The sequence below is a fragment of the Panicum virgatum genome, chromosome 6N, assembly GCF_016808335.1.
Source record: "Panicum virgatum strain AP13 chromosome 6N, P.virgatum_v5, whole genome shotgun sequence".
Lineage (NCBI taxonomy): Eukaryota > Viridiplantae > Streptophyta > Magnoliopsida > Poales > Poaceae > Panicum > Panicum virgatum.
In genome coordinates, this window is record NC_053150.1 from 4,571,679 (window position 1) to 4,643,167 (window position 71,489).

The 71,489-nt window shown below is 46.3% G+C and overlaps 4 protein-coding genes across 4 annotated transcripts; 1 reads left to right on the forward strand and 3 right to left on the reverse strand.

Moving 5' to 3' along the window:
- Window positions 1–4,782: 4,782 nt before the first annotated feature.
- On the reverse strand, window positions 4,783–6,649 carry LOC120677441 (tryptophan decarboxylase 1). The gene has a single exon (XM_039958595.1). The coding sequence runs from the start codon at window positions 6,507–6,509 to the stop codon at window positions 4,959–4,961; it is 1,551 nt and encodes a 516-aa protein (XP_039814529.1). The 5' UTR covers window positions 6,510–6,649; the 3' UTR covers window positions 4,783–4,958.
- A 17,111-nt stretch (window positions 6,650–23,760) lies between these two features.
- LOC120679316 (vesicle-associated protein 4-1-like) lies at window positions 23,761–26,083 on the forward strand. The gene is made up of 7 exons (XM_039960876.1): window positions 23,761–24,191; window positions 24,474–24,544; window positions 24,792–24,873; window positions 24,971–25,089; window positions 25,219–25,296; window positions 25,393–25,512; window positions 25,636–26,083. The coding sequence occupies exons 1-7, from the start codon at window positions 24,029–24,031 to the stop codon at window positions 25,693–25,695; spliced, it is 693 nt and encodes a 230-aa protein (XP_039816810.1). The 5' UTR covers window positions 23,761–24,028; the 3' UTR covers window positions 25,696–26,083.
- Window positions 26,084–27,867: 1,784 nt separating this feature from the next.
- Window positions 27,868–33,074, reverse strand: LOC120679024 (external alternative NAD(P)H-ubiquinone oxidoreductase B2, mitochondrial-like). Its single transcript, XM_039960512.1, has 10 exons — window positions 32,778–33,074; window positions 31,282–31,546; window positions 30,523–30,729; window positions 30,160–30,410; window positions 29,851–30,067; window positions 29,662–29,766; window positions 28,888–29,160; window positions 28,643–28,764; window positions 28,347–28,466; window positions 27,868–28,233 (listed from the first exon to the last, which is right to left on the reverse strand). Exons 1-10 carry the CDS (start codon window positions 32,870–32,872, stop codon window positions 28,146–28,148), a joined length of 1,743 nt encoding a protein of 580 aa, XP_039816446.1. The 5' UTR covers window positions 32,873–33,074; the 3' UTR covers window positions 27,868–28,145.
- An 18,236-nt stretch (window positions 33,075–51,310) lies between these two features.
- Window positions 51,311–53,858, reverse strand: LOC120679818. The gene is made up of 3 exons (XM_039961483.1): window positions 52,944–53,858; window positions 52,277–52,357; window positions 51,311–51,854 (listed from the first exon to the last, which is right to left on the reverse strand). Exons 1-3 carry the CDS (start codon window positions 53,322–53,324, stop codon window positions 51,621–51,623), a joined length of 696 nt encoding a protein of 231 aa, XP_039817417.1. The 5' UTR covers window positions 53,325–53,858; the 3' UTR covers window positions 51,311–51,620.
- Window positions 53,859–71,489: the final 17,631 nt, after the last annotated feature.

Genomic DNA, 71,489 nt, shown 5'->3' on the forward strand with positions numbered 1-71,489 from the left:
CAGTGGGAGTGTCATCGACACAGTTACCAATATTGGAAACTTGAGAACTGTGCCTCTCACATTTCATGACAATCCTCTCTTCTCTCTTCTCATACTATTGGTACATGCTAGCAAATTTAATGTCAATGACACTTCTATAACACTCCCACTGAGATTGACCTTATCAACCTAACTGCTTATATTTGTGGTAATAGGGTGCAGTAGATATGTAAGCTGTTGACTCCATCGAAAAATCGATGTTCACAGGGTGACAGTTCAGAGCCCATCTAATTCAAGTGACAATGTGTGTTTCACTTTTCACCAGCATCCATCTAAAGAAAATTCTTACTTTTCTACCGCGGAGTGAAACTCCTATAGCTAATTCAAGTCAAAAGCGAACAGATTTTTTTGAAGAGAATTCTTAAGGTATACGTTCAAGCTCTAGCTAGAACCTCAAAAGACTCTTTCTTATTACTACTTTGATTTACTTAGTCAGTGTAAACACTTCTTTATTGGTCAGTTATTTGTTTTCGCAGAAACCTAAAAACAGTCGCCGCTGCCACCTCGAGAGCCTGCCGCCGCCGAAAACCTACAGCCGCCGCCACCACCTCCATCGAGGGCCCCTTTTCTTCTTCCTCTCCAGTGCATTTACCGGAGAAAAGAAGGGGAGGGGACCCATCTTTTTTCCCTCACAGTTTCATATCTAGTTGCTTAGGGTTTGATTCAAATAAATCTACTGACGAAATCAGATGATTTTCGGTCGGTATCGTATTTCCTGCGATGACTTCGGTGATTGTCACGACGAGATCGCCGTTGCAAGGGTCGATTTCATCGGCAGGCAGCCAATTTGTGGCCTTTTATCTGCAACAGAAGGGGTGCTTCAGGGCGCTTCCAACGGGGACAGCTACTTCGGGTCATCGATCTCTTCATCGATGGTCGCAAAGAGGGAATCAAGGCTTGAGGTGATGTGTCTGCATCCTATATTGTACCCGACGATGCAACTGTCGATATTCTTTCATCGATATAAATGCGTTGTGGATTGGTTCCAAAATGTTGGATCTTGCGGCATGTCCAATGTTCTGGGGTTGATCGTTGGATTCAACATATGGATTGCACTTTGGCTCCGGTGTTCGAGGGGAGCTACGAGAGAAGAAAACAATGGAAGAATCTGGATAGATTATTATGTAATTTTTATTTCATATTTTTTTCATGTGTAATTTGGGGTACTGTGCCAAATTTTAATATAATCCCCCTTCCCTTCGCAAAAAAAAACACTTCTTTATTATTAGTCGGCTGGTCAGCGTTGTTAGATGCAGGCGCTGACTACTCGGTCGCCAGCGAAAACTTCTTACCGGCAGCAGTCGCCTACCTGATTGTTACTGCTCGTTCCCTCCTAGGTAAAAGGTAAAAACTGAAGGCATGCTCGGTGGTGGGAGAATTTCACTAGCCGTGTGCTCGGTAAATATCGATGGATGACGCACGCCTATATGTGAGCCAAAGGTGTCAGATTAATTACATTAACCGTGGTAATTTTGACGGTCATATGTAAGACCGGAAGCTACGTGATAGCTCCTGCTCACAAAAGGCATTATATGCGTGCACGCGTTATATCAAAACTTCTCACAAGACTTGTTCCTTGGGTGCCATTTGATATTTTTAATTGTTTCTATTATATATACTTTTATATGGATGTGCATCATCTCAATGTTGTGATACCATGATTTAGAACTACTGACCCGATGGTCCAGTGCAACAATAATCAGCATCTTGATTTAAATGTAGGAAAATGTGTTAAAGAAATCTTGTAGTACATTTTAAGTTTTTTTTATACGAATACACAGCACAACCCAGACACAACGCATGTGCACGCAACCCTACTCCTATAAGTAGACGCCGCCCGACACCCGTCACCTCCTCGCCCGCAGCGAGGCCCTAGACGCCGTCAACGCCCGTCGCCTCCGCCAGTCCCGAGACCGACGCCCGTGCCTCCACGACTTGGCGTCTTCAACCGCCGTTTGCCTGCTTGGTTTTGTGGCGCAAACCAAGAAACCCGCCTTCCGTCGCCGCTTGCGCCCTCGATCCAGGAGTGGACGCCACAGCTGCCGCCCGGCCTGAGCTCCTCCACGTCAACTCTCCGTCAACACTCGACGCCCGTGTACCTGCAATCCAAAGACCAAGCGCACGATCACACCGCACGGTTGACAATTCACTCATCACAGGTAGGATAGAGTACTCAACATTCCTCAATAAAAGATAGATCATGTTGCTACTATCAAATGCTTGAAGAAGAAATTTTTTACTGATAGTTGAGGTCGGCTTCCTTCTGTTAAAGTCTGCAACAAATTGCAGGCTCATCCGTTAGCAAATTGTTGGCTTATCTCTTAGCGAACTGTAGGCTGCTCTGTTATACTTCTGTCAACAAGTGTCATTTCTGAAATTCAGGCTGATGTGTTGATCTGTTATAATGCAGGTTGATGTGTTGCTCTCAAGAAGATGGTGAAAGGAAGAAGCTGTTCATATGTCAATGAAGTCTGAAATTCGAGTGTGAAACAAAGAAGTTGTGCATATCAATCAAGGCTAAAATTTAAGTCTGAAATTGCTTCATCAATATATATGTTGTGGTTATTGTGATACATTTTGAGCCAATGACTATTGATGTGCTATCCGATATGATATATTTTCACGTTGTGTGAACTGAATTGATCTATTTTAATGATGTGTGAACTGAATTGATATATTATACATGCTTATTTTAAGAGTCATACGAATTATTTGAATATATTATGCATTTTCTCATGTAGGCAATAAAATAGCTATAAAGATCAATTATGTACTAGATCATTTTAAGTTTGTGTGTCAAAGGATGAAATAATCACCCTGCAGACAGCTAAACAGACAGCTCATTGTAGAAACTGTCTGTTCAGCTGTCTATTTGTGATAAAATGACAACGACCGTCTGCACTGTTCTACCTGCTCTTAGATGCAGACGCTGACTACTCGGTCGCCAGCGAAAATTTCTTACCGCGGCATGCTTGGTAGGTGGGAGAATTTCACTAGCCGTGTGCTCGGTAAATATCGATGGATGACGCACGCCTATATGTGAGCCAAAGGTGTCAGATTACATTAAACGTGGTAATTTTGACGGTCACATGTAAGGCCGGAAGCTACGTGATAGCTCCTGCTCACAAAAGGCGTTATATGCATGCACGCGTTATATCAAAACTTCTCACAAGACTTGTTCCTTGGGTGCCATTTGATATTTTTAATTGTTTCTATTATATATACTTTTATATGGATGTGCATCATCTCAATTTAGAACTACTGACCCGATGGTCCGGTACAACAATAATCAGCATCTTGATTTAAATGTAGGCAAATGTTAAAGAAATTTTGTAAAAAAATATTTTAATTTTTTTGACAATTGCACAGCATAACTCAGACACTCAAAACACATGCACATGCACCCCTATGATGTACGTACGCAAATCCTACCCCTATGAGCATCTTCGAACACTGAGCCGACAAATATTCGAGATTGATGAAGTCACCTCATGCACCTTACTGTCGACGGGAACATCACCTACTGCTAAAACTACAATGCCATCAAATCTTGAAATATTCACTCACATAGGGAGTCGAACCCAGGACCGTACCTGAGGTGCTATAATGGTACGGATAGTTCCCCGTATTAGAATTCGAATAAGACAAGCATATTGGCATTCTGAAGGTAAACGCATTGCTGCCCTTCCAACAATGCCTATGGATCACAAACTCCAGTTTCATGACCGTATTGGCAACCCTATTTTTAACAAAGATGTTGGTTCTATTCCTCTCACAAAAACTGCAAAGAATCAAACATCACAATCCAAAAAACTACGCTACTGATGTAGGACATATCTACTAGCCTATCAACTCGTGCTCCCGCATAAATTAATTTGAATTAACATAAAAATAAGACTTATAACTAATAATTATAATTATTTATATCACGTCCTCTCTCATCTATTAAATATTCTAACACATACTCTAAAATATATATTTATCAATATCTAGTTGCAATAGATTTCATTTTGCATCGCACCTTCATGTGTGTTTAATATATATTTAATTAAACCATTTATTTGTGAATTGCTATTCTTATCTCTTCCATTATATGGTGATAGATATCGTGAGTAGTATTTTTATGTAAATAATAATATAAATAATATATAAATAATATATTAATAATTATAGAAATAGTAATTTTGAATTTTATATTGGTGCACTTTAATATTTTATTACAATTATATAATTTAGATTCAGATTTAAGGGTTACTTTGACGTTTAATAATAATAAAATTGGATAATTTATATGCAACTATAGGGTCATTTGCATTATTTTTATAATGGTATAGGTGAATAATTTACATGAAGATTAGGGAGTTACTTTAGATTTTTTTAATAATGATAATTTAAATGTATGTTTAGAGGGTTATTTTAGCCTATTTTCATAACGACAGAAGTGGGTAATGTATTAGTAAAAATAACAATGTCGGATTGATGGCTGGATGTTTATGATTTTGTGAGAATTTTTCGATTTTTTAGAGTGCCCACCTAGAATCCTACGTGGCTTCACATGAAGGCTTCAAAGGAGCCTCCATTGTCGGATTGATGGCCGTATGTTTCTGATTTTTGTGAAAATTTTTGGGATTTCTCTATTTTTTAGAGTGTCCACTAGAATCCTACATGGCTTCATATGAAGTCTTCAAAGTAGTCTTCAATTAATAATAGTAAGATATGATAGGGTAGTGCACGCATGAGATAGAGCTTGAAACATTATTCGAAACATTATTAACAGTACCCCTTTCAATAATACCAAGAATTACATTCTCCCTCCTTAGAAAATCATTTCTCTTCAACAAAGATATTTGCCTTCATCTGGCATTTCAGCAAAACAACAAAAAGAATATGTGTGCTTTAATTAATTATACTTGCATATGCTACTCCACAACGATCTCCTCCATGATCTCAGCGGTCGTCTTCTTGATGAGCTCCCACGCACTCCGGACGTGCCTCTCCTCCTGCAGCGACGACCCCACCGCGAACCGCAGCACGAACTTGCCGCCGACCACCGTGTGTGCTAGGTACGCCTTCCCGGTCCTGTTCAGGCGCTCCATGAGCTCGCGGTTGGCCTCGTCGGCGACCTCCTCCGTCATGCCGTGACGGGGCTTGATCCTGAAACAGACAAGCGCGAAGTTCCTAGGCACGACGACCTCGAACCTGTCGTCGGACCTGACATTGTCCTCGAACATCTTGGCCATGGCGACGTCGCTCCGGATGTGCTCCTGGAGCTTGGCGGCGCCGTAGGTGCGCATGACCATCCAGAGCTTGAGCCCCCGGAAGCGGCGGCCGACGCCGACCTGCATGTCCTTGAGGTCGGTGACGGTGCCGGACTCGCTGGCGTCGTTCTTGAGGTACTCCGGGTTCGTCTCCAGCGAGTCGGTGAGCCGGTGGGTGTCGCGCACCCACAGGCAGGTGCAGTCGAGGCACGTCATGAGCCACTTGTGCGGGCTCATGCTGATGGAATCCACGCGCTCCACGCCGGCGAGGTGGTGCCGGAACTCCGGGCAGATGCACGCGCTGCCGGCGTAGGCGGCGTCGACGTGCACCCACGCGTTGAACACGGCGGCGACATCGGCGATGGCTCCGACAGGGTCGACGGCGTTGGAGGAGGTGGTGCCGACCGTGGCGCAGATGTAGGTCGGCACGAGGCCGGCGTCGACGTCCGCCCGCATGATCTCGAGCAGCTTCGCCGGATCGAGGGCGTAGTCGGTCTCCGCGCCGGTGGGGATGGACCGGATGTTGGCCGGGTCGAATCCGGCGAGGCGGCAGGCCTTGAAGAATGTGGAGTGGGTCTGGTCCGCGGCGTACACGGCGAGGCGCGGCAGCCCGGAGACGCCCTCCGACCCGCTCCGCCGCAGCGCAGCGTCACGCGCCGCGACGAGCGTGACGAGCATGGCCTCGCTGGTGGTGCCCAGGATGACTCCACCGCCGGTGCCGCGGCCGGCGGCGGTGCGGTTCATGAAGCTCGCCGGCAGGCGCAGGAGCTGCGCGAGCCAGTCGAGCGCGAGCACCTCCATCTCGGTGGCGGCGGGGTTGGCCTGCCAGGTGAAGCCGACGGTGTTCATGGCGGAGGCGATGAGGTCCCCGGCGATGGCGGCGGCGCTGTTGGTGGACGGGAAGAAGGCGAAGAAGTTGGGGCTGGCCCAGTGGGTCATGCCGGGGACGACGGCGGCCCTGAGCTCCTTCATGGCGACGTCGAAGGGGGCGGAGGAGGCGGGCGGCGCGGCCTGCAGCTCGCGCTGCAGGTACCCCGGCTTGACGTCGGGGAGCACGGGCAGGGACTCGACGGACTTGTAGTAGTCGGAGATGAAGTCGACGGCCTTGTGGAGGTAGGAGCGGACGTCCTCGGGGTTGAGCGGCTGGAACGATGATCCGGCGTCGTCGCCGAAGGCGGAGAAGGCGGCCGGGGTGGTGTCCAAGCTGCCCATGGCGTCCTAGGAGGTCGGCTGGCTAGCAGATTTAGCTCGAGATCGATCGAGAGCTGTGGATGTAGCAAGTTAAGAAGCTGCTCAAGGCGAGCTCTGAACGCTTTGGTGAGAGCTAGCTAGCTGCTGGTTGCTTGTGTAGTTGTGTGTTTGCTTGGTGAGGAGAAGCTGGAGAGTGTTAGGGTTTGCTTATATAGGGAGCAGAGCGGAGGGAAGCGGCGTGGCGAAGCGGGCGTTGCACGGGTCGTACTCGTACTGTATCCCGGTGGATTCGGCCGTTTCGCACGTGCGAAATGAATCATACTCCTATATAAACACGGCATGGCAACTCTACGCGAAAATTTTGTTTCAAGTTCTTAATTAACCCATGTGTGACTCGTTCAACATTTGATTATATGAAAACCTACATAATTTTATTTGTCTAAAACGTTTACAAGTTTTATTTATTTGTGTTCCTAAATGATCTACAAAATTATAAAAATAAAAGTTTTCTATTTGTGTTTCTAACTGATCTACAAAATTATGTAAAATGCAAACATAATACTGTTTGAAAGAGAGTAAAAACAACCAAAAATCCCAAGAGCTAATCCAAAATGACCTACTCGATTGACAAGCATAGCTTTTATAACTGCTTTATCCGCTTGAAGTCGTGTAAACCAAAAATGAATTAACAAATATGAGGCAAAACCTACTCCCTCCCATCCCAAAAATAATTGAAGAAAGTTATCTCCAGTCACCAACAGCTTATTTTTTCTGTATAATTATCCGTGTGCAGTATTAATATAAAATGTGAAATAGTAAAGGTAGAATATGCAAATTAAACTCAGTCATGGTGGCTTGATACTTTGCTCTCCACTGGTCTCTTTAAAGCCACTTAAGATCAAGTCTCGATCCGAAAACTTGGTAGATTAATTCTCCCAGCCTCTTCAAGAATAGAACAATTCTCCCTCCAATCTCTAGCCACTTGGTAGAGGTATATCATGCGGTATCTTTCAGTATCTGTTGTGAAGAAATTTTCTAGCCGTTGATCTGATCGTGAAAATTAAAAAAAAAAGAATAAATTAATATCAGTCCTGGTTCTACAAATTTGGTATATTTTTCTAGTACCTCCTGTTACCTCTTATAGCATGATGAACAACCCATATTTACTCCAATCATAACAAAATTTCTCATACTTATTATATTAAGCGTCTATGTTGGATAAACCTGTAGTACACTTCGATTCACAAAGGTTTTGTAAGTTTTCGTGATCCCTCCAGTAAATTTGATCAAAATTAGAGAAATTCAGCTCTCCAGTGAGAGCTTGCTATAGCTAGCTTGTTTCAATTTCTTTGATGCCTTGTAGCTGCTCTGGTGTTAAGGTTTGGTTTGTACAGTAGAGTGATCGATCGAAGTGGCGTGGCGACCCGGGCGTTGCACGGGTCATCTCGTTGGGGTTGGGTAGGTAACGATGACGACTTTGTCATCGCGCGGAAGTCAAGCGCGCGGTCGGTCATGGCCCGTTTCGGAGCCGCCGCATTCGCACGTGCGCGGTACGGTGCTACATTAACATGATGACCTCCAGGCCACCGTCGCACATGTTCAGGGGAAAAATATTGTGCTAGACATTATTGGCGGCGACGAGACAACGGATTATTGTGTGTTTTTAGCATGCATATGTCTCTCAACAATGTTTAGAAAATAAAGAAACAATAATTGCGACACTGTACCCTATTATACTATACATGTGTGATGATCAAGCATTTGAGTTCTTGTCTTTTTTCTAGGCAAAAGGTTTCCCCGTTTTGTTTCAAGAGAATAAAATGTTCATAAGTTTGTATGCACATACGTATTCTAATAACAAAGCCTGCCTGCTTAGTTCTTTTCTATCATGCACGTTGTCATCATATATCACCATGTGTCGGCTGGTGGAAAAACATCAGCTGATCCATTATTTTATTATTTGGCCAACAAATGGAGCCTCCACGTTCGCTCTCAAGGACTAGAAATTCTCACGTTAATTGAAAAAAAATAGAAAAATAAAAATTATCCACCACTGCCATTAAAATAAAAATTAACCTAAAATACTCGTGTGCCTAATTAAAAATTATCCACCAATGCCATTATAAAAATTAAATATAAAATATCATTTATCTATGTATTAGTTACAAACATATTATTAATAAAAACTAAAGCTAACAACAATCAATCAAAATAAAAAAAAATAAAAATAATTATGTGCATAATATTATTAAAGCTCAACAAATCAAATTGTTATTATAGGTAGATCATATTTAAATTGTTTTAAACAACAATAAAAAATAATTTATAATAATAAATAGGGTGATGTATGGTAACAAATAATATAATTTTTAGAAAAATAGTAAGGATACAACGACATGCAAATTTTTGAATTTTCAATACTAGCCGCGCAAATGCACGGGCCATACACCTAGTTCAATACTCCCTACGTCCCAGAATATAAGCATTTCTAGGTTTAGTCAAAGTCTAATTTATTCAACTTTGACTATAAATTGTAAATAATTAATAAAAATCTATAGGATAAAAATAATAGTAATAGATTTGTTATGAAAGAAATTATCATAATATACAAATATTTATATTTAAAATAACTCATTTATAATAATATATATTTTTTGAATGGTCACCGGGGGAGAGTATACCCACCTGAATTGTATTCAAAAGGTGTGGCAGACCACAGATCAAAGACATGATTTTTAGGGAAAATGAAACAAAACCCACATTGCTCGGTTAATTTGGGAAAACCGGGCTAAAACCTCAACAACCACCTAGCTAAACTAGGTCTAAACCAACTCCAGAGCCCAAGCACATGGGCAAATTTGTGGCATAACTACGAATAGGAAAAACACGCACACCCTAACATAAGGGTGGAAATGTGGCACAACCACGGATAGCAACAAAGCTATTGCCGGCCTTAGAAAGCTAGGGTAGTCGCTTGCGCCGTCTTCCGACGATGTACCGCATCACCACGGTCCACTGCAAGCCAAGTCGTCTCACGAAGTCGTAGCTGCAAGCGCCGTCCATTGGCGCTGCCCCATGCCGCACTTAGTTGCCGTCGTGGTTCGCTGCAAGAAGCCAGCCGACAACGACGAGACAACCCCTAGCCTCCATCCAGCCATCAATGTCATATGCTGAGTTGGTTTTCAAGCAGCGACGCCTCCAGGGGGAGACGCCGCCGCCGATCGCCACGAGCCACGGTCGCAAGCTGCAACGGAACAGGTTCTCCAACGACGACGCTTCCAAGGAAGGAACGATGCCGAGGGCGCCGCCGCCGCCCGCCTGAGCAAACTCAGGCAAGGTTTTCACCGAGAGAGACCTGACAGAGAGAGGAGGGCACCTCAACAACGCCCCCAAGGGGGAACACGGCGTCCACTGAACGTCGTCGCTGTCGGCCCGGCCAGAGGCCGAGCAAGACTTTCGTCTGGCGAATCCCTCATCCCACAGTCGCCGCAGCTCCATGCGCCCTCTGCCGCCGTCTCCGTTGCCGCCAACTCCACGAGCCGCGGCCGCAACCACAGCAGAGGTGGCCGCCGGCCACCATGGCCCCCGCCCGCGCACCCACGATGAACACCCCCGCGTGGGTGATGCCGCCGCCGCCGCACAGGGGCGTCAGGGCCCCACCACGTGCCTCCGGGCCCGGAGCCGCCGGATCCGGCCGCCGGCGACCACGCGCAACCGGCCACGCGCCGCGACGGACGCTCCCATGGTGGAAACCGCCGCCGCCGCTCCGCGTAGACCCGGCCAGGGTCTCGCGCTGCCCCGGGCCGCCGCTCCGCGTAGACCCGGCCAGGGTCTCGCGCTGCCCCGGGCCGCCGCTGCCGCCTCCGGTGCAGGCTGGTGCCGCCGCGCTAGCGCTCGTCCGCGCGCGGGGCCGGTGGGCTGCGCGCCGGGGAGCGGAGGTGCATCCGTGAAGAAGGCCTCGGCGGCGTCCGGCAGGGGCAGGAACACCACGCCCCGCGCCGCGGCGACCTTCTTCCGGATCGGGTACCGCATCCCGCGCACGGCGGGGCCCAGGAAGCACGGGACGCCGTCACCCGCGGCCGCCCCCGCCGATGCGGGCGAGCAGGGAGGAGGTCGGCGACGGGAGCGGCGCCCGCGTGGCGCAGCGGAGGGAGCGGGCCAGGACCTTGGAGTCGCGGAGCCGCGCGAGGGCGCCTGGGCGGAGGAACCATGCCCGGCACCGCCACGAGCCCGCCGTGGGGGGGAGCTGTCGCCGCATCGCGTAGATCAGCCCCCGGGGGCGCCGGATCCGGTCCCCAGGACGCCAGATCCGCAGCCCCGGGATGCCGCCGCCGCCACCGAGCCCGACACCCGGCGCTGTTCATCGTGCGCGGCCGTGCTTGCTCGCTGCACAGGAGAGGCCCCGCCGCCGCCTTCTCCGCATGTGCACGGGCTTCCGGCGCCCCGCTCCGGCGGCGGCAAGGTGGAGGGGGAGGTCGGGAGGGGGGGTGCGCGGCGGCGGGGGTGGGCGCCGCCCGAGTCGCCTCCGAGGGAGACGACGCGGGGGCGAGTTTCCATTTATAAGAATATTGATGGTCAAAGTTGAACCATTTTGACTTTGACTAAATCTAGAAATTCTTATATTTTAGGACGAAGATAGTAGTATTATTTGAAAAAAAATAAGCTAGAATAAGCCTAAAGCAGACAAGTCAGGCCGCATCAGCTTAGCATGAAAGCCTGTATGTGCATAAACTACACGTACAATATTTTGCGAGCATGTATATAGCCAATTAGCTCGTACTAAGGGCATGTACAACGGTCAGCCGGTGCTGTCGACTTGCATCGAAACAAACAAAATACGTCTTCTGTCAGCTGCTTCAGTGAAGAGAGAGAAAGGTGTCGTCGCCTCCTTCGTCGACTGCGGAAGAGCGGAGGCGCGTGCTCCTATGGAAGTCGACAGCTTCAAGCAACCGCTGCAGGAGCGGAGCCGAGTCGTCGCCGGCCGCAAGGATCCGATGCGCGGGCAAGAGCGCGCGCGGAGAATCCATTTTGGCGGCAAATCGAGCGCTCAGCCGCCGTGCCGCGCCGCCGCTCGTCCTCCTCGCCGCCGCCCCGGAAGCCCGCGCCTGCGCCCCCGCTCGCCGGCCGCTGCCGACGCCGTCGCGGCCGCGCTGGTCCTCCTCGCCGCCGCACCGGAAGCTCGGGGTGCGCCGCTGCTCGCTGGCCGTGGCCGATGCCGTCCCGGCCACGCTCGTCCTTCTTGCCGTTGCCCCGGAAGCCCCCGCCGCGCTGCCGCTCGTCGGCCGCGGCCGATGCCGTCCCGGCCGCGGTCGTCCAGCAGAGGACTCAAAAGAGCAGCCGAAATCTCTCGCCTCTCGAGCAGAGGACGCCATGGAGGAGCAACTCCACCGGGGGCCTCCCGGCCAGCTGCCACCACGGCCAGTCCCGCCCGGCACTTGCCATCCGTGGCCACGCCCTCTCGACCCGACTCGCGCCGTCAGCCTGGCCGGTCCTGTGCCGGGCTCGCCGCACCATCGCCGACCCTGCTGCGGCCACGCCCTCGCCTGGTCGCGAGCCCGCCGGCCGGCCCTCGCCTCGCGTGATCGGGAGCCCCTTCAGCCGGCTGCGCCCCATGCTCGCGCGCGCTCTGGCCGGTTCAGCGCCAGGTGCGCGCGGCCATCCAGGTCAACGCCGGGCGGCGGCATCGCTGCTGCTCTGCGTCGTCAAGTCCAGGCCAGCCCCAGCGGCGCAAACCGGCGAGCAGGGCGGGCGCGGATCGGCAAGCAAGGCAGACGCGGACCGGCGAGCAGCGCGGCAACCTCCACCGGCGGTTCGGACGCGACCTCCTCCACGCGTGGCTTCCAGTTGGGGAGGAGCGGAATTTGGGGAATTTCCGTAGCCGCGCGTAGCTTCCGGAGGACCTCCAACTCACTGTTTATGCTCATAATTTGGGAATTTGGAAGGAGCGGAACACATGGCTCTTACGTATTCTTCGTATATGCAACACAATGACTACATAGATCAAATTATACATTAAATCATCATGATTCAAGTGTTAAATAGTGAATTAAATAACTAGCAAACAGCTAAACAAATAGCTCATTGTACGAGCTGTCTATTTAGCTGTCTGTGTGTGACAAATAGATAGCAGCTGTCTAGACCTTTGTACGTGCCTGAGTATAATTAAATCCGAATGGCTGCAACAAGTTAAGCTAAAGACAAGTACAACTATTTAGACAGGTGCTGTCTTTTTACCACACACAGACAGTTTAGACAACTTAAAGCATGTACAATGGCTATTAATATGTCGTCTGTATCTAGTTTATTGCGATTAACGAGGGTCATTAACTAACGAACCGGGCGATGCCGTCGCCGGCTCGTGCTCCCAAATCAAATCGACGGGCGCTCCCCCGTTGTATGCATGGTTGCAGTTCGGATATGACTTCTACGGATCCCGTGTGCGCACCTATATCGTCTTCCCCGGCCACCCGCTTGGTGCCGAGCTTGCCGGCCGCCGCACAGCCCTCGCCACGCCTTGCTGCTCGCGCCGCTGCCGGTGGAGACCTTGCCGTTGATGCCGAGCTCGACGTGCCCACGCCTTGCTGCTTGCGCTGCTGCCAGTGGAGGTCTTGCGGCTGCTTGTGCCGCTGCCGGTGGCGACCATGCCTTGCTGCTCTCGACGCTGCCAGTGGAGGTCGTGCTGCCGCTGCCGGTGCGCTGCTGCTTGGAGAGTCGAAGCGAGATGGAGAGGACCACTCATGGATGGAGACGATGAGGATGAGAAGATATTTTTGATATTTTTACAATATAGCCCCTAGCTATTTTGTGAAATAGTCCTTGTAGAATGTTGAAGTTACAAATAAAATCTTTAGTCATGCATGAAGAGAATGAAATTAAATATAAAACTACATTACAACTCTATTATATTATCTAGCATAGAACATATATTCTGTAGAATAAGCAACAAAATACCACATAGAGATATAATTTATACTTGATCGTCATGATATATATGGATCCATGTTTGAATTAAATGCTTTGAAGATAGCGTAATAGACAAACCATTGTATGAGTTGTCTGTTTTATTGTCTGTGTGATATATACGAGGCATTTATAGACGGCAGCTGTCTAGACCATTGTACAACGGTTTAGACATCTACTGTGTTTTTGGCTTATCTACAAGTTATTTAATTCATCCTTGAACTCATAAATTATGGTGATATAGTACACTAGTATTTATGTGCCTGTACTATTGCTAGCTCAGCTCCTATGCATGCATGCAGCATGGTCACGCGTGCCTCGATCAAGCTCTCCGGCCGCCAGCCGGCAAAGTAAACGTACGTTGTGTTCAACGCCTGCAATCCTCCGCCGGCCGGGCGACGATGCATCCTCTCCGAGTGTCGTGGATCCCAGCTCGCGAGATCTTGCAAATTCAGGTACGTGTACGGTCAACAAATTTCCTGCTAGCTAGCTACGACGTGATGAGTCCATCCGTCATTTTCCGTGCTCACCAACGGCGTTTGTTGACCCCGTTTGCATTGCCATTTCCAACCTTTTTGCATGCATGTGTTTCCAACTTTACTTTAAAAGGCCGGTCAGCAAGAGGTTAATAAGCAATATCAACTTTAATCTTGCTCTCAACACTTTTATTTTACCAGTCCTAGCTAGCTAATTCAAGTCAAAAGTAGTGTCTGTCAGTCATGCATCGAGCAGCAGCCGGCCGGCTACGATGAACATCGGCAGCCTTTTTGTAATAATATTAATAATAATTAATTACACGTTCATCATATTCAACCGCCAGCGCGAAAACTTTTTAACCGACAAAAAATCACCTTTTTTTTTACCACACGGTCTCCTGGTCCTGGCTGCAACTGGAACGCCGGCAAGGTAGGTAGGTAGGTAGGATACGATGACGTACCGGAGGACAAGTCATTAGCCAAGCTTACAGCAACAAGATATCATGGATGACGACGTGAGCATGTGTTGTTCGAGCCAAGTCGTTGTCGTGACAGATAGATGTTGGTGCATGTGTATGAATAATATGACCGGGAAAATATATTCCATGCTCCCCTTCACATGGGCTTATGCAGAGTGCAGCACGATAGTCGATTGTTCGTTGCTTCTGATTAGCTTGATTTGATGCAGCCACTAATTAAGTTGGTATTCATTTGATGCTGGACAGGTCACAATGCAATTTTGTAGCTCGAAAATTCTTGGTTAACCAGCTAGCGGTGTGGATAGATCCACGTAACTGCGCCGCGGGTAGTAATCTTTACCTATTTCTAAAGCATGTTTCATCTTAATTTTTGGTTTGATCCACCTTATGTCATCGATATGTAGGCTTTGATCCATCTTGTATGCGAGTTGAATCAATGCTTTAGCCACAACACGATCATGTAGACCTCTATAAATTAATGTATGAGCAAACATACGAATTCAATACGTATAGTCTTTGTCCGTAGCAACGCATGGGCATATTTACCTAGTATAAGGATCTAATAGTACTACTTTTGATTCAAAAAATAGCTATCATTGTTCTAGCTTTATATTATGTTAAATATTTCTATTATATATTGCCCATCAATTTCTCAAAGGTACGGTGAATAAAACAAAACCACACGAGCCAGCCCAGGCTCACAGTTTAAAACAAAACAGCCCACTGACAAAATAACATTGGAGAATTTTTAAATCGAAGATCAGAAGACCAAGAAGCCACAAATTATTTTTCGCACATAAAAAGAAGCCACAAATTATCAGGCTTGTTGTCCATGCAGCAAGACAGACAGACATTAGTTTTTTTTTTTTTTGAAAACCGGGATTGCATTTCACATATATGTCTTATGGTTTACATTGCAACTCTTACAAAGGCACCCTTGAAAAGAAGAAAAAATACATTTTAGTCCACACAAGGGCCTCCCGGTCGTCTTCGTCACCGGCGCAAGGAGCCGCCCCTCAACGATCCACCGCCGCACCAGAGATTGGAGGATGAAGCCGTCAAGGTTGTAGCTTGAAGCCAAAGCCCATATCGACGAAGAAACGAAGTTTTTGACTGCGTCACCGAGTAGCACATCGAGATTATCAACATACCGTAGATCCGCTGAACGCACAAGCAGGAACAAATGACCGCCGGCCATCTCATCACCGAGGAACTTGGGATTTGTCGCCACAAGCACCGCCGGCAGCTCGAAATCACCAGACGACAAAGCAACCAACAGGGGAGAAAGACCGCCCAAACAGTTGCAAAGAAACCACCCACCCGATTCCTCAGGAAAGCGGTAGATAAACCTCCCTATAGCTTCGCCGGAGTTGGCAATGACCGCGGTACCGACCCCAAAGAAGACAAAGGAGGGACAAAAGAACTCACCGAGACCTAGCGGAACCCTAGATTCGGCGAGGATGCACCGCACCAGCCCGTCACTGCTGGCCCAAACGCACACCGGCGAGATGGAGGAAGGGCTGGAGAAGCTTATTCCAAGGACGCAGCGCCGCCTCCACCTTGCGGACACTGCCTGGATCTACTGATCTTCGCGCCGCCATCGGCGAAGCGAAGAACCGAAACCCTAGACTAGGTACTACTGCTAAAGATATGTACACCGGCCATCGATCCCGCGGTTCCTCTCCACCTCCGGCACCGAAACGGTCGCCAGACGCGAGGAGGAGCCGGCGAGATCGACGCTGGGATCGAAATCGCCTCTCCGCCGCCCTTCTCAACTGTAGCAAGGGGAACGAGGACGAGAGACTTCTCCACCAGGAGGCAGCAGCTGGTCAACTGACACGACCGACATTAGTTAAGTGGGCTTCTTAATAGGCCGTCTGGGCAAGATCCTATCTCTTTAGTAGACCCACGCCCGCTTAACTAGAATAAGACGGCCCAACGTGTCATTCCATAAGAACCCGGGCTAGAAGCAGGCCGAAGCCCATCGTGGCCTGTCACAATCATGGACCGGAAACCCAACTGTACATAAATAAAGTGAGCATGCAGTAACTACCGCGTCATGTTCAGTACTGACGTGAAAAGAGTGCTATACGAGAACGTTTTTCTTATTATTTTGCTTCCTTTACTTTGGAGAAGAGAGAAGAAAAGGCACAAAAATGTTACACGTTTTGTTTGCATAAATAAAGGAAAAGAAATGCGTAAAAGATCTATAATAAATATTCTCTTTGCCGGTCTTCAGAAGTACACCAAACAAATGGTATCAAGTTCATGCATTTTGTTAGTCCAAGCTTTGTTACGATATGATGCTCCCCTTTTTTCTAAATTGACAAAGCCACACCATGGACAGACAAAAGTAAACATATCTATCTATCTATACTACTATTTATGAAAATAAAATTGTGTTTCTTCTGCTTTGCAGAAAAAAAAAGATGCATGTTGTTTTTATGTTTTCAACCCACACGGTCCTCAGTTTCATCAGCACGGTAGTTTTCACATGGAAGCGCAATATAGCCAGCGGCCGCTAGACCAATTAGTTTGATCGTACGCTAGGCACCCTGCCAGAGTTCGACTCGTGGAGGTGGCGCAATTTATCTACCGCGTTACAAAAAAAATCCTCTCGCATATCCCATATTCAAAATATAGTTAGCATCCAGCCTTTCTCATAGGTGACGGGGGTTCGGGAATTTTTTAGACCTATGTGAGAAGATCTTCTCAGTGTAATACTACGGGGGTGGTCTCCCCCGCAGATCTAGTTTTTTTCTTTTGAAGCGCGATATATAAACCTATGAATTTTTCCTAGAGTAATTCAACATTGTTAATTTTTCCTAGAGCTTTTTCGAACCTCCCTATATGAACCTATGAAACTTCCTGAAATATATAAAAACACTTTTTTTCTTGCACGTTTTTCTTCCAGAAATATATTTACTTGCTCGGAAGTCAGAACAGCTGGTGTGGTGAATGTAGGTCTAGTGCAGGAGCTGGTTTTTGTTCTTTTGTTCAGCGTGCATCCAAATGGAAGAGAAAGCAAGAAAGGTGTGGCCATTAGGCTAGTACTCCAACAAGCACTGTCCATTGACTTGGTGCAGAGCCGCAGAGTCCGTCCAATGCAGCTCTCATAGCCTCATCTGCAGCGTCAGTAGTCTCTAAAACACGAAACGTGGGTTCATTCCCTGGCACCGCGTCGTGCCATGTCATAAAAAAAATCGTGGCCGTCGATCCGGCGACCAACGGCCGGCCGCCGGCCAAGCCCGCTCCTCCCGGCCTCGCGCCGACCGCCGCCGCACGCCGCGCCTCCGGCCGGCCACCATGCGCCGGGCGCCACCGCACGCCCGCGAGCCGGCTGCCGCAGCGCGGCACGCGGGCCCGAGCTCCAGCTGCCTGGTCGCGGCTCCCCGGAGCCGGATCCGACCAGCGCAGGAGAGAGAGAGATAGGGGGAGAGGGAGAGGGAGAGAGAAAGAGAGAGTGGCGAGGGACGGAGGGAGGGGAGGGCCGCAGGGCAGCACGGCGCCGCGCGCAGCCCTCGCCCGCACCTAGCCTCGGCGCCGCCGGGCCGCGCCTCCGCCTCCGCATATGGTCGGCTCCGCCCGCTGCTCGCCGCCGCGCCCCTCCGCCGCCGGCCATCCTCGGCTCCGCCGACGGGAGGGCGCAGGGGAGTAGGGGGCGCCGGGAGCGAGCAGGGAGGAGGGGACAGATCCCGGCGTTCTCCCGTGGAGGGCGAGGCGGCGGCGGCGGCGGTGGGTGAGAGATGCGGATGGGAGAGAGAGATAGCTGGAGAGATAAGAATGAGGGTGGGGAGCGGCGTGCAGAGGATCAGCGAGAGATCCGGACGCGAGGCAGCTGAATTGGATTGCAAAAAAATTTCGGATCCGGACTTGGGTTGCTATAGTGACGGGGCTCAACAATTCGATCTGACTGGATCTTCCAGCGCACCAAAGCCGCCCTCCGCCGCCGCTTGCCCGAGCCCTGCAGGCCGTGCGGGATTGTGCACCGCCGGCCGCGTCGGCACTCGCCCCGTCGGTGGCCGCGCCAGGCCGTCGCCTCCGCCAGGCCTGGCCGCGCATGCGCGCTGGACCGCGCCGGGATGCCCTCCGCCGGTGGCCCCGCCGGTCGTCGGCCTCGCCCGCTAGCATACCGCGCGGCCGCCAGGCCTAGCCTGCTACGCAAGGGGACCTGAGATGGGGAGGAAGGAGCAGAGGAGGGTGAGGGAGGGATGGAGCTGGTGCAGGAGGTGCTCAGCTTGCCAGCGGCGCCACGGATTTTGCGGAAGCTGTGCGCGAGGGGATTGAGATCCTCTGCAGTACTTTCAAAGTACTGCAGAGAGAGGTGAAAGGGGTGAGAGCCGTCCGATCTGGAATGGATGGATGTGATCGCATAATACAGGTGTGAACAGTAGATAAACAGTACCATGAACAATAGTTCGAGTACTGTTCCTAGTACTGTTTGCTACAATACTATGTTGGGCTACAATACTACGTCGGAACACTGTAGACTCATTTTATTGTTCCGATTTGAGTACTGCAGAGGATCCGGTTCCTGCACGAGGAGTAGGGGAGAGAGACACACAGGAGAAATAAAATAGAGGGGAACATGTGGACGTGACCTGCCTCCTCTGCTAAGAAACACATGGCCCCGGATGGCGCCACGTCACCAATCCGCATCCTCCAATCGAGGGGCTCTCATTGGCTGGCTGCCCAATTTACTCATGCGCTCCACTGGGTCCATGACGCGGCAGCACAAATGTTCAACAAAGAAATAATAGGACCAAATATTTTCCGTCTACTAGGCCAGCATCAGGCGTTTACTAGGCCAGTTTTAATTTGATGTAGACCGTTGTGATTTCGCGAGACTAATTTCAGTGGCAGAGTGTGTGTCTTGAGCCAAATGTGGTGTAACTTTTTAAATAAATACTAGCATCACAATCCGTTCTATCCGTTACTTCTACACGAGCAATATTATACTTAAGATTTAAATAACAAAATAGAATTTGATCAAGATTTCAAAAACTACAACTTTATTATAGAGCCATAAGAAGGTATGACAAAACACACACCCTGCCGCATTGCGCACAAGTGTTCGGTCCCCGCGTGACTCCGATAGCCAAAAGAGTGATTAGCCTGCGACACACGTTTAAAAATCCCATGCACGGATAATATAAAAATACACCATTACATGCTAATACTACGCAGTTGTTCCACTATACATGTTACTCTAACTGCTACTAGTGAGTGCATTACTAACCTGCGAACAAAAAAAGGAGATATCAAATTGACCAATTCGTCTCGCATACATCGCAAGCTTAAATTTTTTTTGCATATGTCGCAAGCTTAAAAAAAATTTGTACCAACCTAATTACGTTCTTCGTCCATGTATAAATAAAGTTTCATATAATACAATAAAAATGTAAAAATAAGGTCTCGCGCAGCTTTTTGCTTTTTCCAGTCATTTTGCAAAAAAAGTTCTCGAACTTTCTCGGAATATAACCCGTCGTCCACTCTCCTCTCTCAGATTTTTTTTTTGAAAAAGCCCATAAAGTTTTCTGAAATCAACCCGCAGTCCATCACATCGAGCCCAGCCACATTTTTTAAAAAAAATCCCTAAGTTTTCTCAAAATCAACCTGCAGTCCTTTTCCTTTCTCACTAATTTTTCTTCTAAAGACCCTCGAATATTACTTAAATTATGTAACAATCCGTTCCATCCATTACTTCTACACTAGCGACACTATACGTACAATTCGACCACCAAGACACGTTCGAACCAAAAGGTGTCCAACATAAAATTTGCTTAATATTTCAAAATATACAACTTTATTACAGAGCACATTTTTAAACTGAAAACACTTCCACAATTCATTCACACAAATGTTTACATGCGACCAATCATAGCTACGATTCGAACAACGAAACATCCTAAAATTAAAAAGTGTTCAATAAAAAAACAAATTTTCAAAACCTAAATCTTACACATGCATCAAAATTTCAAATTCTAAGCGTTTCCATAATTCGTTCACACAAAGGCTTATATGAAATCCGTTCCACCTACGATTCAGACGCTAAAAAAAAGTTCAATATAGAAACGGATCAAAATTTCAAAATCAACAAATTCACTACACAACAGCCTTAAAAAATCCAAAGTTCTTTTCACATTCTCCCGTAAAACCTAACATCCTAACACATTATAGTTAACATCCGAATGCCAAAATGCTTTTAAATTAACAACTTTTCAACAAAAAATTTACACCAAATTCAAAAATCTACAAATTTCATACAAAGAAAATAGAATTCAATGCCTCTTTCCAATTCTCTTGCACAAAATTTTCATATTTAAACAGAAGATACACTTCAAAACAAAAGATACACAATACTCTAAAAACTACAACATTTCCACAGAGCGTATCTACGAGCTCAACGTACTCCAGCCTTTATTTCAAAAAAAATGTTTATACGACCACACGTAAAAATAAAACATCATACTACGGGTACATCCACTGCTCAGCCGCGGCAACGCCGCGGCCTTTTCTAGTTTGTCTCGATCGTCCGCTGCTCTGATCCTTTCTTTGGTCCATGCACACACGCAGACACACAGAGTTCCCTGTTTTCCGTGCCTCTGAACCGGTCCCTGGTTGGACTTGGACTGACCATACGCTGTTCATCGTAGACCGGGACAGGCCAGCTACTTTTCCGTGCGCTCAAGCCAAAACACGGAGACCTGACCAGGGGGGTCTTCTTAACCATACTCAAATATAGACTTTTTTTTTTGAAATTCTCGTATTACTCTTAAGGATCTATGAATGGCTAGTGTATGTGATGGAATAAACTCATCTTTTTCCCTCTTCTTACTTTTCATACTACGAAATGCATATTTTCTTAGATGGCACTACATACGGTGCTATTTTTTTAAAAGCAATTACTCATGCGTGTCTGTGTGGGCATTTGGGCAAAACCACAAAAAGCAATTACTCATGACATGATATGAATGAAGGAATTACAATATTCAAGAGAAAGTGTTATTGGAACTGAAAATGACTTCACGACCCTGAGCTATTCGGCCACCCATTTCTATTTCCTGAGATACCGCCAACCAGATGGCCTCTCTTTTTTTTCCTTGCCTTAAGGTCGTGTTTAGTTGCGCTCCGTAAAGTTTTTGAAAAGACATCTTTCTATGTTTAAGTACTAAACATAGATTAATCACAAAATAAATTACAGAACTCGTCTGTAAATAGCGAGGCGAATGTAATGAGCTTAATTAATCTGTCATTAGAGGTTATTTACTGTAGTATTATTGTAGCAAGTTAGCGTCTGATTACGGTCTAATTAGGTTCATTAGATTCGTCTCGCGATTTACAGGCAACAGTCGCAATGTGTTTTTTATTTCGTCTAGATTTAAGTCTCCATACAGATGTCAGAATTTTTTTTGAAATTTTGATTTTTAGAACTAAACACGGCGTAGCAGAAGAGTAGGCATGGCCGCATGGGCGCATGGCTCCTGTTGTCTCTAGCTTCCATGGGGAATTGGGGATGCAGGCCCGTGACTCGTGCTGCTCCGGGCAAACCGCAAGGCTCCAAGAGCGACGCCGCTGTCGTCCGACGTGCGCGCACAGGCACAGCCAAGCCTGCAGCCTCCATTGACTTCTCCAGCGTTGCCCTGGCCGGGCCCCTTCAAGTTCCAGCCTCTTCTGTTCTCATCCTTGCCTAGGCTTTTTTTATACTATACTAACACTACTTTTCAAACACTTTTCTTTTTTTAAAATACTGCTCCCAGTACTACATGAGAACATTTATTTTCTCTTTTTTTTCTTGTGCAAACTTAAGCAGGAGATAAGGACGATGGCACTAGAGCCATGGCCCACATGACCGCCGATCTTTTTTTTTTCAATATTGCGCACTAGCTTCGGTGATCCAGTCAATTCAGCACAACATCCACCCAGAGTAAAGCTGCTCCTACCTTAAAAAAAAGTGTACCCAGTGCCGTAGTCTTCCCGCACTGTGCGGAGTCTGGGGAAAAAAACATAATAAAGCTGCTCCTCAAAGGCGCCAAATATGCTCAAAAAATTATGTTTAGGCTGCTTTTGCAGGTCAATGGAGTGAGTCAACTCACCCCTGGAGAAAAATAAAATGCGGAGAAAAAGCAGAGCCAAAGCGCGTGCTCAAGTCAATCAATCCAGTACATAATCATATTAATTATATCCTTTTTGGCACCTTGGTAGGCCCATGGCGATATGGCAGTAAGATTAGGCATAGCCTTTGCTATCATGGTACTAGATCATATCATCCTCAGAGTGGAACTAGGGTCAGGGCCAGGCATGCTGATGACACTTGGCCAGGGGCTCTCATGTTCATCACTAGCTATAGGTAGTGGTTGGCTCCACTGTTATGTCGTCATGGATGCTCTTAACTAAATTGGGGACCGGATGGGCGGGGAGCTTGATGCAAGCCTATATCATACCACACTGCATTTCTTTCCTCATTGTAAATATCATCAAGTCCAGCCTCTCTATATTTTGCCATCTTTTATGTCCATTGCTTGAGCAAAACAAACCATCTTATGTAATAATTTTTTTTAAAAAAAAACACTTGAGGTTGGTGAGTTGGGTGAAAGGACCTCTAGCTGACTTGGTTAGATAAGATGACTGCTTAGGTCCTGTTCGAACACCCATGTGAACGGATTTTAGGCTAAGGTTGAAAATTCCCCCTCGCGGAGAGTAGCTGAATTCACTATTTCCTCATTTATCTTTTCCAATGCCTGATGACTAGTACATTGCTATATGCAGCGGTTTCATTGGTCGTCTTATATGTTCATGTAGGGTTTTTATTAGATGGTGGAGAGTTTGAGAGGAGAGTGAACAAGGTGATTGTTTCGTGAGATAACCATCTTATTGGCTGAAATTTCGGACCATGAGATTACTTCTTATCATTGTACGAGTCATTGCCATGCAAGTCACAATATTTCTTTTTCCTATGCACAAATTATGAAATTATGTATTTACTATGAGATAGTTTATAAGACAACATATTGTATGTATTGCCTGTTACATCGTTTCAAGATGACGTGGTTCTTAGGCTAGACCAGTATAGCATCCTTTGGAGGAACACCATGCTTGTTGTAAAAGGTCTTACAGAAGGTAACCAAACCGAGAGCTAAAGTGCAAGCACCTAACCACTATGCCACCCAACTAAACCCCTACACTAACTAGCCCTACCGGTAATAAGAATCATCTTCCCCATCAGCATCCCAGCAAACACGAGCGCAACACCACAAGAGAGCTGTTGGCGTTGGCGAGGTGGGCCCACCGCTAATCCACCTATAGTCCCGGACTCCCGGTCCAGCATACTCCTATAAAGACGGCCCCATTAAAACTCCACCACCACCAACGATTGACAATTCTTTTCCACGCTTCCACTCTCTGCCTCTGCCGCTCTGCGTCTCCATCCCAATCATACTCCTCTTCGTCTCCCTCTCCTCCCGAGAAGCGCCCGCCCCCGACCATACGTTCTCCGGCGCCCCACGCGGACGGCGAGCCGCTGCTGGTCTTGCCGGAGGAGGAGGAGGAGGGTGGCCGCCGAGACCGGCGGGAGGAGGAGGACGAGGACGCCGCTGCGTGGCCCGGGCGCCTGGGGCTGTTCCACATGCCGCTCTGGGGGACCGCGTCCGGGTCGCCGGCCGCCGACGGCGAGATCGCCCGCGCGCCGCCCGGGTCCAGCGGCGGCGGCGGCGTCAAGGTGATCCGGTCGCTGCTCCCCACCCGGCGCCGCCTCCGGCTCGACCCGTCCGCCAAGCTCTACTTCCCATGTACGCACCCGGAGCTCTGCTCCTTGCTCATCCACAAATTCCTGTTTGATTGTTCTGCGGAAGCCTCTATTCCAGCTTCCGTCCGGTGTATAAAAAATAGGATTTTTAATTCGTCGAAAACGGGATTTTTGTTGACGGATTTTTTTGTACGACTGTTCATATAGAGACTGAATAATTCGATGGGCGGTGAAGGGCATGTCACTTGTGCAGTTTAGTAGGAAGGAATTTTCCATTCATCTGGCTTTTTCGCCTGATTTTGGCCTCTGATTTTGACTTGTAAAGATGAACCCGGGAAGCAAGTCCGGAGCGCGGTCAGGATCAAGAACATCAGCAAGTCCCATGTGGCCTTCAAGGTAACCAACAATCGTCTCTTTATTAGCTCTGCTCTGCTATTTCGTTGTGTTATAGCTTGATATTATTCTAACATAGTTTCATGAATTTTCTATTCAATTTGGTGCGTCATTTTTACACAACGGGATAATGAATTTGTTCCTAGGAAGGTTGTTAGCAATTACTCTGACTAGTACCACGATTTAGCACATCAGCAGCTGCTCAGTACCTCTCAGCAAAACACTAATTTTGGACATGTTTCTGTTCCAGTTCCAAACGACAGCACCAAAGAGTTGCTTCATGAGGCCTCCCGGCGGCATACTCGCTCCAGGGGAAAGCATCATAGCAACAGGTAATTCGATTCGAGATCAATGACAATTGTGATGTTCTCATTGTTCACCAATTATGATGACCTGACTGGTGAGTGCATTCTCTTATTTAAATGTCAGTGTTCAAATTTGTGGAGCATCCGGAGAACAATGAGAAGCCGCTAGACCAGAAGTGCAAGGTTAAGTTCAAGATTGTCAGCTTGAAAGTCAAAGGACCTATGGAGTATGTGCCTGAATTGGTAAATCCTTTCCCTCCAACAGCCCTGATAGCCTCAGTGCAGTTTATTTGTTCAAATCCTCCTCTTGTCTCCGTTCACTTCAGATCATCACAACTTTTTGTGAGCTGAAGTTTTAATATTATGTTGCAGTTTGATGAGCAAAAGGACCAGATTGCAGTAGAACAAATTTTGCGGGTAGTATTCTTGGATGCTGAGCGTCCGAGCCCAGTAAGTCTCAGCAATTCGTTTTTCTTTTTCCTTAATGCAATGCAACTTTTCAAGAACATCAGGTTTGGCTTACACATTCTGGCTACATTTTTTAAGCAAATGGACAAGCTAAAGCGCCAGCTTGCTGAAGCAGAAGCCGCACTTGAGGCACGCAAGAAACCTCCAGAGGACAATGGTCCCCGCATTGTTGGCGAAGGCCTTGTGATTGACGAATGGGTAAGATCAGTGACTTTGTAGTTTTTAATGACAGTGCCTAGTCATTTAATAGTGTTCAATAGTGTATGAGATGCAGCTCTGCTCATGTGCTAGTATGTTAATTTCTTGATTACGTTATTCCAGAAGGAACGAAGAGAGAGATACCTTGCTCGTCAGCAGATCGAAGGTGTTGATTCAGTGTAGACACGACACAGCGCTGTAAATTCTGCAAATTGAACATACCATTTTATCGGCGCCAACATGCTGTCCTTTCGCATTTGTCAAATGGTTTTGGAGCTTAATTTTGGGAAGGTCCGAATTGTAGCAATCAAACATGAATGAGGCTTTGTGTAATTAGGATTTGAGCTTCATGCTGTACTTCTCCCTTGGGTCTGCATGTGTGTAGATAATCAGTCACTGCTTGATGATAATACCTTCTATGCTAAGCCATGTATTTGGAATTGTGGAACGTGGACATGTGAATGTGATGCATTCCCTTAGCTGCTCGCCTATCAATATTGAAGTTATAATGTAATCTCAACAAGCACTCTCCAAGGTCTTTAATGAAAGTTCTCCTATCATGTTGCATTAATTCTAGCATCCACTTGCTTATACAACTCATAAGGCAACTGGAAAATAATGTTAAGTCAGTTTAGTACTAATCATCCAGGGAATCTTCTCTGTAGAGCTGCTATTAAAAACTTTAATGCTACCCTGAGATTTATGTCATATTGAATTGTCAAGTGCTTGGTCCCATGAAACATTCTGGTCTAGGCTCAGCATCTGGTTCTTCCCCATGTTCCTTTATTTTGTTGGTGTGATATGTGCTGAAATAATTGCCCCTTGTTCCTTTGTGTTCCTATGATCTGTACTAATGCAACTGCTGAGCTGGAGGAATTAGGTACAAGTATACCTAACCCACCAACCAAAGAGGTGCATGATAATGGAACATTAGTTTTAGTCCTTTTTGTGATCTGGACAAGTTGTTGCTTTCTTGGAATTCATTCATAGACTTCAGTTTCCTAGCCAGATAGATGTGATCATACATCCTTGACTTTTAAGACTGAAGAAGTGCAACTTGCTGTTTGTCTTTAGTATTCTTTCACTTTCATAGAGACAAGTAAGAATAAGTATAGTTTTTCTTGCGATATCACCCTTAAAAAGGGTATTTTGCCGCCATGTGGTGATGCAGTTGGATATGTTCTAGAACGATTTGAAAATTCAGATCCACGATTTCCACTTGTCACCAATAGACCCCACCTGTCAACCTCTCATCTTTTTCTTTTTCTTTTTATTTCTCTCTCCCTTATCTTCTTCCTCAGCCGGGGGGGGGGGGGGAGGGCTGCCGCGCAGCTCGCCCCGCCGGACCCCCGCCGCCAGCTGCACCCGGCCCCCCGCCACCGGCCAGCCCCTCGCCGCCGGCCTCCTCGCGGTTGGCGGACGGACGCGGGGCTCCGCCGCCGGCGCGACCTCCGGTCAGGCAGACGCGGCGCTCAGGGCCCTCTTTCCTCCACGGCGGCGCCATGGCGGGTGGACGCGGGGCTCCGCCGGCCGCGAGATCCGCCCGTGGGCGAGCTCCGTCGGCCGCGAGCTCCGCCCTGGAGCGGCTCCTCCCGTCCCGCCCGTCCCGGCCACGAGCTCCGCCCTGGCGGCTCCTCCCATCCCGGCGCGAGCTCCTCCCGTCCCGGCCGTGAGATCCATCCCGGCCGCGAGCGAGCTCCGCGAACGCATGGAGAAGGGGAGCGAAATAGAGACGACGAACGGAGGCGTGCGCGAGGGACGGAACCCAGCTGGGTTCGCTCCGTCCGCCACTTTTCGGAGGACGGAGCCAACCCACATCTGGGCGGAATATTCCCTCCTGGAGCCAACCCAACCCTCCCATCTTCCATCCAAACAGCCGCGAGGACGGGTCCGCTCCGACCCGGCTCGCTCCGCTCTCCAACCAAACACACGGTAAACTATAGCACTAATTGAAGGTTAAGGCAGTCATTTTCTAAGACAAGGGAATATATATAGTTTTGATGCATCTTTATCTTTGATTGTACATCTCGCCTTCTGTTTTAATGCTGCTCCACTTATGAATAGTTGTGTTCGGTGGTCCCAACAAATTCAGCGATTAATAGATACAAACACACAAACTGATGGACCTGAAGTAGCTAGGATTTTGAGGGAGCAGTTTTGCACTGATGTGGCAACTCAACCACTACATTATCAGCTCATAGTTGCTTGGCAAATTCCACTGAGTCCAGTATGTGAGTACCAATGAACCAACTGTTGGGTACAAACAACCAGTCTACCAACATTTTACCAGATTTTAGGAATTCATGCAACCAACTGGACCAGGACCACTAACATGGATAGTGTCACGGAACAAAGTCTGGTAGAAACTGACTCCTTTTGCATATCATTTCTTGGTGGTAGAAAAAAGGCTATTAAAGAATCTGAGCATGCTCAGGCCGCAAAGTGAGTACAACTCTCTCCAAAAGGTAGTAACAAAGGAATTTCGTGGTGCACTATACAAGTGCAGGGAAATTTCATTCTTCCCTCAACCAAAAAAAAGAACTTTTATGTGATTCAAAACTCATAGTGGGATGAGCTCTATTGGCCCTGATCATCTGATTATGTCACAGCAAAAATTTCAGTTTCCTTCTTGACTATATGCAGCTGGAGTCTCTTCCAAAGATGAATCGGCGTGTCCAGTCAGATACCACCAGCAGCCTCGTGCGCCAGCTGATTTGTTTGCTGAATTCATTGAAGCAACAAGAGCATTAGACATGTTGCTGATGAATCAGAAATATGGGGCACAAGTGTGGTAGCATGATCTACTTTGCTGTCATGGAAAGGGAAACACTTACGTCGCATACACGGAGTACCAGAGCCACTGAGTGCTGTGGCCAATGGAGATCCAGTCTCCGGGGAGCTGTGCGGCAGTTTGCTCACCTCCTAGTGGAGCGAATTGGCCCAGATGCCGGTACCTGAAGGATTAACGAAGTGATAGAATCAGATTCTGAGAAGAAAAGGTGAACACTTTTGGAGCTATGTTGTGGCAACTGGCAAAGCATGGTACACAGCAATTGCATCAGGACGAAGACAATGAAATCGATTTGACCAACTGTGAAAACATCGAGCAAACGGGTGATGGAATAGGAACCTGAAAGGACGGAAGCGATGGCGGCCTTCTCCCCTGATGCGGATAGGGCCTTCAGGATGTTCTTCAGCATCCTTCATCTTGTTAAAACACCTAGCAAGATATTGCCCTTGCTGCGAAGCCACCTGGCCAGGAAAAAAAAGAAGCTAGTTAAAAATTTTGGACACAAGGAGCGTACTGAAATCAAATTGGCTACTTGAAAACTGTTGAATCAGTTAATACTCTGAAGAAGAAAAAAAAATAAAAACCTGAGCAGTTGCAGGTAGGAATTTGACTTGCGAGTCCACCAATGAAAGAGCCTTCTTGAATTCTTCGATATTCAGCTCCACAGATTCCTTCTCAGCATCTCCTTTGGCACTCCTCACTAAATCGGCAATACCATTCATTTGCTTGCTCTTAAGGTAGAGCTGCACTTGTGGGTATCTAACGTAAATATCATCCAACACATCTTGAATCTCTTTGACAGTCAAGGTTCCAGACTTATCTTTATCTGCAACTCTGAATATTTCTGCAATATCTTCCTGCAAGCATTATTATACATAATGATCAATAAGTACCTAAATTCAAATAACAGTCTAGCAAAATATTTATGGTTCATTGGCTTAAAGGCTGTATTACAGATACTCAATGCTGACCAACTGTAAAATCATGTCCATATGTGATGATAAGGATCAAGTGAACTAATGTCATTTATGGGTGTCTAAAAAAAGTGTCATTCATGGGTGCTCCTACTGAGACATTAGCTTCTACTTAGGGAATATATATTTCAGAAGATTTTGCTCCTTATGAGTCAATAGACAAAATCTAAGAATGCTAGTAAAAAGTCTTTTTTTTTGTTGAAAAGCTGTAACAAAATTTATATGGGTTTGCGATTAAACAAGATTGCAATATAATCGTATGAGACAAGAGCTACATAAACGGCTCTTCTCTTGTTCGTAGAACCTTTCTCTGATGGAGATCAACAGGAAATCAGGCAGACCACTAACTAACAACAGAACAAGTAATGGGTTTCCATTACATACCATTACTCTCCTCTGGTTTATTGTAGCACAATCGCCAATTGCGTAGACACCATCACATTCACGGACCCTGAGCCACTCATCAGTGGCTAAGACACGCCTATTCCCCTGTATATGCAGGGATATTAATAGTTAATAGTCAGGTAACTTAATTGCAGCAGAAAGCTGAATCAACTCCGAGTTTATGTCTACCTGGCCAATTTGTTTCATGAATTCCACAATGAATGGACGAGTTCCAATACCAGTCGACCAGACAGCCATTCCATAAGGAACTGAGATGTCCCCGGCTGCAGGATTTTGCATGGTAATCGCATCCTTAGAGACCTTCACAACTTTGTATCCAGTTTTTACATCAATGCCATCCCTTCCAAACTTATCCTCAGCAAAGTTTGTTATCCTCTTGTCAAACCTTTAGGAAATGCAGGCAATCATTAGTACAGGAAGTGATGTTACTCAAACATAAATTTTTTAGGACAAAACAATACGAGGATATATTCTTACATGGTCAATATGTGATCAGCAGCTTCGATCAATGATATCTTGACAAGGTGCTGAATTGAGGGATAAAGCTTGGATAAATCTTCAGTAACAAAATCACGCAAAGATGCTGCAAATTCCACTCCAGTAGGCCCACCACCTACTACAACAAAATGAAGGTTCTTCTTCCTCTCTTCTTCATCCAGGAAGGGGAGGCTTGCTCTCTCAAAGCAGTCCATCACACTACGCCGGATCTTTTGAGCATCCTCAACTTCCTGCGATTAAAGGAGGATAAAATGAGCAAAGCAATATGATGCTACAGACCTAAGTACCTAACATCTCACATATATTCAGAAATCACATCATAAACTCGTAGTGGAAGGTTACCTTCAAGAAGTGGCAATTCTCAACCACACCAGGAGTATTGAATGTATTCGTCCTAGCTCCGACAGCTACCACAAGATAGTCGTAGTCAACCAAGAACTCGCCATTACCCTCAAGATTTGTCCCAATATTCGAGCGGCAATGGATTTTCTTGTTCTGTGAATCAATCTTGAAGCATTCTGCTTCCCAAAATTTGATTTCTCCACCTTTCTGTTATTCATAACAGACAAAAGCATGAATTTTAGTCTATTGGAAACAGATGCAGACATCTAACTAAAGTAGTGCCGAGTATTTGTAATAATTCAAACATGAATTTGTTGGTCCCTTGATAAAAGAAGAACATGAATAAAGAAATATGGCTGCTCCTAAATGATTCAAAACTTGCAACTTCTTGTATGAGTGGGACTCAATTGGTGAGATGCAAGACGCTAATGTCAGGAAGATGGGAAACTTAATTGGTACATGGTCGAAAAATAAAGCATCCTAGTGCTTCCAGTAAACAGTGTTCAATGGGAAAATAATCCATGCTGCCACTAAAAACTCAAAAAACAATTCAATCAGGCAGGAAAGCAGAGATTCTAGCTATGTAATGTGTTATATTGCTCTTATCTGAAAACCAATACCAATCAATCCTATATTAAGGCAGAACTGGACCCTGAATTGACTAATGGATCTATTGAAATATAGATGATAGAAGTAGACACAATGGAAGTGCTAGCATTAACAGTAAAGGACCCCCATAAATTCTGGAAAACAGCATACCTTCTCCAAAATCCTACGAATTGGCTCAACAATGCTCCTTGGCTCAACTGTTCCAGATGTGACACTTGGGAGCAATGGCGTAAACGCAAAGTAGTTCCGAGGAGATATGACCTGCACATCGTACAATCTGCTGTCCAGATTCCTCAGGAATGTGGTGCCACCCCAACCAGTCCCAAGCACCACAACTTTTTTCCTCTGAGGAAGCTGGGGCTTCTCAACAGCAGCATCTGATCCGGAGTCCGCATACGCAACGAGGCCTCCACTACTGCAAATTCAGCAACGTAGTGAGCAATCGTCCAATCGACTTGAAAATGAGTCAGGTTGCAGCATTGTTCAGTCATCTTTAGAGAACCTAATCTTTGTGTTACAAACTGAAGCCACCTCATTATCTGCCTACTATTCGAAAAAAAGGGATAGCATGTAGCAGACCTTGACAAAAACATAAAAGTTCCTGTTCTGTGGTTTTACGCTATTGAAAGAGAAACATCTGTTCTACATTTTCTGATGTTTCATTTTGCCAAACAAGCGAATTACGAGATACCTTTGTTTTTTTTAACTCAGGACTCTGAAGAAAAAGAGAAAGCATAGTACTTTACAACAGACAGCAACATGTTCCATGTTAGTTGGCACATGAGCACTCCCAACACACCAAACTATAGTTTTTGTTTTTAATTCCGGTTTCTGGCCGTGCCTGTAATTAAATATTGGAAAAGCACAGGCACAAGTATGGAACAAGGAAATGCTGAAACATGCCTAGTGGTGTCACGGAACGGAGAAATCAAAGGCAGTTTTTTCTTGCTGGTCAAATGTGCCAGCGTTGAACACTCGGGTCCCAACGATGTTGGGACACGCTGGCTCTCCATGGAGTGGAGAAATCAAAGAGGACGTCCCTTTCTTCTAGGCCACATGGAGCACCGTGGAATGTTCATTCATACAGTACCAAGAGTCAACAGAGAACGACGTGGGGACGCCTCAGATTTTTTTTCTTTGAAATGAATAATAAATTTTGTGGCTGATCTAACATTTTGAGATCCCTGGAAAGGGACTGTAGCCAACGCATGTGAAAGCAAAATCGAACAAGGCGGCCGTCGAGATTTCATTTTCGGCGGAGGTAAAAAATAGAAAAAGCAAAGGCCGCAAATTTATGCCCCCCTCCAAGATCTGCGGGGACCGAAATGAGCAGTGATTACGGGGCGAATGGAATGAACAAAGGGCAGAGCCTGGCTGCAGGTAGAGCCAGGTGCATGGGTTCCGGAGCAGGGCGATCGAACAGGACGGCGAAATTGCGCGCAGGAGCTCGCAAGGTCGCCCGGATTCCAGGGTTGGTTCGCGGAGGAGGCACATCGCAGTCGCAGCGACACGGGAGCGAACTCGAAGCATAATAATTGGAGGGAAAGGGAGTCGGTTTACAGAACAGGGAGATGCCGGGAGGAGGAGGGAGAGGGAGAAGGGTCCGAAGGGTTGGTCGACGAGCGAAAGCGGTGACGGTACCGTACCTCGCGGCGGCGACGACGAGGAGGAGGTTGGAGACGCCGGGGCGGCGGCGGGCGCCGCCGGACGCGCCGTCCCACAGGAACGCGGCCCACCTCATGGTCACCGCTCCCCTGCTCCTGGGTCCGCCGGTTTCTTCGCGTGCGCGCTCCGGTGGTGCTGGAAGCAACAGCCGAGCGGAAGAAGGTGGGAGGGGATGGAGGAGGAGAATGGCCGGCGCCGCAAGCAAAGGAAAGGGAAGGCTGGCTCTACTTTATACCGGGACGACTCGCAGCTTCCACCGATCTGCCCAACTGGTCGATCTCCCAGTCCAAGTGAAGCGTCCCCTCGTAATGAAGATTAAAAGTGATACAATATCACTCTTAGGAGGCTGATAACATTTTTATTATATTAGATGGTACATCACCGTATAACTCTACGCGGAAGTAGACAGTGAAGCGCCACTATCGCAAGGATAGCAACTAACACCCACACCACGGTATTAACTACGAAAAAAGAATCATCAGAGTCTTGCGTCATGCGGAACCTCCTGCGGGTGACCCTAATCCACAGGCAAGGTTAGGTGCAGGACGGAACCTCTACTCGACGTCTTCGGGAACGAAGTCTGCATCTTTTTCTGTAAAAATTAAGAATGGGGTGAGTACAAACGTACTCAGCAAGTCCAACCACACCCACGGATGAGGTATAAACAGAATATAATACACATGATAAATCAAGAATAAGACTAGGGTTTAATTTGCGGAAATTAATCTTTTATGCATGGGTTCATTTGAAAGAAAGGATTTTCAAAGCAAGTTTTTCTTTTACCAAATAACACATAATGTTGGCCCACACAGGACCCAAATTTTAAACTGCTACCGGACTCCTCATCCGCCGTAGCACACGGCACAACTGCCGGACACATTTCCAAAACAACTCACGCCAACCCATCCCAAAATAAACACTAGTTATGTGACCACACCGTACCAAGTTGTATTGTGCATAAGGTCCTAAGCGTTCTAGCAGTGATAAATGTCCAAACAAAACACATTCAGACATTAATCTAGGTGGTCAAGGAATGGTTATAACAAATCAAGGGGTGGCTATCCAACCATGTTTTCAGCAGGTAAAACATATGCAATTTTATAAAACAGGGCAATAGGTTGTGTTTATGAAAATTAGGACAAAATATACATCAAAGGGTGAGATTGAACTTGCCGTCTTCAAAGCCTTCCGGGAGGTCCTGGTCGAAGTACTGTCCTTCGGGCTCGGGGTCGCGAAACTGGTCCTCATTCGCTTGCTCGCAGTACTGCTCGTCGACGGGTTCTCACTCGTTCACACCGTGATCTATGATGCGTACAAACAAACACACAACCAATAAAAAGAAATAAAAGTTTTATCGTTGAGCTCGAATCGGAAACAGTTACGATATGAAGATATGAGTAATATCTCTGGACGGTTTCCTAATGGCATGGCCAAAACTATAATATGAATGGCGTGGTAAAGTTTCAGGTTGATCGGAGATTGTTTGGCGCATAAAATGATAGGTCAGAGAGGGGTTTAGGGGTCGAACGGGGTTCAAGGGCCTTTTTGTAAATATTTTTGAGGGGCAAGGGCTTGGTTGTAATTTTATAAAACATCGGGGTCACTCTGGAAAAGTGTAGGGGCATTTTTGGAATTAAGTTTATGGTGGAAGGGTTTATTTGCGAATAGAGAAAATATAAAAGGGCTCTTTTGTAAATGAACTAGAGAGGTGGGAGGACCTTTAATGAAATAATAGGAAAGGCAGGGGGGTATAGGCATAAATGCCCCCCTTTCTTCCTACTTTCCCTACTGGGAAACAGGGGAATGGGGGTGGCGCGACGGCGGCGGCCTGATTCGGGCGCCCAGGGCGAAGGCGGCGGCCGGGAGGAGAGGGGAAAGAGAGAGGAGGAGGTGGGGGTTCGATTCCCCTACCTAGCTCGAGCTGGGGTGGAGCAGGGAGGTGGGGCGACCAGAGCGGGCGGCGGCGGCCACGGCGGCTCTAGGTGGCGGCGCAGCAAGACCGGAGAGGAGGGGCACGGGGGCGGCGTGGCTTGTGGTGGTGGATGGCCACGAGGAGCGCCTATTTATAGGCGTGGCGAGGCGATGGGGGGAGAGGCGCCGGTGGTGGTGGCCGGCGAGCATCGCCGGGCGCCATTAATGGCGCTCCGGCCGTTTGCGGCCGTCGTGGAGTGGCGTGCGCACCGAGGGCGGCGTCCAGGGTGGAGCGCGCACGTGGTCGGTCGTTGTGGCCGACGTCGAGCTTGGCGAGCGCTGTGCGTGCTCTGCTATCGCAAGCTCGGGCGCCAAGGCGGCACTGGCGGCAGCGGCGAGCGGCGCGGCGGGCATCACGGCACGCGGGGCGCGTGGGGGTGGCAGGGAGCAGGGGCGCGCGTGCGTGTGCGGGCGGCGCGGCGAGCGGCGCGCGGCAGAGGAGAGGGATGAAGGAAAAGAAAAAGAAAAGAAAAAGGAAAATGAGAAAAAGAAAAAGGAAAAAGGGAAAGAGAGAAGGAGAGAGATTCGCACCGGCGCCGATCTCGACTGCACGCGCACGCGCGCTGGTCGGCGAGACGCGCGAAACGAGGCGGAAACAGGGAGACGGGATAGCGATTGGATGCCGGGACTGGTTTTTTGGGCGACCGGGAGATTGGTCGGGAAACAATTTTGAAAAGTCTGAGCTCAACGATTTGAAAAGAGATTTTGAAAATTATTTTTAACGTGTGATTTAATTTGGTGAATTCTTGGGATGTCACACCAAGCTCGCCACCCCTTTTCTTTTTCTTTCTTGTGCTCGTGGCTGGCGCCCGGCGGCCTGGCGGGGAGGTGGCGGCGAACGCTTCGCTGTCGCGCGAGCTGATGGGGTTAGACTGTTACTCTAAATTTATTCTCTAAAATGAATATTTTATTTTGATCATTAATATTTTCTTCTCTATATCCAGTTCTCTCGCACCCGTTCATACTTTATATTCATCCTCTGTATCAACTACCAAACGTGAGTCCCACACGTCAGATATAGTTAATCTTTTTATCCCACCCCCACCGCCCACTTTCTCCCATTCTCTCTCCACCTCGACAGCGCCGGCCGCCTCCATCCCCGACACAGCTTCTCTTCGCAGCCGACCACGGCCTCGCCGCCACGCTCCTCTTCGCCTCGGCCACGTCCCCGTCCTTGGAGCAGTACCTCGCCGTGGCCGCCGTCGATCTCATCGCGCTGCCCATGCCACCGGAGGGCGCGCTCCCACCCTCCGGCTCGAGCTCGCCAGCGCCGCCACTCCCAGCTCGCCAGCGCCACCCTCCAACGATGCCGCCACCGGCGTCACCTCAAAGGACGTTCCCATCCTTCCGGAAGCCGGCGTGTCGGCGCGCATTTACCTCCCGGCGCCCCCCTCCTCCGGAGGCTACAGCGGCAGGCTCCCCGTCCTGGTGCTCTTCCACGGCGGCGGGTTCTGCCTCGGCTCCGCGTTCGCCGCCGCGGTGCACGACCACGCCAATCGGCTCGCAGTGGACCGCCATGGCCACACGCGCGCGGCCGCCATGGCTAGGCACGCGCGCCGATTCTCCTGCTCCTCCCCGGCAGATGCGGCGTGCGCGCGCGAGCGAGTGGCCGTAGCTGGGCGGCACGCGGCGGGGCGGAGCCAGGCACGCGGGCGGGCCCCTCTCCCCCGAGCTCACCGCCGCCGCCCGCAGCCGCGCTCGCCGCCGCCGGGCAGATCCGCGAGCTCGAAGGCGGCACCGCCGGGCGGATCCGTCGCCGACGCACCTCCTTCCTCCTCCCTCCCCTTCCTCACCGCCGCGAGCTCCGCATCCTCACCTCGCCGCTCCGCGCCTCGAGTGCCCGATCGCCGTCGCACTACGCCTCGTCGAGCACGCCGGCCGCCGTTTCCTCCGCTCTGCCTCCCCCCTTCGCCTGCGCGCCGGCCGGCCGCTCCCTCCGCTCGCACCGGCCGCGGCGGCGGAGCTCTCCACCTCGCGCGCGCGCCGGCCGCGGTGGCGGAGCTCCAGCTAGCGCGCCGGCGGCGGCGGCGGGAGGAGCGGCAGCCGGCCTCTCCACGCCGGCCGTCCTCCCAATCTCTAGCGGAGGCGTCGGCCCCTCCTCCTCGCGGGACGGCCATGGAACGCGTGCAGGACGGCGGGCGTGGCGGCCATGGCGCGCGTGCGGTGGCCATGGCCGAGCTCGTGCGCGGCGGCGGCCCCTCCTCCGGCGGCGTAGCGACCAGGGCGGAGGCGCGCGGCGTGGCGAGCAGGGCGGAGGTGCCACGGCGGACACGTGGTGGGAGCGAACCGGCCAGCCGCCTGGTGCTACGTCATGTGTGTGGGGCCCGGTCGTTTTGGCGCTTTTCGCTTTTTTTTTTTCTTGTTCTTCTAGTGCATTGGGTGGCCAGCGTCGATTGCTGCAGTATCGCACAATACGGGTGTCACTCACGTCATGTGGAAGGCTGTTGCTTGCGATTTGTATGTTGAAAAGTTTTAAGTAGTTTTAACTTTTTAATATTTAGTTGCATAATTTAAAATTCCAAAACTATCATAAATCTTGGCGAAATAAAAAATGAATTGCATAGTTTTCTTGTAAATTGCGAGACGAATCTAATGATCCTAATTAGGCTATGATTAGACACTAAATTGATGCAATACACATGTGTTAATAGCAGATTAATTAGTTTTAATAGATTTGTCTCGTAGTTTACAGACGGGTTCGTAATTTTGTGATTAATGTATGTTTAATATCTCAAATGTGCAAAAATTTCATTTCAAAAATTTTACAGGTGCAACTAAACTAGGCTATAGTACAGCACAATGGGTTTTTTATTTTGAATTCGCGCGTTTAGTTTGAGCTTGACTTGTCTCCCAAGAAGGAAGGAGGCATATTCCGCTGCATCCGGCAAAGCTTGGAGCATGGCGGCAAATAAACAAAGGTAGGTGGGCTGCGCGTCGGGCGCGCCTGCCTCGCCTGCGAAGCCCAAGCAAGCAAACGGGTCGACCGAGGCGAGGCGACGCATCCGATGCAGAACCAGGCCACGCATATCGTAGTAGGTCGCTGGCGGGTGGGCCCCGTCTGGCCTGACGTTGAACGCTCTCTCGCCCGCTTGCTGGGGCTCGTTAGTTCGTTGAGCATGCACGTGGAAGAAGGTAAGAAAAGGAGGAGACGTGTCGGTGCGCGTGGACAGCGAGGAAGAAGCGGCGGCCGGCGAGATCACACACCCAACCAAACCAACCATCTTCTCTGAAAAAAAAGGACGTTTGGTAGGGCGGCCACGGCAATGGCATGCGGGGCACAGCGGAAGCACCTCGCGTCTCACATGGCCATGGCGGACGCGGCGGCCGTATGCCCGTATGTACCCGGCCCGGCCTCCGCGGAAATACTCGGAGCCGCATGCGCGGGTGGGTGCTGACTGGTCACAGAAGCGCCCGCGCGGCCCACTCGTTTTCATTTGTTTTGCAAGCCAACTGATGGTTAAGGTTCAGCTTTACTAATTTTTTCTACTTTTTTTTTCTCCTGGAAGTTGCAATGAAACATTTTTCCCCATTTATTCCAATGTAATAATTTGTTCCAGGGGAACATTTTTTCGTTCTAGTGACAAACTGACAATATTTGATCCAACTGAACAAATTTTAATTTTTTGTTCCAATTAAACTTATTTTAATCCAGTGGAACAATTTTATTCCAGTGAAATAATTTGTTCCAATCATATAGAGCTATAAGGTTGGGTGCAAATGATACGAGTAACGCCCGTGGCTTCCATCCAATTTATCGCAGAAGCATGCGTCTGCCCGGCCCGTTCGCTTTTTTTTTTGTGCCAGTGGCACATTAGTGATTTTATGGCCCAGTTGTGCTTCAACTTCCTTTCTATTTCTTCATCCTGCGCCGCCGGCCGGCCGCCAGTGCCGCTTCATCGCTGCATGGTCCGTCCCCTCTCCTTCTCCTCCTACTACTCCTGTGAAGTGCAAAATTGCTCGATCTCTCTTCAATTTTTTGCTTCCTCTGCCTATCTTCCACTGAATAGCTTTTTGTATCCCTAATTCTGTGTTGGAGATGATTTGGGGGCGCTTCATCGGATTCGTTGATTTATGTTTATGTTCTCGATATATTTTGTTCCAAATATTTTGTTCCCTTGAAACGTTGTTTCCTCAATCGTTCCCTGACAACATATCTGCATTTGTTCCTATCATTTTAGTTCCCAAAAACTAATAATTTTAAGCATTCCTCTGCTACTTTTTTATTTTGTTCCTTCGGAACAAATGATTTATATTTATGTTCCCGATATATTTTGTTCCAAACAATTTGTTCCCTTGGAACATTATTTCTTTAATTGTTCCCTAGCAACACATTGCATTAAGTTTCCAAAAACTGATAATTTTAAGCATTCCTTTGATATATTTTTTTGATTTTGTTCCTTCGGAACAAATGTAATCTTTCCATCATACTAATTGAAAACTTCAAAAAATTAATTGCATTTAGTATTCAAATAACTTGATTCATTTTCTATCAGGTGGACATTCAAGCATTGAGAAAAAATTGTTTTGTCTTGTTTTCATGCAGCATAGCAAAGCAAGATACTATTTTTGAAATATTTTCCCTGTTATTATTTTCCAATTTCTCAAATATTGTATATGGAATACTAATTGTATATTTTTTTACAGAGTTGATGTCTGCTGGTTCAATGGGTTACAAGTAGATAGTCATTTGATAAATTGGAACATTTTTCAGTTTCCAGGGTTCTTTGTTTGTTGAATGAAGCCAGCACGGAGCTTCTTCATTCTTTATGTATGATATTGGAAAATTGACACGATTCATTAATGCATTTGTTTCATCCGATGCACATGTAGCAATATTCTTTCTTTCTATTGTAAAGATGTGATTTTAGTGGAATAATAAATAATGAACGTGAACAAAAAAGATTCTCCTGACACGCTTGCGGTATGGAAATGTTTCATGTTAAAATGCGCATGCACGGTTGTGAGTCTTGTGACACGGAATGTTTCAAGTTGAAACACGCGTGGATAAAGAAAGACGTATCAATATCTGTCGGCCCAACAAATATCAGCCCAACACGCTAACCAAGACCGACGGGCGGAACGCTACTGGAAGAAAGAGCTGCCGCAGGCGCTTCTGCGATGAATCCAATCACAGTAGCGCGTCAACGTCAACGTCAACGAAGGCCTCGCCACCTTTTTTATTTTTATATTTTTTTATTTATCAAAAATATATTCTAATTTTTTTTTGTAAATTTGTCACCCAGTCGCTGGTTCATCCGGCGGACACAGAGATATCGCCAGATGGACTGGCGGTAGGGTCTGTGGGCCACAGCCTGACAACATATCGCCGAATGAATTGGCGATAGGAGGCCAGGTCCATGGACCATGGTGGGCCGGAAACTTACCGCCGGTTGAAACAGCGGCATTTGATCCTTACTGCCGGATCATTTGGCTGTAAGTACCTACCGCCGAACCAATCGGTGGTAAGCACCCCCTATTAAATCGTCTCCGCTCCCCGCCTCCTCCGCTCGATCTTCCAGCGCCACCGCCCGCCCGCGCCGCGCCTCCTCAGGGCCGCCCTCCGGCCGCAGCGCGGCGGCGTGCGCCCGGCCCCCACGTGGCGGGGTTTGGCCGGCCGCCGCGGCTCGCCGGCGCTGCGCGGCGGTGCTCGCTCGGGCCGGGGCGCACCTTCGGTCGCACGCCCATCCCTGCGCAACAAATCATCTCAGGTAATTTTTAAAATATAGTTTTATGAATAATAGTTGGTAGACTAGCACTAGAAAATGCACGTATGCGTAGAGTATTAGGTGTAGAAATAGTTTTAATAAATAATAGTGATTTGGATATAATTATTTTTGATATAAATTCATAGTACATGAAATTGAAAATATTAGTTTAAATACGAATATTAGTTTAGATATAAATATTAATGAGTTGAAATAGACATATTAGTGTCATAGAAATATTAGTAACTGATATTATGTTACATAGAAAACCTAGGAATTGAGAAAAGTTATAGAAATTCTAGAGAAACAATTAAGATAGATCTAAAAATTAATTACGCCCCATTACTCGACTTACAATTATAATTGATGATAAGATACAATATAATTGAGTCACATACAGTAATTGTTGAATTGAAATATGAAAAATTGTTTGAATCGATTTTCGTATGATGATATATGTGTACAAAATATTATATTGTATTTACCGGCATTACAAAATAACAGAAACATTTACTGGCGTTGATTAAATTTTAAGGACGAGTACTTATTGTCATAAATATTGACAAGCATGTCAGATGATTTGTATTTTCAAGTGTTCTATGGGTTAGGAGAAGTTAGATATGGTCCTGAAGGGGTAGATTTGTCAGAGTTTAGCTCGATCACAAAAAAAGTACCCAGAGAAAGAGAGAGGTCTTGGATTTCAATATCCAATTGGCTATTTAAAACTTTCGGCCTTAATCGAGATGAATATGAGATCTCTGTCATGGCAGTGGTCAGTCGAAGGGAACCAGTGTTTTGGGAGCTATTGCCGCTTGAAGGGACGCAAAACTGGAGGATCTATGTCAATATAAGTAGTAGCCGAGGCTTACCGCTTGTGTTGTTTGTTCAAGCGTTCGAGAAGATTAGTTTTAGTACTGAAGCGGGTGGGGATCATGAAGGGCAGGGAGATATAGTATCGGAAGATACCGAGACGATGCATGAACCTCATGAAGAAGGTGGTGAACTCGAGATTGTAGAAGATGATAGACATGCTGCACACGAACCTCGTCAAGCAACTGGTCAGGCTGATGAGGGGAAACACATTCTAGAGATAGTTGAAGAGTTTCAGAGGGAGGGTGAACAACAGCACAATGCAATGAATGATGACTCCACGGATGATGATGATGATGATGATTATCATGTCCTACACAACTGGTCCGGGTATGATTTTTCAAAATTAAGTGTAAACGAAGGTGAAGCGGTCCCTTGGGAGTACAGACAAAATGAGGTATGCATCGGTTCGGTGTATGCCAATAGTGACAACATGAAGGAAGCTATAAAACGTTGGTCGACTCTCTCTTTGCAAAGACAGTTCAAAGTTGTCAAGAGCAGTCCGAGAACATATGACGTGTTGTGTGAGAAGCGAATGCTCTTTCAGGGTGTACGCTTCTAAGGGAAAGTGGCAGGATTTCTGGGAGGTCAGAAAAATTATGGAGCACAGATGCCTGCTTGAGCAATTAGAACCACAGCACCGCAACATCAGTGCTGGTTTCATAGCTAACTACATATACTCTTTGATCGTGGACAATCCTAGTTATGAACCTAAGTCAATTATTTGTGCTGTTGAGGAGGAGTTTAAATATAAAATTAGCTACAACAAAGCTTATAGAGCGAAGTAGAAAGCACTGGAGATGAGGTGGGGGACGTATGAAACTTCGTATCACAATATGCCGTCACTACTGCACACCATATGCCTTAGAAATCCTGGAAGCTACTACAACTTGAAAACATATCCATGTGCCCAGAAGCCTGGAAAGCAGGTACTGCAACGGTTGTTCTTTGCCTTGGGTGCTTGCATTGAGGCGTTTCAGCACTGTCGGCCAGTCATTTGCATAGATGGCACTTTTTTGACAGGAAGGTATAAAGACACAATCCTCATAGCTGTTGCAGCTGATGGTAACAGGCAATTGTTGCCTTTGGCGATTGCCTTCGTGGAGAAAGAATCAGGGGATAGTTGGTTTTGGTTTTTGCAGAGGATGAAGCAGATGATTGTGAAAGATGTAGAGAACGTGTGTTTGATTCATGACCGGCACAAGGGTATATTACAAGCAATCGATGACATACAGAATGGTTGTACTGAGTGTCGTAGGGCTACACTCGACAGCTTGACTCCAGACTCACCTGGCGCGCACGGTGACCCCGATGTCTTGGGGTATTCACAGCTAGGAGGAGCACCACTTGGGATCTCTCAGCAGCATACACCGCAGCCCCTTTTGCGTCCTGAGCGACAGGTGAGGTCTCCGGATCGTCACACCTACTCCGAGGGCCATGTCCGTGCCCAGCAGAGGGCTAAGGGATCCGACACCCTAGGGGTGGTTAGATATATCCGATGTTTGTATCTCTGATGTTTATTTGTAATGAGATAGTTGTTTATGCTTCGATGCTTTATCAGGACTAACTACAATTCAAACTCGACATTATGTACATGTCCAGTGAATGCAAGTTAGGTACGGGACATACATACAAGCATAATACAACATTAACAATACTAAATGCGAATACATCTTAAACCGATGAACATCATATGTTATAGATCATGAAATGAAATCATCTAGATCGTCATCCCAGTTGACAGATGGTGGTGCTGCAGTTGGTGTAGTATGGCTCGACAAACCACTTGCCTTTCCCTTTCTCTCTTTTCTGGATCTAGGTTCATGTACAGGGGGAGGAACATCATGTGTTGGAGGCCATGGTTTGGGGGGCATAAAGTCATCCATGTTGTCATCCCAATTAACATAAGTTGGTGCTTGAGGTGTTGCAGCATGACTTGACGAACCTCTTCCCTTTCACTTTCTCTCTTTTCTGGATCTAGTTTCCTGTACAGGGGGAGTAACATCATGTGTTGGAGGCCATGGTTTGGGGGCCATGAAGTCATCCATGTCGTCATCCCAGTTAACACAACTTGGTGCTTGAGGTGCTGCAGCATGACTTGACAAACATCCGGTCATCTATTCTTGTGGAGGCCAAGTACTATCACCCGAAGATCTTCTCCACCTCGTTCGCCTAGTTTGCAGCATAAGTCCACCGAAGATACATACCAATTTACGGAAATTTGGTATCGATTTGTTAATCAACTCCGTGTCCTCGGGGTAATCCTAGCATATAATTACAAAACAATTTTACTATTTTATAAATATAGATTCCAAATGACAGACAGAATTAGAACTGAATGAGAGTTACCTTAATGTGCATCTCATACACCTCTGGCCGTATCCATATATTACAAGAACTTTGTAAGAATCCAATGACATTAGGATGATTCGCTAGTTCACATACTCTCATGTATATATTCCGATGTTCTAACAGGTGTCCCTTTACATCTTGCGTTGTAATACCTCGAAACATTGTGAAATCTTTAAATTCTACTATTTTGGACAACACCATCTCTATCGTACCATCCGCTAATGGATCCAACTTCTTACTGTTTAAAAGATGTGTCATGATATCAAGTATTATACTAGATTTTTCTTCGGTCCATGAAAATCCTCCTGAATTGGAGGCAGCCATTGCCTTATGCTGTAATATCAATAAGGTACTGTCATTATAAATTTACAATTCTATATTTCACTATCCAAAAATTAATTCTAGCCTCGAACTCGTACTTAAATTGTTCTACTATAGCACTAATTATATTAAAATGCTATACAATATCAATGGATTCAAATATAATTACCTGCTGATCACAAGTGCGTAATACGGCAGAGCTTCGCCGCTTCCCTTCTCCTCGGCCTCTCTTTTTTTTAGGATTTTTGGTGGAAATTCCTTTCTTTTTTTTCTAGATTTTTGGTGGAATTTTTTGACTTAAATGAGGAGGGAATGGGGGTGGGGGGCTTATATAGAGGGGGACACTGTCGCCTAGGGGGGGCGACAGGCCCCCTATCGCCCGTTGGGGGGCGACCCCCCGAGCCCCCACGCCGCGCTGACCGAGGACTGGATCGTAAATTTTTTTTTACAAAAAAGACCTGTCGCCCAGGCACTGTCGCCCACCCCATGGGCGACAGGGGCCCATTTTTGAACTTTCTTGAAACGGCCATATATTTTTTAAATTTAATTTTTTTAAATATAAAAATGAAAAGAACACCACACTTATGCTGCCGCTCACGGTGACGTCAACACGCGCGCTGGGCCGCGACTCCATCTCGTATGAGGCCGCCCGATTTACGGCCCGACGGACCCGTAAATTTGGAACGGGTATTGTTTGTTATTACGTTGAGATAAGTTGTCCTCCTAGGGAGTGTCCGTATCCCTCCTTATATACTCCAGAAGTAGATTTACAAGGCAAGTTCCCTAGTCAGTTACAATGTACGAGTTCTAATTGAATTACAATTGCATTTATTAGGGATCTCTTGTAGGCCTCTATCTTACCTTCCTTCTAGGTAGCCCACACATGGAGTCCAGTGGATTCATCATTGAACGTCCTGACGTTTGCACACGTCTGCTAGCCATTTCATACACATAGGCATAGACATCTAACTGCAAGTATTCACATCCAATCCAAGTAAGTTCAGACAAAGAGTCAGCTTTGACAATGACGAGGTAGCTTGGTTGGCTGAGAATCATTGCCCAGCTTGGACAACCCTACTATAGTTCAGTCAAGCTGTGGTTTTTGTATTATAAGGTGTTCATGTTGTGTTAGTCAAAAAAAAAAGGTGTTCATGTTGTGGCTGGCCATGGAGAAACAATATTTTCTTCGTTCTTCTGTATCCTCTAATAAACATATGTTCACTAATTTACTTTGGGCCTGTTTAGTTCGTGAAATTTTTTGAATTTGGCTACTGTAGCACTTTCGTTGTTATTTGACAATTAATATCCAATCATGGACTAATTAGGCTTAAAAGATTCATCACATCATGTGTAATTAGTTATTTTTTCAACTGCATTTAATGCTCCATGCATGTGTTCGAAGATTCGATGTGATGTGTACTGTAGAAAAAATTTTGGGAACTAAACGAGGCCTTTGTTACGCCAACTGCCTAGTCTTAGACCAATTATAGAGCAGTAATATAGCTCTCAGTTTAACTGCCCCTTGAAAATTATTTCAAATTGTCTACTACCCATTTCACATGCATACACTACCCATTTCACATGCATATGCATGTATGTCCTCATTACAAGTATTCGCACACATCCAAGCAAGTCCAAACAAAGAGCCGTTCTTCGAGGTAACTTCGTTCGTTGGCTGAGAATATCCTTGCCTAAGCTGGCCGGGACAAAGATTTATATATGGAATTTTTATAAGGGAAACCGCGTACGTTCAAGTTGTACCTTGCTAATAGTAGTATGCCAATGAGCAATATAAAATTAATGAAAACCACTTAGACCAATAGTGGTATGTAATCAACCCTTGAAATGGTACTCATTTAATTTTGTGGGAATTCATAGAACGAATGCTACTCTGAAAATATTTTTATCCCTAGTGAGGGAAAAAATTATACATATACCCAAACTAAACTAAAAGTCATTCTAACTTGACCCCTATAAATTGTTTTAGTTGATTTGGAGCAAAAACCCTCCTACTAATTTTCCTTTGCTTTGATTTTAACTTCCCCCGTCGTTCACCAAATATCTAACGCAAGCATGCATTTTAAACAAGTATAGGCAAAGGCATGGCTATACTTTTTTTTGTAGGACGCGGTTATATTTGCTTTCATGATGTTTACTTACTTTGATTGGAATTAAGAACCTGCTCCAGTTGTCGTTAGCCGGCCCGGAAGAGGCTAGCCAGCTGGTGCTTATAAATACTAGCTAGTTAGGTTTCTTGTCAGGTACTCGCGCAGCTGGCCGAGAAGACAAACAATGGCGGCGACGACACCTGCCATCAGTGGTGAAGAGTTCTCCATCACAGTAGTGGAGCCCACGGCGCAGGCTGCAGGTGATGAGGAGGTGCCGCTGAGGGAGAGCCGTGAGCTCCAGCAGAGAAGAAGGGAGAGCAGCGCCGACATGGTGAGGAGGAAGCTGGAAAGGCTGAATCAGATCGTGTTTTGCGTTGCCTTTCTCGAGTGGGCGGGCAACGCTGTCGGCACTCTGGCCTTTATTTGGGCTACTGTTATCTTGCTTGGCGGGTTCAGCTCTTTGCTGAGCACCACAGATTTCTGGTTTTGTACCGTCATGATCTTCATGGACGCCTCCAGGTACGTCGTATGTAGCGCGCGCTCCCTCACTATATATATATATATATATATAATAATAAATTTATCAAGTTATTACCGAAGTAATAGCTTGCCGGTTACTGAACTACTAGAAAGTTGTTCAACAATTATACTCAATTTAGCTGTTGGTGTAGAATAATCTGCTACACCTAAGTGACTCACTGCTGACTCTAGCTACATATGCATGCAACAACAGGGTTTTCATCCGCAACGATGCCTCGGTCAACCAGTGGTTATTCGGCTCCACGAGGGCATTCAGATGGGAAAATTTATCATTCCCTCGCATGTTTGTGCCACCAAAGTATGGAAATGTAATTGCGGTGATCATAGGTGTGGGAATTTCCCTCACCCCACTAGAGTTTCACCCGCAAATAGCTGCGAGCATCCTGAAGGTGATCTTACTGGTTGTTATCAGCCAGTTGCTGGCTCGACTACGTCAGGGCTGGTTTGCTTACATCACCCTCTTCCTTTTATTGGCTGCTGCTGTCTGCGGAGGCTCTTCTGGATATTTCAAAATAGCATCAAACATTTTTTCTTTTGAGGACGAAAGATAGCCAAGAGATCCCATGTGGTTTCTAACCTAAAATTTACGGGTTTGTTACTTGCTTGGGTTTTTGGGACGTTCCTCCTGGCAGTGGTGGCCGCTTGGATCATGTCCCGCATACCATTTATGAGGAAACCTGTACCACTGCTTTGTTTCAGAGTCGCCATAGCCTCAGGGTTGGCATGTTTGCCCTTCCTCCAAGCAGAATTAGCTTCTTATTACAAATATTTCAGCATATCAGTCGCTGCAGTGCTACTAACACTAAGCAACCATGAGATTTGGGGACGGGACGATATCTTTTCAGAGACTTCATCGGAAGAAAACAGTAGCTCTCCAGAGGCTACTTGGGAACAAAACAATAGCAGCTCCTGTGCCCTCCTCTTGCAGATCCTTGAAACCGTCCTGCCCATACTCTTCTTTTGGAGCGTCATGTTCCCATTGCCAGGCATCCCCCTCAAAATAGCATTCTACATGTTGTTCTCGGTGATAGCAGCTGTGCTGATCGCCAACCTACAGATCCCGGTGGCATTTCTGCAGGTTCTGCTATCGGCTCTGCGCCTTTGCAGCCTGCTAGGTCATCACCACCATGACTATCGCCCCTTGCCACCGGATGCTAGCCCAAACTTGGTTCCGTCCATAGTAATCTTCTTCATGATGGAGCTATGCCAAGGGTCATCCTACATCCTGGCAATCATCTGCGGACTCATCTCCCTTCTCTGTCGCAGATCGCTTGTCCGTGACTTGGAGTTCAGACAAGACTGGGGACCAAAAGCTGTCAACCTGTACCACCATCAAGTCTACCAGGCACGCACGGAAAGGGGTCTTTTTCCTTCGGAGAAACACACGCCCAGCCTCACCAGCTTCGCCATTGAGTCCCTTGGCAACACCTCAAGTGAAATGCAACAACTTGTTGGGCTTCACGTTCTTCACAACTTCCTGGAACGATGGGACTCCGAGTCCAAAAACAAGCTCATCACAGAAATCATTCACGGCTCCAAGAATGCAGTGCCCAACTTGATTGACATGCTCGGCTCCACTACAGTTGCACGATACCAAGAATATCAGGCTGCTAGCCGCTACAATCACCAACGAGATCAGTGGCAACCTCAAAATTTCTGAGTTTCCTGGCATGCTGAAGATGGTATCTTCGCTCCTCGATGCTGAGAACCGACAAGACTCCATGTTGAACCATGTTTCTGAAAATAATGGAGGGAGCAACGTTGAATGTCAGTTGATCGAAAAACTTTTTTTCAGAAGGCGAATACGCTTCTACTTGTTGGGCTTGTCCATGCTTGAGAAGCTTACCTGTGATCCTGATAACTGCGCACAAATTGCCAAAGATGCTACAAACATCATCACCAAGATCATAGGGCTTATCGCCTACCTCACCGACAAGAAAATCAGTGGTGAAAGCGAAATACAGCAGAAAATGATGGTGTATGATTCTGCTTTGAAGTTTGTGAGGAGGCTTGCTATCAAAGGTGGCAAAATTGGCATGAGGTTTCGCCATGAGCTGTCAGAGAACTACTTCTTCCTGAACAGCCTCGAACGTATCTTGGACTTGGAGGACCGCCAACCAGAGCTATGGGAACCAGTGATGGATATTATAGCAAAGCTAGCCTTAGATAAGGCCGCAAGACAGGAGATTGGGAGCACCCATTCCATTCTTCGCAAGTTGGTGCATGGGTTTCTCAGGCCCGATGATGTTACTTATCTTAGCAGGAACAATGATCCTTCTTCACTGCAAATGATCGCAGGGGAAACACTGGCAAATCTTACAATAATGAGCGTAGACAACTGCTGGGCTATCTTGTGGGCGGAACCAGGACGACATAACCTTATAGAGATGATCACCAGCATACTTGAAAATGAGTGCTGCATATGCGTTGCAGCAACTCTACTACATAATCTTTGTGCAAACTCTAGAGACAAGCTGATCGACCTTGGTGCAAATGCGCACCTTGAATCTGCCCTCACAAAGGTGAGACTCTCAATCATTACTCAGAGAAACCAGTGTCATTATATTTTCATTAAACTTATGGTTTTTTAGTATAAACGTACATGTATGTGTGGAGCTTAGTGACATATAAGAGCACCTTATAGCTAGAGGGTTCGTTATGTTAGTTTCATTTCCATAGAAGAATATGAAATGAAGTGGTGGTCCTTCATTACTTAACATTGTCATTGTCGTCACACTGTGCAGGTGATGCAAATTATCAGGACTAGTGAAGAGGGCAAACAATTAGAGGCCGCTTTATGTGTCGCTTCACAAATTGGTTATGTAATCCCTGAATACTTTACCCAGGTTCTTGAATCATGTACCGACGCAGCAGCAACAGAACTTGTTGAAAAGCTTGTGGATACTCTCAGTAACAGGGAACCGAGCCTTGAGTACCCAAGGATAAGAAGGGTCCTTGTTGAGGTGGTAATATCAATTGTGGACTTGAGTCCGGGGTACATAAAAATATTTAGGGAGAAGGGAGCGAAGGACGCCCTAGACATTGTCAAAGGAACCCCATCCAGGTTGGAAAAGTACATGGTCTTCCTCGATGGTGAGGGAGTGGTCGCAGAGAGCTTACCTATGCGCGACCTGGTAGACAAGGCCAAAAGGCTAATTTATCAGGCAACTCCAACTCGGGGTGCTCAACCAGTCGATCATCCATGAATCATCCTTGATTGATAAATAAGCCTATTGATTGATAAGTGGACGGATGACACGAAACCTTGATGATTTCGTGGCGTCCGTCCACTTATCATATTAAAATGGTATTTGTGTAATGTCGTTGTACTAGTTAGAAAATAAGCCTATGAGAATTCATAGACATTGTATGTCCAACACATTCACCATTCATGCAAATTTATAGTCGTTGTTAATAGCCTATGGGAACATGAGTGAAATCTTAACAGTCTTCTTATCATTTGATTTTGACCAATAGAACTATGAGTTACCCTTAAACATGTACAAAGTGCATACACAACTTTTCTAGAGAAAATTCAGAGTCTCCTGAGGGTATTTTTGCTTAATTAGTACTTCGGACAGTTTTTTAGAATGCATATGGGACCTAAACAAGGTTCCTCAGCTTTTTAATTCTTTATTAGGAACACGCGGAGTTGGCACTTGAAAATTACCCTATGCACCGTTAGGCCTACTCCAAAGATTAGAGATAGTTGATAGCTTATACATCTAAGAGATAGTGTAAGAGATATGTCCCCCAACAGTAATTTAAATAGATCCACATATCAAACAAAATTAAGTATTAAGCAATATATAAGTATACCACCGTGTAGCTGCTCTCATCATCAGTATACCACCGTGTGTATGTTCGCATACTTATTTATCCCTTTAGGTAGGTTCATATACTAATTTTAAGATACTTCAAATGGGTATTTATGAAAAATTTCAAAAGCATCCCTATTTTTTTAAATATATTATACTTATACCTATAAAATAAGTATATACTTATTAATATATAAAATAAGTATGTCCACATAATCTATGTATGATCACATCACTACACCAAACTGGAATTACCTTGGCGGCCAAAAACCGCCAAGGAATATACCAAAACCGCCAAGGAAATCATCCTTGGCGGCTGGCCGCCAAGCAAAATGCGCCACGAATAGAGGGCCAAGGAAACATGATTTACTTGGCGGCTAGCCGCCAAGGTTATTTTTCTTGGCGGTTTGGCCGCCAGGCTAGAAGGACTAACGGCAAAATCTTCGCTGCGCCAAGAAAATATTGCAACCGCCAAGGATATAATTTCCATGGCGGTTGTCGACCGCCAAATAAATTACATTCCTTGGCGGGCTGTAGCCGCCAAGTAAATCAGTTTTATTGGCTACCAAGAACCGCCAAATAAATTTATTTCCTTGACTGTCGGTAACCGCAAGGTAATTTCTTTTCCTTGGTGACCAGCAGCAGCCAAGGATTAAGGATTACTTGGCGTTCCAGCCGCCAGGTTAAGTCTATTTGCTTGGCTGCTTTCCACCACCAAGGTAATTCTATTTGCTTGGCTGCTTTTTATGGCCAAGTTAATTCAGTTATATTGGCCAAGCAAATGTTTGAAAGAACCAGAAAAATAAAAATAATGGACTAGCAGGCAAAATTCAATATAGATCCAAATTGGATTATATGATCGTTGAAGCAATATATAAATCATACATCCATTAGTTCATCACAAGTCCATATGCATAGCTAAAGGCAAACATGTCTGCCATATGCATGCATCATGCCTACATATAATCTGTGGCAAATATTGTATCATGCCTACATGTCACATCACATGCACAAAATACATTAGCAAAAGATCTGGCTAGCATATGCAGTATCTACCAAAATAAGCCAACAGTCAACACCACATCCTCCAGTCAGTAGGGGTTGCTTGCTTTAGTTGAGGTCACAGTCATGGTCACTAATCATGAATAGCCTTCGACAGCTCTCTCATCATCAGCATCTCCTTCGATGGGTCGCTCGCCATCAACGTCATCTTCTAGGTAGGGATTGGCTTCATCATTTCCTTCAAAGGAGGCATCATCATCGACGTCGTCGTCGTCGTCATTGTCGGCATCGCTTTCATTGTAAGTGTCATCATCGTCGCTTTCATCGCGCCTATCAACTGAGTGAGAGCCTCCATGTGATGAGCCAACAGCCTGCAAATCAGTAAATTTTCAGTTGTATGATAATGTAGGAACTGAGAACCAACATATAATCTCAGTAAATAAACAGTTTCAAGTTGTTGTATGATCATGTAAGAACTAAGAACCAACATATAATCTGAGTAAAAAACAAAATTTGATGCCATCTGCAGCTACATGCTTAATTCCCAGCCAAACAAGAGGCTGCAACTAAATTATACAGCAACTGAGAGGAATTAACCATGTCAAACTAATGGTGGCTACCTTACCATGGAATTAAATCTAAGACTGCCATTTCTAATCAACAAGAAGCCACTTGTTCACTGCTGCAACTCATATTGGCATTCTGCCACCAAACAGTATTAATTTTCTAGATGAGATGTTCTCCATATGCAAAACATGAATGGTACAGATAATCATTCAGTTCAATTTGTAACCTGTTGACGACGTGCATCAATATTTTCTAGACGGGACAGCAGCTCTGCAGGCGGTTCTTTTCCAAAATCAGCATACATTGCCTGCAATTGAAAAGTATATAAATAAAAATGCAGACATGTCAAGATATTGATTGTGCCATCCAAGCTATTGGCAAGTTACTTAATCAGCTGCAATGAATATATACCCAGTTTTAGGAATGAATAAAATAGCTGCAAGTTACGACAATATTTGTATGCAATTCTCGAAGTACCAGAATGTAACATAATTTTCTAAGAAACTTAAATCCTCTGTACATAAGCAATTTAACCTGTACCACACAAATGATTCGCTTTCAGTTGTAGTGATGGTCAACTATATAAACCAGAACCTGATACACTGACACAAAAAGCAATGTTTAAATGCAATAAATATCATTGTAAAATTGTTTACGTCAGATCTCATCACCTAAAGAATCTCAAATCCAAGATTTTTGGTCTTGTCATCACTACAGATATAGCAAATCAGAGTACATTGCACATCAAAGGAAAAATAGGCAAAAACAATAGATCCAGCTTCACGCGTTCCTGGCATTTGGCGAAACCCTAGCACCATAAATTAGGAGCACATGCCATGTATGAATCCTTAAATGGGAACAAACAAATTGACGCATAAGCTTCTTTACAGTACCTGTGCATGTCGTGCTTCACAGCGAGAGGGGATATACGGGAAGATTTCGAGGGAGGAGAACTCGGGGTAGGTCTCCAGTTGGGGGGCATCGATGTGGAGACAGTGGCCGGCATCTGGAGATGGCCTCCGGCGGAGTCCCCCGACGGCGTGCAGGAGGCGGGGGTCGGCGGCATCCCGCGACGGTGTACAGGCGGCGTCCGCGGTCGGCGGCATCCCCCGCAGCGTGCAGGCGGCAGCGGCCGGTGGGGGCGGCGCCCGGCTCAGAAGAGGCGGGTCCACGCCCGGAGGCATATCCGGTGCAATCACCGAACTGGTGAAAGCACCGTGAAAGCAAACTAAAAAGGTCTTCAAAAAATTCTGAAAAAAATCATGAATGTACATCTCGGTCTACCCCATCTACATATAAAATTTCATGATCAAATTCATCTTACTCTAACAGTTACAAAAAAGACAAATTTGGGCTGCATTTGAACGTTAATGATTGTCAGAAAATTTGTCTTTTTTGTAACTGCAAGTGTAAGATGAATTTGATCGTGAAATTTTATATGTAGATGGGGTAGACCGAGATGTACATTCATGATTTTTTTCAGAATTTTTTGAAGACCTTTTTAGTTTGCTTTCACGGTGCTTTCACCAGTTCGGTGATTGCACCGGATATGCCTCCTCCACGCCCGGCCCTCAAGGAAGCAGGGTCGCGCGGGGCATCGCCCGGATCTGGGCCTCGGTGGAGGCTGGGTGTCTGCGTGGGGTGCTCAGGGAGCCAGGAGCCAGGGGCCAGGGGCGGCACCCAGCTCGGGGGAGGCGGGGTCAGCGCCTGGCCGTCCGGGATGCGGGGGTGGTGCCGGCCGGATTAAGTGGATCTGCTGGTGAGCCGAACAGAGAGCGAGAGGAGAGGGGTGGCGGCTGGGTGGGGGATGTCTGAAGATGAGAATTATATACTGAGAGGTTAGGGTTTTCGATTTTGGGCCGGTTCTTGTAGCGGGAAATCGCCGAGAGGCGCGAATCGACTGAAACCGCGCGCGCGGTGCCAAATAGTGCATGGCAAATGGAGCGCAGGTGCGAATCTAGTGAAAAAAAAGTTCTGCATACTAATTTTCCTGTGACGTTATTTAAAACTATAGAAAAATTGCTATATTCCAGTGTGTTTTGATAAGACTATTCCTGAGTCGGAAAAATGGGCCTTTGAACTATGTCTAGCTCAAATTAGATTTAGAAAAATGAATAAAAATATATTTAGGCTCATATGTTCTATTTTAGATCATATACTAAAAATTGATGAAAAATTAAATAGTCTTCTAGAGACAATTCAAACTTCTACATCCAAATTAGCACGTAATAATTATAATAATATCAAAATTATGTTAGAAAATTCTACAAATCGGCGTGACAATATATTTTTGACCCATAAGATCGTAATAAAAATACTAAATGATTTCACGAAAGTGAGACCACATATTGTTCACAAAGGGATACATCTCTCACATACTCCCTCCTTCCTCATTTGTTTATAAGGCATGGTGGAACATGGCACGGTCTTCCAAACGATACTTTGACCATTTATTTGTCATATATTATATCACTTATGATTATAAATTTATAATCATTGTAAACTATATTTGATCACGAATCCAATCATATAAAATTTACATTATAAAAATTAAAAATTAATAGTTAAATTATTGGTCAAAGATATAAATGTTTGAATCTTGATATGCGTGTGTGCCTTATAAACGAGGAAGGAGGGAGTAGTTTCTAGTAATTGAAGTTGAACTTTGAGATTTGACCATCCCATAACATGATCGAACTCATATGCAGCTCAATTTCGGACACCACCTTATCTTGACCATAATATTGGAAAATATCAAGTTAAATTAGTAATTATTGTTCAAAAACATGTTTTTCTATTCTCTATTAAGTTGGAAGAAAACATGTCATAGGAAAAAATTTAAGACATGGTAATTATCATACAACAAATGCCACTAAGTGAAATATCCTAATTTTAGAAAAAAGAACTATCAAATTTGATGTTCTCACGAGGAAGTAATACCAACTACAAAAGTTAGTTCTAGATTAAAAAGAAAAGGATGGTGTCATATTCAATGAGGGGCTCCTGTTGGTGTTGATCATTCAGGATTGCAACCATTTGCAGATTAGTGCTAGGTAACAAATACTGTTTGGTCGACAACCTAATGGTCATACAACAACAATATATTCTTATGATTGCAAATATAAATATGTATGCAGATATAATATAAGGACTAACAAAACAAATCTTATGTGCATTCATGATTATATGGCATGTGTACTCATTTAGAATGAGATGTGCAGAACTAATGTGTATTTATTTTAACAAAATTAATGATCTTAATTATTGCAATATAGTATTGTGCCATAAACGAAGGACAACGTATAGAAATGCACACTTTCCTTGGTGGTTTGATGAAACAGCCAAGGAAATGCGCACTTACCTTGGCGGTTTGATGAAACAGCCAAGGAAATTACAAATTTACTTGGCGGTTTGAATAAAAGGCCAAGGAAATGCGCATTTTCCTTGGCGTACTTTGAAAACCGCCAAGGCAATTACAAATTTTCTTGGCTGCCTACAAAATCCGCCAAGGAATTATATTGTACTGGTGGTTAGCAAGCACCGCTAAGGTAATACTATATTTCTTGGCGGTTCAAATTTGGCCGCCAAGAAAATTCCTGGCCGCCAAGGTAATTCAGTTTTGGTGTAGTGCATACCCAGTGTCTATACCATCATAAATGTTCTAGTATGATCACATACTTCACGCATATACTCTTCGTTAGGTTAGATACATGCTACATCATGAGATATACATGTGGGAGTAGCTACAAGCAAGTATAGAAAAGATTTTTCCTACATATGTGCTATTTTATGCCTTAGGTGTAGCAATTTATTCTACATCAATAGCTAAATGAGTAGAATTACTGAATAAACTTTCAGTAGTTTAGTAATCGCGCGAGCTATTACTGAACATTGTTTAATAGTTTGGTAAATTTAGTTTAGTATTTTAACCATTATTTTTGCTAGATTTTTTTAAACGAACTGGCAGGAGATCTACCTATTATATTAAAAAGCCGGAGGAGGCCGTTGGGCCAAAGGACAGAAGTGACAAAAGTCCCAAAGAAAGAATTAAGTGCGGTTAATTAGAAGGCCTAAGTGCTTTGCACCAGCCAAGCTCCAAAGCGATGCTTCATCCTTGATCTTGCAGATGATTATTGGTACTGACGTATCCCATCGGTAAAAACTACGTGTGGTATGCTCTTTCCAAATCTCCCAAGTGCAGATGATTATTTTTGCTAGAATAGAATTGTAATAATATTGCCGTATTAAACAAATAAAAAAATGAAGTATAGAAAGATGTCACATAAACCTTTTGATTTCAAATACTGATCAAGAGCAACGACGACCAAAATACCCCTCAGAATTAATAATAACAAGGAAAAATAGCCCTGATCACATTTACTCTCGATCTACCTGCCAACAATCAAGGCCCCCAGCAAATACGAGACCATGGTCAGATCATAATCTGCCGTGACCATGGCGACCACCGGCGAGCCGCGGTACGCCCACAGCCCGTCCTGGCAGGACTCGACGGCGACCTGCGCGTCAATGTACTCCTGCCTGACGCGCGAGAAGTCACAGGCGAACAGCTGGTCCGCGACGCCGGCCATCAGGGGGCCTGCCTCGCCGTACTTCGCCTTACAGTGGTCGACCGCCGCCTTCTCGCCGGCGGGGAGCTTCCCGGTGCCCAGCATCTGGTCCATCTCGGCCACGGAGTTCCTGTACCTCTGCCTGGCCAGCCTCGTCGCGACGAGCGCGTAGACGGTGAGCTCGGCGGTGGCCGGCGCGTTCTGCAGCGTCTCCCGGCAGAGCGCGTGCCACCGCTCCGTCGTGTTGGACAGCTTGAGGCACGCGTCGTATGATGTCATGGACGGGACATTGTTGCAGGCTTCGCCGGCGACGAGCAACGCGGCGAGAGAGACCAACACTGAAGCAGCGACCAAGGTCATGGCTGCTCTCGAAATGGTGGATGTTTTTTTTTTTGGACTTGTGTGATGTATTGTTGAAACTGAGCGTTGAGGGGCCTATAAATAGGATATTTGTGTTTCTCGGATTGGTAGATTAACTGTAAAATATGTGGGAGAGATGTAGCAAGTATTTATTAGCATGCAACAAATAAGTCAAGTTTTTTATTTCACGTTGATATGATTCCGAAAATAAGATCTCTTTTCTAGCTACTCATAAATGTAAGTCTGCTATAGCATATATGAAGTTAATGCTTGCTTGCAATTTAGGCTCTTTTTGGTTTCCAAAATTTTTCATGCGCTACAGTTGCTTCCAACGTTTGACCACTAATTAAGAATATTAAATATGGATAACTGACCAAATCTATTCCATAACCCCTGGTCAAAATAGCGAGACGAATCTAATTATGCAATGATTAGACAATGTTGTGCTATAGTAAACGACATCTAATGATGGATTAATTAGGCTTAATAGATTCATTTTCCAATCCATCCGTGTAATTAGTTTTATAACTAATCTATGTTTAATACTTCTAATTAGCATTGTAAAAGTTCACAAAAATCTTTTGCCCAAAATTTTTTGGAACTAAACACGCGCTTAATAAGATTACTTTTTTGCGGGTATTTAATAAGATTACTAAACAATTCTTTTCTCAAGCAGCATAGTATTAAGTATTTCTCTAGAAAAACGCTAGATATCGCTGCCGTCTAACTGCCAAAAATCAGGCCCCCCAGTTCAAACGCGACCATGGTCAGATCATGATCGGCCGTGACCGTGGCATACAGCGGCATGTACTGGAACGACCACAGCCCGTCCTGGCAGGACCCAATGGCGACCTGCGCATCTATGTACTCTTGCCTGCCGCGCGTGAAGTCGCAGCCATCCAGCTGCTTGGCGATGCTAGCCATCAGGGCTCCTGCCTCTCCATACTTCCCCTTGCAGTGACTGACGGCTTCCCTCTCCTTTCTGGGGAGATTCCCAGCCCCCAACATCTGGTTGATCGTGTTCATGGTGCCTCCGTACTTCAGACTGGCCTGCCTCGTCGCCATGAGAGCGTAGGAGGTGACCTCGGCGGTGTCCGGCGCGGCCCGCAGGGTCTCCTGGCAGAGCTTGCACCACTCGGGCTTCATGTTGCATGACTTGAGACAGGCATCATCCCTTTTCATGGTGGGAACGTTGTCACAGGCGGTGCCGGTGGTGAACAAGGTGGGCAGAGGGGCAAAGATTGCAAGGACGAAGGTGAGCATGGATGCGACCTTCATGTTTGCACTTGTTTTAGTACTCTGATGTTTTTCTTGGGGAGTGCAATTCGAAAACTAAGGAATTATATTTGGGACCTATTTATAGGATTGCCTCTCATTTCAAATGGTCAGATCTTGATAAGATATACGGATATATATGCAATATTTTTAAAGAATATTAAAATAAGGCAAGATTATTATTTATGACTCCACAGGATATGATTCTCATAACAATATCCCATTCTGACAAATGATTATGTCACTATATATATCCTGGTTCACATGGAATCGAAAACAATGGGTGCAAATATTGGATTTACTCCAATCATGTACACATACAAGCATATTAAAATAGACAACGGTATTGTGTATAGATATTGTCATGTGCAATATCCATGATGAGGATTGCATTGATAAATTAATGGTCATTTTATACACTTTTCATCATATTTAATCACTCAAGTCATATTTAATCTCCTCGTTTAGTCAAAAATGTTAATCTCTTGCTTGATTGTTTTCTAACACAATGTAATATTTATTCGGTTGTGATAGACTTCTCTAACATATTATTGCATGCCCTATGAATGCTCGTTTATAGTTTCCCCTCTTTGGATCACACCGTGAAATCCTGACCTAATTTGAAGTACATAAATGGTGGCCATGTTTGTGTATGTGAGGTTTTGGGAAAAATATTTTGAAACGAAGGGAGTATGTTTTTGTCACACCCGTGGCTGACGACGATCGCCGCCGACGTGAGATAGATGAAGAAGAACAGATACGGATAACTTGGGGAAGGAGAAGGTCTCCTTTTCCCTTTTCGAATTGGAATTTGTACAACATCCATGATGAGGATTGCATTGATAAATTAGTGATAATTTTATATGCGTGAGATTTATTTGTATTTATGAATAATGATGCAACAGAAACACTTTTAGTCTAAAAAAGAGATTTCTTTTCTAGAGCAATTAATAATAGAATGGAATCCATCTCACATCAGAACAAATGTACAAAACTACTATACTTACCCCATAATCCCACAATTCTTCATATTTAATCACTCAAGTAAATAAGAAAGAAAACTAATGACATTCAATTTGCTTAAGTCTTTAAATTAATTTTATAAGAAAGAAAACTACTATACTTATCAGGAAGGGCGGGCCTGGTGGAGCGGTAGAGCCTACCGTCTGTAACCGGAAGGTCCCGGGTTCGAGCCCCAGCCTTTGCACATTTGTGTGGGTAAGGCTTGGGGCTTAAAGACAACCCTTCCCCAGACCCCGCACAGTGCGGGAAGGCTATGGCACTGGGTACGCCCTTTTTTCACATGTGGCTATCAGAGCAGTTTTAACTGTAGTATGTTAGCCTAGCTAGTGATGGTCGAAAATTAAGGACTTTTCTTGCTTAGTAACCATGCTTTTGCTTGCTTGTTCTGAAACTTGCTTAATTCTTGGATATACCACTTATTTATCTCATCGTTGGTTGCATAGTTGTCTCTCAACTCTCAAGTGTGCCCGCTTGCTTCTTCTTGCTTTACGGCCACTTGTAGCCTCTTTTTGAATACCATATCTTATTCTGTCTCGCTGCTACAGATGGTTAGATTCAGGAAGACCTCCATTCAGCAGGAGGTGCGCGTTCAACTGGAGGCCCACTACCGGATTTTGCTCTTTCGCCGTGTGCCTCGGGTGCACGGCGAAGGTCCACACGGCGAACAGTTCGCCGTCGGCGGCACCCGGCAAGCCGTGCACGGCAGACACCGCGACGGCGAAGGCAGTTTTGCCATGTGCCATTTATCGCGCACACAGCAAACAAAAGTGACGAATGACGCTCGAACAGAGACGGGCGTTGACGGCGCATTTGCCGTGTGCCTGTCAGGCAGCACACGGCGAAGATTTGAACTGAGCCACGGCAGGACGGAGCCGCTTCGCCATGCGCCGTGCGTGGAGCACACGGCATATCACGAGTTTTCGGTAGTGAGGTGCCCGTCTACCAGGATTTGTGCGGCCAGTGCTGGAGAGGAGGCCCCAGTGAACCATGAAGCGCTCTTGCCCCCACGGCTCGTGGAGGTCAAGGAAGAGCCCCAGGAGGACTAACACTACTACGGCTACTACAGTGGAGGATGGGTGAACACTGACTCTAAGGAGGAACCCATGGAAGTGCCAGAGGACCAGAGCCACCCACCTGTAGAGAGTGGTGATGCTGCTGGTCTAGACACCGCCACTACGGTGATTCACCACCACGCAAGCGCGTCCACTACGGTGAAACCGGCTACCGCACCTGCTATCTTTAGAGATGATAGAGTTTGAAGTTTCAGTTAGGAGTGTCTTTTAAGAGTCGTTTGTAATCGCTAGTTCGAAGTTCTTTAGAGTTTGCTTAGTCGTCTTAGTCAGTGTGCTTGAGTGTTTGGTTTTGTGAGAACAATATGATTTAGTCTTTGTAAAATGATATTGTTTCTATGGGTGTGTATCAGTGTATGAGGGTCTAGAAACAGTATTTTTGAAACAGAGGGAGTATGTTTTCATGCAGCACGTCAATGGCCTCATATATATAACTACAACCAACCATTACTGAGCAACTACTTTGCTAACAGTAATTATTTTACGCAACTAGGAAAGAAAGATAAAAAGTAATAATTTTTACGTCAGCACTTGTGGCACGTATAGTAGTTCCGTAGAGATCGAGCATTGCCAGGCGAACAGTGGTTGTCTGCTTGCACGAAATATCTAGGTGGTAAATTAAATGCATCCTGGCTACTGCCTTCAATTTTGAGGCCAGACAAGCATAGGCGACGATGAAATTACTAGCAGCTAGCTGGATTCTTCATGCTCTGATGCTCACATCAAACAAGCACAGAACAGCAGCATGGAGCTCAGCTGATTCAGCAAGTATTCATGGCCACCACACATGGCGACGATGACGACGACGTACGCCATTACTGAACGCCAACGAGCAACCTGCCGACGAAGTAGGCGAGCACGGCCATGTTCCGGTCGACGAGGTTCCTGGCGTAGAGCGGCGACTTCGGCAGGTCCCTGACGCGGTCCCTGCAGGTCTCCACCTGCGCGATCCCGTCCCTGTACACCTGCCCGAGGTCCCCCTCCGCGAACCGGCACCCGACCAGCGCGGCGACGACGGCGTCCATGGTGCCCGTGGCCTGGGCGTAGGACTCCTTGCAGGGCGCGTACGCGTCCCTCTCGGCGCCGGTGAGGGAGCCGCCGCCGAGCAGCGCGCCCACGGCGCGCGCGGTGTCGCCGTAGGACGCGAGGGCGCGCTTGGCCGCGACGAGCGCGTACAGGTCGACGCCGTTGGACGGGTAGGAGACGTCCCGCATGGCGTCCTTGCAGAGCTCGTACATGAGCAGCGTGCCGGCCGCCTTCCGGCAGGCGTCCTCCACGGTCATGGACGGGAGGTCGGGGCACGCGGACGCGGGGTGGAGCGCGGAGAAGAAGGCGAGGTGGACGAGGAGGAGGAAGAACGCCGCAGCTGTCATTGTCATGAGTTGGAAATTTGAGGTGATCGAACTTGTGCTGCATATATAGGATGTATGAATGATTTTTGTTTTTTGGCAATTTGTTTCAAATGTTCGATCCAAATCAGACTAGCCATTCCGAAAGAGTAAAGTCGTTAAATTTCAGATCGAACGAACGGCGGCACTCTTAACTGTCTTCTTCCCAAAAAATTTGTAATTTTTGTTGGCTTTCTCAGATGGCTTACGTGCATGTGTCTAGTCTGAGTCTGACACAAATTTGGCAACGGAAACTTATTCTGTGCGCACCGGATACTCCAAATGAAATAACCCCGCAGCGGGTACTGCAAGCCCGTGCACTACGGTTCAGGTTCAGGACGAGCCGCCGTCCGCCATTCCTAGGGCCGTACGGCACATCCGCTACCGTTTGCGCCGGCCCCACCTCGCCTCTACTCGTGCGCGCCGCAACTGCCTAGCCTCTGCCGCCGCCGCCGCCGACGCGGCGCCGTCGAGGCCGCCCGATGGAGCTGCAGCGAGGCCCGCTGCTGCCCGCTGCTCCACGTTCGTGCTGTCACATGTCCGCGTCCGTGTCGCCGCAGCTCCTCGTGCGGGCCAGCGGGCAGGTGCGGGCCAGGGAGGGAGCCCGCGCCGGATCGAATCGACGCCAGCGGAGCAGGGGAGGGCCGAGGAGCCGCCGCCGCATGGAGATGAAGCCTGGAAGGTGCGCTACGAGGGAGGGGTGGTGCCAGATCCACTGCCGCAGTCATGGAGGGAGGAGGGAGGAGCCAGGTTGCCCTGCGTGAGCGGCACCCCCTTGGGCCGGCTCGTGATGCTCGTTGCCATTGGCGGCAACGTGGACGAGGCCGAGCTTGGCGGCGGCGGCCTGCGCGAGGAGGGGCGTCGCATCGGAGGAGGGGCACCGGGAAGGGGCGGTGCCAGGGAGGTGCTCGGCTCGATCGTCCTCAGCGGCGCCGTGCTTGTGCTCGGCGCCTGCGTCCTTGGGTCCGGCCGCCGCCATGACCAATGCGCGGGCCTCCGGTGCGGTGCTGGCCACCGGCCAACGGAGAAGGGGAGGGCAGCGCCGCCCATGGCCGCCGGGACTCGACGCCGCACTCGCCCACCATGCCGGGGAGGGCGGCCACCTAGGAGGAAGGCCCCTGCTCATCCCCTGCCCATCGCCGCTGCTAGGCGCATTCCTAGATCCGGCTTCGGGAAGGGCGGCGCACCGGCGGAGGAGGGGCCTCCGCCCAGCGTGGAGGAGGAGGGAGGAGGGCCCCACCGGCGTGGGGAGCTGCGCGCCGGTGCCGCGAGGAGCCGTATGTCGCCCTGCGCTGGCCGATGCACTTGCCTTGCCGCCGTGCCGACCTCGCCATGGCGCACAGGCCGCCGCCCCGCCGCCGCTCCGTGCAGGGGATCGAGCAGGGAGGGAGGAGGAGTGCGCGGTGGGGGAGGAGGGGTGGGCACCGGCCGCTCGCCGGCGTAGGGGGCGCGTTGGCCGCTCGCCGGCTGTGACAGATCCGCCGAGTTAAAATGCTTAATTGAGCGTAACCGCCATCATTTGGCGCATTAGTTTAATTAAGTGTAACTTGACAGGCTGTTTTCAACCCACAGGCCGATCGAAACACACCAGAAGTCTCGCACGAAGGCGAGCGCAGAAGGTACCAGCACGATATAAACTTACAAAAATAGTAAACTACATTAAGATTTTTACAAAACAGTTTTAAATTTAAAATTTACAAACGAAAAGATAGCAGCGAAAAAGAATCTAACTTACAGAGCAATTTTTTACTAGAGAATAAATAAAATAAACTAAATAAATCGAGAACTACCGAGACGTGAAGACAAGGCGCCACATCGAGCCCACCGATATGACACCTAGTTAGCTCCTAAACCTGAAATAGGGTAAACAACAAATCCTGAGCAACTAATATTCAGCAAGACTTACCCGACCAGTGGGTATAACTAGACATGCAAGACATACCTAGACATGCAAGGCCTTTGACTGGTGGTTATTTTGCAGAAAACAGCGACTAAAGTGATTCCTTAATTTCCATATTTTAGCTACAGATTCTATACAGATTAACCCTAATCCAATATTTGCATAAACAAACTATAACAAACATGGTGGTGCAATAAAAAATAATCCAATATGTTCAACATTATATATATATATAACTCACATTCTAATATTTTTCTATGATACAGCAAAGAGATCAAGGCCCTCATAACCGCGAGACACGGCGAATCGATTCGATTTAACCTTGCAAAGTGGACCTAACCAACACGGCACGTATAAGCCCGTCGAACCACACACACCAATCTTTCCCCTCCCCGCGTCGAGCTACAGGACCGCCCCACCATCATATGATCAGCCGACCTCAACGTGAGACCACCAAAAGTAATATATGCATCCCCGTTTCTCCGCGACTACTCGACCACCCCAGGAGGTGAGATGGAGTCCTGTACTTTCGAAGTGTCACACCCGGTTTTAAGGACAAAACCGAATGCATAACTATATGTATGCCGGGATCAAATTATATATATATATATATAGTGACATTATAAGTGAATAATCAGCAACAGTATCACGTAAAAGAGAAAAAAACAACAAATAAAAGACTATCAGAGTTATGCAGCTTATCCTGGAAACGGAGACTCCAAACTTCACAGGCAATCGACTGGGGGTTGCGTACGCCTAGAACTCAACATCATCTTCAAAAGACTTCACAACAACTTTTCCTTCTGAACAGCAGTAAGCAAGGGTGAGTACACTTATGGTTGGTACTCAGCAAGGCCACAAGAAATAACCAGAATATGATTTATATCCATCTTTAAGTTTATTAATCATGTGAGGGTCCAAGCCGCTCTTGACCGTGAGTACGGCTAATCGGTTAGTTTTACACTCTGCAGAGGTTGTACACTTTACCCACAACTCGTGTTTCCCATGTCGCCCGGGTTTGCAAAGCCCTTAAACACTTTCTTTGGTGAGTGGCTAGGGATTCACTACGAGACTTTTCCAAAGAATCACTATATGTACGCACTGGTCCCTTTTTCTGCGGTGCCTCAGAAGACGAAGCATCCTTCACCCGCTCCTCAAAGCACGATAACCCGAAAAAAAATCCACCAATCAAACGCCCCAGCACGACATATAGATCATCTAGTTACTTAGCCAAGACCAGAGCCATATAGTATTGTGGTTGCACTATTTTCCTAGGTGGTTCTTCATGTTCCAATTAAATCATAGTACTCTTGTAAATAAAGCATAGATAGAAGTATGGTTAGGGTCACTAGCCTTTCTCTAACGAAAAGCTACTTTTACTGCTCTTCAGCTCTTGCTCGCACGGAAAACTTGATCTTCAATCTTCGAACAGCGATTCTTCTACTCGGAACAATCTTCGGGCAAACATACAAAGCAAACAAGAAGATACAACTAAGAACAATACACCAAAACAGAAGAAAGACTTTAAAAAGAGCGTACTAAAGGATAGAGCTCACTGCTACGGTTACGAGAGCGCAAGAAACACGGAAAACGGAGCTAGGACGTGGAAACTATGGGATAAACAATGAGTAAGGATTTAGTCGCGATTAACCAAAGGGTTAAGGACTAATGGAAAAAAATATTTGTGAGACACAACAAAGTGTGCTCACAGAGGATAAAAAGGTTATAAAGCTATTGCACACGTCACAAGGATCACGTGAGCGCAAGAATCGATGAAAACGGAGCTAAAACAAAGAAGTTATAGCTAAAGCAAGGTTCCGAGGACTTATTTGTAAGAGAACAGAGCTTCTAGGGGCTAGATCTGAAGAAATCAAGGACTAAAACAAGATTAAACCTAAACTACATGGGTTAGCATGCAAAACTCTATCTCCTAGACGGCGGGTTCTATTTCAGAAAAGTCCAGGGGTCTAAACATAAAACCAAGGGCTATTTTGTAATTATTTTTGAACTGGAGGGGACCGCGGGTTGATTTCCTAGAAACTGGGGGGCTTCTTTGCAAAACTGACTATGGTTGACCGGTATTGACTTGGGTTAGATCTGATTTGATCCATCGGATCACGATCCGATGGCGGATAGGCAGGCGGGCGGCTCGGCTCGTCTCGCACGGCTTGCAGCTGGCGGCTCGGGTCGGCTCAGGCGGTGCGGGCGGTGTTGGGAGTCGCCGGCGGCGAACGGAGCGGCAACGTGGGCGCCGGCGGCGAGCAGACTGCGGCGGGGGCTCGCCGGCATTTCGCGATAACACGATTTCGGCCTCTACACGGCGGATCGGCGGCGGTGAGGCGGCTCTGTGGCGAGCGGCGGCAGAGCAGAGCCGGCGGGCGCGGGCGTGCGCGCAGGAGCGAGAAGGGGAGGGGAAACATGATTTTCTTGGTTTAGTATCTTGGTGACTCGTGGTGGCATGAGAATTGGAGACTGACGGCATTCTCATTTGGCAGAGGTATCCTGATCATCCGTCTTGGCAAGGGGATCAACGGATGACGTCTGACCGAGTGTATGGCTATTGGAGCTTCGGTTCTTGGGTTGATCATCATCCTCCTTTTTACCAACTCTTGGTGGTCGCATCTAAAATAAATCAAGGTGGAGGGGGGAAAGACATGGGGGTAATAGAAAGGGAAAAGAGTGCATTCTTGTATGCAGCTTCTTTCATTTGTCGATCATTGTAGACGCTTGAAGACTTCTACTATTGCTGTCAGTGTTGCCATGAACTTATTTCTTGACATCCTTTAAAGGATTTGATAGAAAGATAGAAGATAACAAGGAGGTGGGAGGTACATAAGAACCCATCTAGGCAACCGATGTCATTGTAAGTAGAAGACTCACAATACACCAACAATCATTACAAAGAAGCGAATCAAATAAGGTCATAAAGACAAGCATCATCACACAAACACCGAATTCCACCAGTTAACACGGTCAAGAAACGATGCTAAACGTTGCTAATAGAGTTAGAAGGGGTACTCCTAAGCTTGATTATATCTTCCAGCTTCGTCATGGCTGACACGTGCCTCCTTCAGCGTGTCCAGCGTTGACTCCACCTTCGTGTTTGTAGTGGTAGTGAGAGTGTCATAACCTTGCTCAGGCTTCTGACTTGATTCTTTGGTGGCGCTCTGAATCCTTCATCCAACTTGAGCAGGATTGTGGGCAAGTGGTATGATTCCAATTGGTTTGACTTGACCCCTCATGATGAACTAGTAGCTTTATTCTTCAGATGGCTTGCACAGGCATTAGGGTACGTGGCATGAAATATCTAAACAATTTTGAATCAGAAAAGATACTTTGGAATTCAAGTCAAGAGATGAATCCAAAGCGATATTTATTTGGGAGGAAAGGGAAGGAGAGGGTGTCGAGAATTAGAAAAAAAGGAGTAATTGACCTAGGGTTGAGCATCAATAAGAAAATTATAAAGGAGAGAGTAGGTCAAGATACAAAGATTGCGGATTTTGTTTTACATTTGCAATTAAGAAAGTGCAAATGAAATAAAGGGTCAGGTGAGAAAGATGAGTTATCAAGGTTCATACCCGGAATACCCTGAGTATAAACACTACTAGTTTGCACAATTTACAGTTAACAATCCTAATGTAACCCGGAATATCCGGATTCCTATTCGGAATCTCCGGATTACCCGGAGTATCCGGGTTTCACAACATTTTCGCCCCCAAAACTGAAATTCTTGTTACGACAAAACTAACCCACGAAAATCAAAACCCTTCTGAACCCTAGTAGAGTGACTCGTATGGAGATGATCGACCAAAAAGAAATCACTTAAAACACCCTAGAACAACCAATCCATTTAGCCCTAGCTTTTGGTACCTTGACTAAGCTTCCCTTGCAAGAAAACTCGAAAACGAAACCACCCCAAGGTGGAATACTTGGAGGAGAGGATCCCCCACGCCGATTGGAGCTCCCTTAGGCCTTGGAATGGATTTGGAAGGAAGGATTTAGGGTTTAGGGCCAAGAGGAAAGGAGAGAAAACGGTGTAATAACGTTTGGGAACAGTCACAAGACTCAAAACACATGATATATAATTTTAGGTCCGGACTATCCGGGTGAAAATCCGGAGTATCCGGATACATCCGGAGTTTCCGGATTCAAACCCGGAGTATCTGGGTAAACCTAACAAAAGGTCAAACTACTGTGTATGCCACGGGGTCCAACAGCGCGCGTAGCGCACGAAGCAGCGGAGAAAGGGCCGGGAAAAGGGGTGGGGAAGGTGGAGGAGCTCACCAGGAATCCATTCCCACGATCGATTTGGGTGGAGGAGAACCGGAGAAGCGGACCGACGCGAAGGGGCGGAGCTCGAGCGGCACTCCCATGGCGGTCGGCGATAGGGCCGTCGATTCCTACCGGGGGAAGCTCGAGCGACGCTCATGGAGGTGCGGCGGAGGTACGGGACGTGGTTGGGAAGGTCCACGTAGAAGGGATCGACGAACGGCGGCCGGAGATGGACTGGGCGCCGTCAGAGGCGAGCACAGCTCGGCTCGGCACGTCCTGAGCTGGAGGAGGAAAAAGGAAATGAGAGAGAAAAGAGTACAGGGCCGGGTATTTATAGACGCCCAACCACCTGGTCCGGAGTATCCGGACGTAATTCCAGAGTGTCCGGGCAGGTCCGGACTATCCGAACATATTTCCGTACTATCCGGGCCCAACTAGTTCCAAGGCGATAAAATCTAGATTGAGTCGATTCTGATTTTTTAAAATGGTTTGAACCCTTTATTACAAATCGTTTTAAACGAAATTTCCTCATCATCCAGGTTAAATTACTAGCAAAATTTTATTTAGTGGTTTTGTTCATGCAGGTTTAATGCTAATGATCATGTTAACCCCTTGACTAACCTTACTTACAGGTGATTAACACCCGGGGTGTTACAATCCTACCCCCTTAAAGAAATCTCGTCCCGAGATTTAAAGGAAAAACAAAGGGCCGATGACTTACTTCTAAAAACTGTATAGAACCAACAAATGTTAGCCATCGTGCGCACTTGCTTAAACGCAGTTCTGGATATCCAAAGAAAACCAAGGGAACACTTGGAGGAAGAAAAATTCAAAGGAAGAATCAACTCCAAGTTGCTTATACAAGATCGACAGAAAGCCTAACATCGATTGAATCGAATTCTTTTTGGTTGCCATGAATCGTTGGAGTATCAAGGAAAAGTTTTTGTCCAAGAATATTCTTGCTCAATAATATTTATTATATTTATTAATTGGGTTGCAGGATGCAGGATGCATATGTTCTAATGCATGTTAGTGGCCTAAAATTCTTAGAAACTCAAAGTTTAACTACCCATTCGCGCTGTTATTTGCATATGGCCTACCCCCTTAAAAACAGACTCGCATTACAAGGTTTGCAGGAAAGGACAGTCGTAGCAGGTCCTATCCACACGTACTTAAGCACCAGCGCGTACCCAGCGGCTCAATGTATGGCTGCAGTCCACACGAGGCCCTAGGTCTCGTCGCGGCGCTATAGTCCGAGGGACAATCACCACTATGTAGGAAATCATAGAGAGCAACCCAAACAACACAAATAATCAGAAAAAGATTTACAAATTATGAACACAACACGAGTTCTGTCATTAGTTAGTCGGTCAATCAGGGTTTCCATGTCAGTCCCATACCTAAACAATATATGATTATAAAATGTCATAATATTGCAATCCTATTCATGCATGATGACTATAATGTATGTGCTCAAGTTCTTGATTTATGTATATTTTATTTGAGCAAGAATACAAGCAGAGCTATTTAAGATATAGAAATCAAGGCGATTAGAAATTACCTAATATCAATGTTAGAAGAACACTAGGATGTTTCTAATCAACGAGAATGGTTTGGATGGTTGATCTTCGAACATTTGGATGAAAAACTTAGAGACGAAGATATACGATCTCGTCTTATCATTGACCAATAGCGGAAGGTTTAAATAGAATAAAATGGTCATAGAACCACTTATGTTAGGAAAGGTTTCATCTAAAAATAATATCTTTATCATAATTCTTGGGAAAAATGTAGATAGTAGTGGAAACAAAGTTAAAGTAAAGAGAAGGTCTACAACTGCACTACAGGCATCAAAATCTAACATGACCGGTTAGGCCACCCACCAAACCGACCAGACCGATTACCACCGGTCAGACCGGTACTACAACCGGTCAGACCGGTTAAACCGAATCGTACCGACAGATTTGCACACTTTGCATAGCACCCAAGTGTGCAACCCTGGTATCTATCTGCACAGAGGCGTGTGAATGCGGTTAGCAGGGACAGAAGTCGACATGTGAGATGTGCATGGTGTGAAGAAATTCATACGGAAATACCAATAAACATTAATAAGCACTAATCATACATGTTGTTTTGCTGGAAGTGCTTATTAAACAATATGGATAATATAATGTATCCGCGACCTATACGTCCTTATTTTGACTCTCAAGATAATAAGATCAACAAGAAGGTTTCATCCGCGGAAACGAAGAACACTAATCACTACTATATTTGTACTTCGCATTTCAACTATTTAGTTAAATAGATACGTTTTGTTCAAACACTACGCAATGATTTTCAGGTTTTCCTAATCATGTATGGTCCGGAATTACTGAAATGAGATGCGCCGGGCGTGGAGGAATTTATACAAAACTTACTAATAATACCCAAAGCAAAACAATATGATCAATATGATAAAATGTTAATAACTATTCAAAGCAAAAACCGTACGTACGATATGATGTATGCATGACCAATACGTCCTCACAAAAATAAAAATTTTGCCACTCAAACTATGGCAATATACGGAGGTCCCTGCGGTGGCACCATACGTACTCTCCCTATATACTAGCCGTCTATTACTAATTCATTCCTACATAAGCGGGGTTAGTGTACCTGCAGAAGAATCACAATATATATACATATTCAAACCTACTTAATGCCTAGGAGTTAGTTGATGCTATATTTACAGCCACCTGACATAACCTACGCTATATAGGGCTTACGATCTAATCTCTCCTAATCCCTTAATCGCAAAGAAATGTAGATTTTTGAAATTTATTTTTAGTTTTTGAAAACACCAAAATAATATTGCTGGTACCCCTGGTGCATTTCAGCTCTGATACCAGCTGTGACAGACCCGCCGAGTTAAAACTCTTAATTAAGCGTAACCGCCATCATTTGGCGCATTAGCTTAATTAAGTGTAACTTGACAGGCTGTTTCCAACCCATAGGCCGATCGAAACACACCAGAAGTCTCGCACGAAGGCGAGCGCAGATGGTACCAGCACGATATAAACTTACAAAAATAGTAAACTACATTAAGACTTTTACAAAACAGCTTTAAATTTAAAATTTACAAACGAAAAGATAGCAGCGGAAAAGAATCTAACTTACAGAGCATTTTTTCTAGAGAATAAATAAAACAAACTAAATAAATCGAGAACTACCGAGATGTGAAGACAAGACGCCACATCGACCCCACTGATATGACACCTAGTTAGCTCCTAAATCTGAAATAGGGTAAACAACAAACCCTGAGCAACTAATACTCAGCAAGACTTACCCGACCAGTGGGTATAACTTAGCCCACATACCTAGACATGCAAGGCATTTGGCTGGTGGTTATTTTACAGAAAACAGCGACTAAAGTGAGTCCTTAATTTCCATATTTTAGCTCCAGATTCTATACAAAGTAACCCTAATCCAATATTTGCATAAACAGACTATAGCAAACATGGTGGGGCAATCAAAAATAATTCAATAATATATATATATATATATATATATATATATATATATATATATATATATATATATATAT

What these genes read in the sequence shown, in the direction of transcription:
- LOC120677441 (XM_039958595.1), bottom strand. Translation starts at nt 6,509, where the DNA reads ATGGGCAGCTTGGACACCACCCCGGCCGCCTTCTCCGCCTTCGGCGAC.
- LOC120679316 (XM_039960876.1), top strand. Translation starts at nt 24,029, where the DNA reads ATGCCGCTCTGGGGGACCGCGTCCGGGTCGCCGGCCGCCGACGGCGAG. An exon ending in CGCCAAGCTCTACTTCCCAT is followed by an intron (nt 24,192 to 24,473) that starts GTACGCACCCGG and finishes TGACTTGTAAAG; the next exon opens with ATGAACCCGGGAAGCAAGTC. An exon ending in GCCTTGTGATTGACGAATGG is followed by an intron (nt 25,513 to 25,635) that starts GTAAGATCAGTG and finishes ACGTTATTCCAG; the next exon opens with AAGGAACGAAGAGAGAGATA.
- LOC120679024 (XM_039960512.1), bottom strand. Translation starts at nt 32,872, where the DNA reads ATGAGGTGGGCCGCGTTCCTGTGGGACGGCGCGTCCGGCGGCGCCCGC. An exon ending in GCTGATCACATATTGACCAT is followed by an intron (nt 30,068 to 30,159) that starts GTAAGAATATAT and finishes CATTTCCTAAAG; the next exon opens with GTTTGACAAGAGGATAACAA. An exon ending in TCCTACCTGCAACTGCTCAG is followed by an intron (nt 28,765 to 28,887) that starts GTTTTTATTTTT and finishes TTTCCTGGCCAG; the next exon opens with GTGGCTTCGCAGCAAGGGCA.
- LOC120679818 (XM_039961483.1), bottom strand. Translation starts at nt 53,324, where the DNA reads ATGTACATTCATGATTTTTTTCAGAATTTTTTGAAGACCTTTTTAGTT. An exon ending in GTGAAGCACGACATGCACAG is followed by an intron (nt 52,358 to 52,943) that starts GTACTGTAAAGA and finishes TTTCAATTGCAG; the next exon opens with GCAATGTATGCTGATTTTGG. An exon ending in TTGATGCACGTCGTCAACAG is followed by an intron (nt 51,855 to 52,276) that starts GTTACAAATTGA and finishes ACTGATTTGCAG; the next exon opens with GCTGTTGGCTCATCACATGG.